This window comes from Lepidochelys kempii, chromosome 8 (genome assembly GCF_965140285.1).
Source record: "Lepidochelys kempii isolate rLepKem1 chromosome 8, rLepKem1.hap1, whole genome shotgun sequence".
NCBI classification, from domain to species: domain Eukaryota; kingdom Metazoa; phylum Chordata; order Testudines; family Cheloniidae; genus Lepidochelys; species Lepidochelys kempii.
The window spans coordinates 35,375,572-35,447,660 of record NC_136387.1 but is presented as its reverse complement, the minus strand read 5'-3'; the positions used below and the strand labels follow the sequence as shown (position 1 = coordinate 35,447,660).

At 47.9% G+C, this 72,089-nt stretch overlaps 1 pseudogene; it reads left to right on the top strand.

Annotated features, from left to right (window-relative positions):
- The first annotated feature begins 47,630 nt into the window (after positions 1-47,630).
- Positions 47,631-47,772, top strand: LOC144930829 (5.8S ribosomal RNA; annotated as a pseudogene).
- The last annotated feature ends 24,317 nt before the right edge of the window (positions 47,773-72,089 follow it).

Genomic DNA, 72,089 nt, shown 5'->3' with positions numbered 1-72,089 from the left:
ATTCTCTATGTTTTGAATCTAATTACCCTGTAAGATATTTACCATCCTGATTTTACAGAGGTGATTCTTTTTACTTCTATTAAAATTCTTCTTGTAAGAAACTGAATGCTTTTTTCATTGTTCTTAAGATCCAAGGGTTTGGGTCTGTGGTCACCTATGCAAATTGCTGAGGACTTTTAATCAAACCTTCCCCAGGAAGGGGGGTGCAAGGTTTTGGTGAGGATTTTGGGGGGGGGGGGGGGAAGACATTTCCAAACAACTCTTTCCCAGTAATAAACCCAGTTAGACGTTTGGTGGTGGCAGCGAAAGTCCAAGGGCAAAAGGTAAAATAGTTTGGGGAAATTTTAACCTAAGCTGGTAAAAGTAAGCTTAGGAGGTTTTCATGCAGGTCCCCACATCTGTACCCTAGAGTTCAGAGTGGGGAAGGAACCTTGACAGGGGCTTTGGCTTTCTGCCCTGGACCCCAGCAAGTCTAACACTGGCCCTACTTGGCGGACCCCCTGAAACCCGCTTGCGGCTCCCTAGGGGGCCCAGGACCCCTGTTTGAGACCCACTGATGGAGAGGATATTTACACATATGTAATACCCCTTTCGGCACTGGCTTAGTACCCGTATGATATGCGAGCAGGAGAGGGGTTCCTCCTAGTCTTTGGATTGTTCCAAAGTTTCCATCATTGAGGCACGTTTCATGGTGTTGCTCGTTGGTGCCAGCCTGGCTCCTCCTCCTAGTGTGCTTGGTAGTGCCTCCTAGGAGACAAGGGGCTAACCACACTAAGCCTGTGGCTACCACACTCACAAATAATTCCAAGTCACATAAGCAAACAGTAACTATATACTTTAGGTCAGGATTTGATGAAAGATAAATATACAAATCAGTAAAAATAGTAAATGAGTAAAATTATCTGAGATATTAATAATGCATTTTACTTACTAAAGGCTATGCCAGCAAGTATGCTAGGTCACATGACCGCACATGCCTAATGTTCCTATACAAAAATATCCCCTCCCCCCACCCCAGTTTCATCTGTCCCCATATCTAAGGTGGTGCGCACAGAGACCCACTGCAGGCCTGTAAGGAGATGCTGTGAGAAGCACTGTATTATGCTGGGAATTAGTAGTGCAGGTTGTGATGATCCAGGCAGATGAAAGTCCTTTTGCAGATCCAATGCGCTTTAATCGTGCAAGATTAAACCCTAACTATAATACAGGGTACTCACTCCAGTTCCTTTTCTGGCTGAGCAGTCAGAAGAGTGGTGCTGGCCAGCAGGTCCTCCCTGGAATGGTGGTGACACAGTTTTTAAAGCTTGGAAATCATGGGTTTAGTTGTAAATAGGTTGGTTCTCTGGATCCAAAATCCCAGATCTGGTGCGGGCTGCATGCAGGGCCAGCAGGCTGCAGGTAGTGGCAGGAGGAGCAGGTTATCCTGTCCTGAGGCTTTTCTGCAGGCTGAGATCACAGCCAGGGTAGCTGATGGGCCTAGATTTCAATAGGTGTTAGGCACCTAAACAGCTTTGAGGATCTGGGCCTAACTCCCTTGAGCTCCTTTAAAACTTCCAGCCATAGAGTTGTCCAATGCATAGGGGAAAATAGAATATTTTTCTTTAATGATAATTACCATAAGTGAGACTTGTAACAGTGGAGATAAAGCATTTCCAGGCAAATGTGTGATTTCTAAGTTGATGGTGCCCCAACTTCAATATGTACAACCCCCCAAAACTAAACATTGATCTCCTTCCCATTCCCTCGGGATATATGCCCACCCCAGGAATGCTGGCATTCCAGGGAAGCCGGGAGTAGCCTTAGCCCATTCAGTCCTGGGCCTGACTGCAATAGAATCATAGGACCGGAAAGGACCTCGAGGGGTCATCTAGTCCAATCCCCTGCACTCAAGGCAGGACTAAGTATTTCTAGACCATCCCTGACAGGGGTTTGTCGAACCTGCTCTTAAAGGTCTCCATTGATGGAGATTCCACAACCTCCCTAGACCCTAGGCAAATTTATTCCAGTGCTTAACCACCCTGACAGTTAGGAATTTTTTCCTAATGTCCAACCTAAACTGCCCTTGCTACACAGAATATCAGGGTTAGAAGGGACCTCAGGAGGTCATCTAGTCCGACCCCCTGCTCAAAGCAGGACCAATCCCCAACTAAACCATCCCAGCCAGGGCTTTCTCAAGCCTGACTTTAAAAACCTCAAAGGAAGGAGATTCCACCACCTCCCTAGGTAACGCATTCCAGTGCTTCACCACCCTCTTAGTGAAAAAGTTTTCCTAATATCCAACCCAAACCTCCCCCACTGCAACTTGAGACCATTACTCCTCGTTCTGTCATCTGCGACCACTGAGAACAGTCTAGATCCATCCTCTTTGGAACCCCCTTTCAGGTAGTTGAAAGCACCTATCAAATCCCCCCCTCACTCTTCTCGTCCGCAGACTAAACAATCCCAGTTCCCTCAGCCTCTCCTCATAAGTCATGTGTTCCAGTCCCCTAATCATTTTTGTTGCCCTCTGCTGGACATTTTCCAATTTTTCCACATCCTTCTTGTAGTGTGGGGCCCAAAACTGGACACAGTACTCCAGATGAGGTCTCACCAATGTTGAGTAGAGGACATGATCATTCCCCCTTGATCTGCTGGCAATGCCCCTACTTATACATCCCAAAATGCCATTGGCCTTCTTGGCAACAAGGGCACACTGTTGACTCATATCCAGCTTCTTGTCCACTGTAAGCCCTAGGTCCTTTTCTGCAGAACTGCTGCCTAGCCATTCGGTCTCTAGTGGTGTGTGGGATTCTTCCGCCCTAAGTGCGGGACTCTGCACTTGTCCTTGTTGAACCTCAGCTTTCTTTTAGCCCAATCCTCTAATTTCTCTAGGTCCCTCTGTATCCTATCCCTACCCTCCAACGTATCTACCTCTCCTCCCAGTTTAGTGTCATCTGCAAACTTGCTGAGGGTGCAATCCAGACCATAGTCAAGATCAATAAAGATATTGAACAAAAACGGCCCCAGGACCAACCTTGGGGGCACTCTGCTTGATACCAGCTGCCAACTAGACATGGAGCCATTGATCACTACCTGTTGAGCCCGACGATCTGGCCTGCTTTCTGTCCACCTTATAGTCCATTCATCCAGCCCATACTTCTTTAACTTGCTGGCAAGAATACTGTGGGAGACCGTGTCAAAAGCTTTGCTAAAGTCAAGGAATAACACATCCACTGCTTTCCCCTCATCTACAGATCCAGTTATCTCGTCATAGAAGGCAATTAGATTAGCCAGGCATGACTTGCCCTTGGTGAATCCATACTGACTGTTCCTGATCACTTTCCTCTCCTCTAAGTGCTTCAGAATTGATTCCTTGAGGACCTGCTCCATGATTTTTCCAGGGACTGAGGTGAGGCTGACTGGCCTGTAGTTCCCCGGATTCTCCTTCTTTCCTTTTTTAAAGATGGGCACTACATTAGCCTTTTTCCAGTTGTCCAGGACCTCCCTCGTTGGCCATTATCTTTGAAAACTCATGGCGAATGGTTCTGCAATCACATCCGCCAACTCCTTTAGCACTCTCGGATGCAGCGCATCCGGCCCCATGGACTTGTGCTCGTCCAGCTTTTCTAAATAGTCCCGAACCACTTCTTTCTCCACAGAGGCCTGGTCACCTCCTCCCCATGCTGTGCTGCCCAGTGTAGTAGTCTGGGAGCTGACCTTGTTCATGAAGACAGAGGCAAAAAAAGCATTGAGTACATTAGCTTTTTCCACATCCTCTGTCACTAGGTTGCTTCCCTCATTCAGTTAGGGGCCCACACTTTCCTTGACTTTCTTCTTGTTGCTAACATACCTAAAGAAATCCTTCTTGTTACTCTTAACATGTAGAGTAAGCCCATTGCTTCTTGTCCTATCCTCAGAGGTTAAGGACAAGAATTTATCAGCCTCCTCTTTATAAGAACCTTTTAATTACTTAAACTGTTTTCATGTCCCCTCTCAATCTTTGTCTCCAGAAGAAACAAACCCATTTTTTTTCCCAATCTCCTTTGAATCACAGGTCATTTTTGTAGACCTTTAATCATCTTTGTCACTCTTCTCTAGACTTTTTCCAATTTGTCCACATCTTTCCTGAAATGTGGCATCAAGAACTAGGCACAGTTCTCCAGTTGAGGGCTAATCAACACAGAAGAATTCTATCTCCTGTCTTGCTTATAACACTCCTGCTAATACATCCTAGAATGATGTTTCCTTTTTTTTTTTTTTGCAGCAGTGTTACACTGTTGACTCATATTTAGCTTGTGATCTACTGTGACCCCAGATCCCTTTCCACAGTACTCCTTTCTAGGCAGTTATTTCCTGTTTTGTATGTGTGCAACTGATTGTTCCTTCCTAAATGGAGTACTTTGCATTTGTCCTTATTGAATTTCATCCTATTTACTTCAGACTATTTCTCCAGTTTGTCCAGATCATTTTGAATGTGGGGACATTTTGAAAGCTAAAGGTTGAACACACAATCACAATATACCTGAGAAATGGAAAAGCAGCAACCTTCATTTTCCAGCCCCAGCACTCCAGCTCCATGCTTACTAACTCTGAATTCGAAGCAGAGGAATGTTTGGGGTGTATTCAGAATAGGTTGCATTTGATACACACAGTAGTGCAGAACTGGGATAGCTAGCATCAACTCTGTTTCTCCACATGAGTGTAACCAAACTTGGATGTTGCAATTTTTATAAGTAGCATTCTCCTTAATTTGAATAAGGACAGGGCTGTAGGAATGTTTGCTTTGGTTAGAGCTGAAGTGTGTTGGCACACTGTTACCATTGACTCAATCCTGCAAGGTACTGAGCATTCTGGCCCATCTTGCCAAGGTGCTGACCATTAAGTATGTGCTCTGCAGCCAATGGGCTTACACAGATGCTTTAAATTAAGCAGGACTGGGTCCAGAGTACTCAGCATCTTGCAGACCTTAATGTACAACTGCACATCTGTCCACCAAGGCTCAGTGATCCAGAAACACAGAGAATAGCTGAAAGTCAGCATTTTAACTTGCTGTTGCTGAGTGGGCCAAGAGCTATGTACAGTGTGACACAAAGGATCTGCTTGGCCAACAGCAGCCCCAGGGGAAGCGTCACTTTCCAAAGTGGGTTTCCCTAGCAGGGAATGAAAACCTGAAGCGCTGCCCATTTTGGGCTGGGGTGGATCCAAAAACCTGCAAGGTTTGCTTTATTTTCACTTTTGTCTCTTCTCCCTGTTGCTAAAGAGCTCCTGTGAATAAGAAGCGTGCAGCAGTGGGAATTTCTGCACAAAGCAGCCTGCAGGAAAGGCAAGGACTTTTACCCCCACCATGACCACAGTGGGGGTCACCACATCCATCTACCAGGATGTCCAGCAAATTTGGTTTGACGTGCATTGTTTGCTGAGCCCAGAAATGTATTTACTGCACAAGCTACATTTCTTTTGGCCTTCTCGTGTCTTCTGTAAGATTTTGTCTGGCCCAGGGACGCACCTGTGACATAGATTGGTGATTTGGCGAATTTGTTGTCAATGCCACATAATTACATTGCAACACCTCATTTTTGTTGTGTGCAGATTAGGTGAATCCTAAGAGTACACCTTCAGGAACCAGAAACTACTAGCAGAGTAATCATTTGCTTATCTACAGCACCTTCCAGCCAAGGGACTACACAAATATTCAGGAATGCAGCCTCACAACACCTCCTTGCTGACCTCTCTAGTGTACTGATTTTGAAGGACCTTCTGCATTTTGGCTGAATCAAGCTGCCCATTCTACTGCACTGCAAAGGCAGGTGATATGTCACAGACATGACAGAGAGAGCAGCTTTCACAGTTGAGACACTAGCTTAGGAAATCATGCACTGACGTGGCAACCAGGACTCTCAGTTCCAGTCATCCCTCTGTAGTTCACAGCCCTTGTTACTGAGCAATGCCTCATGCACCAAACTGTACCTCCAGTTGAGGAGGAATGGCTGCTGTAGTGCCTAGGAATTGGAATAACTATTTGAGGACAGCAGTAACTCAGCCAGGGGTTAGGGGTCTATCACAGGAGTGGGTGGGTGAGGTTCTGTGGCCGGCAATGTGCAGGAGGTCAGACTAGATGATCATGATGGTCCCTTAAAGTCTATGAGAGTACTAGTCCTTCGAGTAGTTCTTCTAGTGGTGCTTTGTGCCTTTTATGTTACAAGTCCGGAGGTGCCCGAGTAAGGATGCAGCATTTGGCCCTGTAATGGGGTGCACTCACCTCTCAAGAGCACCTCCTCGTGAAGTGCGTGCACACCTGCAGTTTTTCCTCATTTTCCTTCGCTCACGGTACCCCGGTGCTTGTCCGGTGGGTCTTCGGTGACTCAGCCCTCCAGTCAAGTCACACTCTGTCCATGTGCAAAACAAATACAACCCCTTTCAGGGTACACAATTCAAAATATCCTACAGCCCTTCCTGGGCTCTGTCTTCTAAAACAACCAGTTCAACAGGGCCAATTGTGGTACCCTCAGTTGGGCGTGTCCTTCTCTGTAGTCCCCCCCTTGGCTCAGTCTTTATCCAGTCCAACAGGGTACCCTCGCTTGGTTCAGTTAGGTTGGAAGGCTCCTACTCCGGAATTGAGTAGCGTCCCAAGGGCTTTTTCCCTGGGGACTGCTTGCCTCTACTTGACCCCAGCCTTTCTGCTGAGCCACCCCTCTTGAGCTCTGTTTGCTGTCTACAACTCCCTGCTTAGTCCCATGCAGCTCCTGCAGCCAGCCAGCCAGCCAGCCAGCCAGCCAGCCAGGAGCACCTCTTGCTCCCCTAGTCCCAGCAAGCAGACTGAATTCACACTGGCCCTGCAGCTCCTTTTATATGAGCCTGCTGGGCCCTGATTGGCTGCTCCCTGCAGCCCCTCTCATTGGCTGTGTCCCACACAGCCTCTCTAGGCAACTTGGAGGACCTCTCTATTGCTCTTTTCTGGGGCAGGGTGCAGCAGGGCCATGAGGCCTCCAGCAGGCAGCCTCCAAACCTAGTCCAACCCTTCACAGTCCCACAGGAAAAAAACATAAAATCCCATTTGTTGAGTTCTCCCCCTTTCCCCTGATTTTCTTGGGTAGTAAGGAAGCAGCCTTGATCACAAGGTTTCTCCAGTTGACAAGTTCCATGAGGGCCTGGCAAGGTGGAGTGATGGGTGCAGTGCTTCCAGGCTAGGAAGCCAATGGCATCAAGTCTGTGGCAATCCCATTTCAATCTGCAACCAGTGCCTGGAGCTAGGGTTGTCAGTTTTGGTTGGATGTATTCCTTGAGGTTTCATCACATGACATACTGTTTAATTAAAGGTTAATCTCTAATTCATGGAGACTCCAGAACAATCCTGAAGGTCTGACAACCCTACTTGGAGCCTGCCTTTCAATCAGAGGTTCAAGGTGTTCTGGTGGAGTAATAGGGTGATCTGAGCAAAGGGAAGTTGTGGATGAAAATCCAAAGGAAGTTTCTAATAGGGAGCTTTATTAGATTGCAAAGGAGTCTCCCAAAGGATCGGCCGAGGCATTTCGAACTAGACTGGCCAAGGCATTGGTCACTATGCTGAGGCCACCCTGCCCTCCACAGTGAGACCAGAAGTGACCTACAGGGCTTCTCAGCTCTAGTGTCTATGACTCTGTGATTTAATTTCACAGGACCTAGCAAGTACCAGCTGATTGTTCAACTCTGTGTAAGCTTGGCTACTGATTTGTTGCCATAGATACTTAACTAAATTTTTGAATTATTCATCAGCGATAAAGGAGACCTTTCCTTCATAGCATCTCTCACCCCACCCCATGGGCGGGTAGCAAGAGCATCACTCACACTCCTGGCTGACGTGGCGTCATGACGTGGTCTTACCACAATGCTCCAGGAACAAGAGGGAAGCCAGAACTTGATACGTCTAATGTGAATAATCAGGAGGGGAAAGACATTTGGTATTATACACTGGGACCGGTGGGTCAGCAGGCTGAGGCACTGCCTAGTGCCTAGTCAACAAGGGGTTAACTTAATCTCCTCCATCTCCTTGCGTGGGTGATTAGGGCAACCAGAGAGAGGGGAAGAGAATGGGCCTGGTGCTGTGCTGCACCTCTCAGGCCCTTTCAGCCACCTTTGTGCCTCACAGATTTACATGTGACCCCTGTGGCAAGTTTGCGCGGCCCCAGCATCTGTTCTAGCTTACAGGAGCTGTGTATGAGCGGTTCTGCAGACCAGAATAGCTAAAGCTCTGGCCACCCCCTCCTGGCCCTGGCATGCCCCTACACTGGAGGCTGTAAGGAAGGGGGTGATGTAGGGCTACGTATGCCATCCCTACACTGCTCCTGTGCTGGCCGAATCCCACAAGGGAGCTTTCTGCCCCCTTCACTTCATCTGGAGCAATGTTAAGGGGCCCCAGAATCTGGCCCCCAAACCCTTGGGAAGGGCAGGTTCTACAGCCAGGGGTCCTAGGTCTGAGGGCAGGGGAGTTCTTTTTATTTGTGTCTCTGCTAAGCTCTGTTATGTTCTTGTTCTACATCTGGCTCCCAAACGCTGAGGCTGGACAGTGGGGCAGAGACCTCCCTTGCTGAAGCTGGGTTTGCTTTGTCTCTGGCTCTGGGCCATTCCTCCAGCCATCTTTGTGAACCCTAAAGGAGCAGTGAAGGGTGTGGACAGGCATCAATTCGCTTTGTAGTTTCCCATCTGCCCACTGGATGTCACTGGTGCCAGCAAATAGCTACCCAGGACACACAGGGGCTGTCACTTTCTGCAGCGATGCTCCCATTGGGCTGAGTGGTGCTGAGTAGCCTCGCGTTGCCCTCTGCACTGATGGATGCTGCACTGTCGCTGGGGCCCATCTCCCCTTCACATCCAACAGCCTATTGCTTCCCCCTGTGTACTCCCTCCTCTTTACACAAAGCCTATAGATTTAGTAACGCAGGGTCTGACCCAAAGTCCATTGATCTCAGTGGGACTCTTTCCATTCACATCCATGGGCAGTGGATCAAGCCCCTTAAACTTTAAAGTAACTACCTTGAACAATACCTGCAGCTTCATCCCCTGTCCCAGTCTGCTCTGGGATCATGCCTGAATTCTGACTTACCATAGAGTGTAGGCTCCTGGGGCTGGGACCGTGTTGTGCTTCTCACCTGCAAAGCACCAAGCACAGTCATGGTGCTAAGGAAAATCAGCAGATTATATAAGCTCCTTAACTCAGGTGAAGTAGAGATGGGTGCACGGGCCCTTTCTCCCCAGCCCACACAAGCACACTCATGCAAGAAGCAATCAGAATTCAGCTCCCAGCAAGGGAGGTGGGGGAAGTTGTGCCCCTTTGGGCAAAACTGTAGGGGATGGTTGGAGCTGGGGTGCACTTCTAAATCGTCTGCTGAAATTCGAGGGGTACAGAAGTTCATCTGCGGACCAGGCTATAAGATGCAGAGCTCTGTATTTACAGGGCAGAGTGATGGAAGGATGCAGCAGCTACTTACACAATGAACAGAAATCAGTTCCTACATTTCACCTGTGGATGGGGTCTGTAATGTGTGATGTATGTTTAGCACAAAGAAACAGGCTGAGAGTGTGCTGGGGGAGGGCTGCCTAATTAAGCACAGAGACACCCTAGCAGACAGGAATACACATATGTGCAGGCAAACACACAGGGAATCCCACATACACAGGTGGTGTATGCAGGCTGCCATCCATATACGCTCATGTATGTGCTGGCAAATGTACACATGTGGATTTACCCATATCTTTGGGCACGTGTGTGCAGAGAGGTACACATATCACATGTCAGTGCCACGTGTCAATGCACACAAGTGCACCAGTCACTCATGGTACTGTGATAAACATGATTAATAATGATGGGCAGGTACCAACCTCAACCAATCACAGCCAGGCACACGCGAGCATTATGTACATGCACACCGGCTGGCGGATGACACTTCCACAAGCAAGCACACACCCACACGTGCACAATGCCTTCAGATGGCCTATCATGCAGTTTGTATACAGGATCCAGTTTTGTGTCAGACTCATAGACTTTAAGGCCAGAAGAGACCATCATGATCATCTAGTCTGACCTCCTGCACATTACAGACCACAGAACCTCACCCACCCACTCCTCTAATAGACCCATAACCTCTGGCTGAGTTACTGACGTTCTCAAATCATGATTTAAAGACTTCAAGTTACAGAGAATCCACCATTTATACTAGTTTAAACCTGCAAGTGACGTAGGCCCCAGGCTGCAGAGGAAGGCAAAAAGAAAAAGAAAAAAACGCAGGGTCTCTGCCAATCTGACACAGGGGAAAATTCCTTCCTGAACCCACACATGGTGATCAGTTAGACCCTGAACATATAGGAAAGACCCACCAGTTGAACACTTGGGAAAGAATTATCTGTAATAACTCAGAGCCCTCCTGGTCTATTGTCCTGTCCCTGGCTGTTAGAGATATTTGCTGCTAGCAGTAGCAGATTGGCTACATGCCATTGTAGGCAGTCTCAGGATATCATCCCCTCCATATACTTAGCAGGGTCTGTCTTGAAGCCAGTTAGGTTTTTTCCTCCCACTGTTCCCCTTTGAAGGCTGTTCCAGAACTTCACTCCTCTGATGGCTAGAAAACTTCATCTAATTTCAAGCCTAAACTTGTTGATGGCCAGTTTATATCCATTTGTTCTTGTGTCAGCACTGGAACTTAACTTAAATAACTCCTCTCTCTCCCTGTTGTTTATCCCTCTGATGTATTTATAGAGAGCAATCATATTTCCTCTCACCTTTAATTTGGTTAGGATAAACAAGCCAAGCTCTTTGAGTCTCCTCTTGGAAAGTAGGTTTTCCATTCCTCTCATCTTCCCAGTAGCCCTTCTCTGCACCTGCTCCAGTTTGAATTCATCTTTCTTAAACATGGGAGACCAGAATTGCACACAGTATTCCAGATGAGGTCTCACCAGAGCCTGGTATAATGGTACTAACACTTCCCTATCTCTACTGGAAATACCTCACCTGATGCATCCTAGGATTACATTTGCCTTTTTCATGGCTACATCACATTTGCACCATATAGTCCTCCTGTGATCAATCAATAAACCCAGAGATTTCTCCTCCTTTGTCACTTCCAAATGATATGCCCCCAATTTATAGCAAAAAATTCTTGTTGTTGGTGCCTAAGTGTACAGTTAATTTCATCCCATTTCTATTACTCCAGTTTTCAGTCATCCAGATCTTCTTGTATAATATTCTGGTCCTCCTCCATACTGGCAATATCTCCTAACTTGTGTCATCCACAAATTTTATTAACGCACTCCCACTTTTTGTGCCATTAATAAAGGTCATTAATAAAAATGTTAAATAAGATTGGTCCCAAGACCAAGCCCTGAGGAACTCCACTAGTAACCTCCCTCCAGCCTGACAGTTCACCTTTTAATATGACCCTTTGTAGCCTCCCCTTTAACCAGTTCCTTATCCACATTTCAATTCGCATATTAATCCCCATCTTCTCCAATTTAACTAATAATTTCCCATGTGAAACTATATTAAATGCTTTAATGAAATCCAGGTCGAGTAGATCAATTGATTTTTTTAGACAAAGGAAATGCAGTAATCTTCTCAAAGAAAGAGATCAGGTTGATCTGGCACGATCTACCTTTTGTAAAACCATGTTATATTTTATTCCAATTACCATTTACCTCTATGTCCTTAACTACTTTCTCTTTCAAAATTTGTCCCAAGACCTTGCATACAATTGAGGTCAAGCTAACAGGTAGTTTCCAAGATCTCTCCCCTGCCCCCGCCCCCCGCCCCGCTTCTTAAAAACATACACTATAGTAGCAATTCTTCAGTCATAAGGTACGACTCCCCAGTTTATAGATTCATTAAAAATCCTTGCTATTGGGCTTGTGATTCCATATGCCAGTTCCTTTAATATTCTTGGATGGAGATTATCCATCCCCCTCAATTTGGCCCCATTAAGCTGTTTGAGTTTGATTTACACCTCAGATGTGCAAAAAGAAAAGGAGGACTTGTGGCACCTTAGAGACTAACAAATTTATTTGAGCATAAGCTTTCGTGAGCTATAGCTCACTTCATCGGATAAATTCAGTGGAAAATACAGTGTGGAGATTTATATACATAGAGAACATGAAACAATGGGAGTTACCATACACACTGTATTCAGAGTGATCACTTAAGGTAAGCTATTACCAGCAGGAGAGCGGGGGAGGGGGGGTGGGGAATAAACAAGCGGAAATAGTTTACTTTGTGTAATGACCCATCCACTCCCAGTCTCTACTCAAGCCTAAGTTAATTGTATCCAGTTTGCAAATTAATTCCAATTCAGCAGTCTCTCGTTGGAGTCTGTTTTTGAAGTTTTTTTGTTGAAGTATTGCCACTTTTAGGTCTGTAATCGAGTGACCAGAGAGATTGAACTGTTCTCCAACTGGTTTTTGAATATTATAATTCTTGACGTCTGATTTGTATCCATTTATTCTTTTACGTAGAGACTGTCCAGTTTGACCAATGTACATGGCAGAGGGGCATTGCTGGCACATGATGGCATATTTCACATTGGTAGATGTGCAGGTGAACGAGCCTCTGATAGTGTGGCTGATGTGATTAGGCCCTATGATGGTGTCCCCTGAATAGATATGTGGACACAGTTGGCAACGGACTTTGTTGCAAGGACAGGTTCCTGGGTTAGTGTTTTTGTTGTGTGGTGTGTGGTTGCTGGTGAGTATTTGCTTCAGGTTGGGGGGCTGTCTGTAAGCAAGGACTGGCCTGTCTGCCAAGATGTGTGAGAGTGATGGGTCATCCTTCAGGATAGGTTGTAGATCCTTGATGTTGCGTTGGAGAGGTTTTAGTTGGGGGCTGAAGGTGACGGCTAGTGGCATTCTGTTATTTTCTTTGTTGGGCCTGTCCTGTAGTAGGTGACTTCTGTGTACTCTTCTGGCTCTGTCAATCTGTTTCTTCACTTCAGCAGGTGGATATTATAGTTGTAAGAATGCTTGATAGAGATCTTGTAGGTGTTTGTCTCTGTCTGAGGGGTTGGAGAAAATGCAGTTGTATCGTAGAGCTTGGCTGTAGACAATGGATCGTGTGGTGTGGTCTGGATGAAAGCTGGAGGCATGTAGGTAGGAATAGCAGTCAGTAGGTTTCTGGTATAGGGTGGTGTTTATGTGACCATCGCTTATTAGCACCATAGTGTCCAGGAAGTGGATCTCTTGTGTGGACTGGTCCAGGCTGAGGTTGATGGTGGAATGGAAATTGTTGAAATCATGGTGGCATTCCTCAAGGGCTTCTTTACCATGGGTCCAGATGATGAAGATGTCATCAATGTAGCGCAAGTAGAGTAGGGGCATTAGGGGACGAGAGCTGAGGAAGCATTGTTCTAAGTCAGCCATAAAAATGTTGGCATACTGTGGGGCCAAGCGGGTACCCATAACAGTGCTGCTGATTTGAAGGTATACATTGTCCCCAAATGAGAAATAGTTATGGGTGAGGACAAAGTCACAAAGTTCAGCCACCAGGTTTGCTGTGACATTATCGGGGATACTGTTCCTGACGGCTTGTAGTCCATCTTTGTGTTGAATGTTGGTACAGAGGGCTTCTACATCCATAGTGGCCAGGATGGTGTTTTCAGGAAGATCACAAAGATCAACAAAAAAACTTCAAAAACAGACTCCGACGAGAGACTGCTGAATTGGAATTAATTTGCAAACTGGATACAATTAACTTAGGCTTGAGTAGAGACTGGGAGTGGATGGGTCATTACACAAAGTAAAACTATTTCCCCATGTTTATTCCCACCCCCCCCCCCGCCTCCACTCTCCTGCTTGTAATAGCTTACCTTAAGTGATCACTCTGGTTACAGTGTGTATGGTAAAACCCATTGTTTCACGTTCTCTATGTATATAAATCTCCCCACTGTATTTTCCACTGAATGCATCCGATGAAGTGAGCTGTAGCTCACGAAAGCTTATGCTCAAATAAATTTGTTAGTCTCTAAAATGCCACAAGTACTCCTTTTCTTTTTGCAAATACAGACTAACATGGCTGTTACTCTGAAACCTCAGATGTGGTAATTTCTGCTTCCATATCCTCATTTCCATTAGCCACTCTGCCACTACCTCATAGCTCCTCATTATTCTTATTAAAAACGGAGGCAAAACATTTGTTGAGGTGTTGAGCTATGCTAGATTATTTTTAATCTCAAACAGTGGCATGGGTTTGTGAGATGTGTTCACCAGCAGAGGGAGCCAGAGAGTCATCTTCAGAGACACATCATTGTTGTCAGTACCATACTTACTGAAAGGGGAAGTCAGGGGATAGCTAGAACTTGCAGAGAACTGGGGGAATGTGCTTCTGTGCATATCCACAGGAGTGATGAAAGTCATCAGTGCCACTGGGACAAGTCACAATGACACCCAGATCCTGTTGGTTAAAGGTGTTTGCCTGTCACTTAGAGGCTGGGATCCTATCCCCATTCTTGTGATGGCTTGTGATCCATTTTCCATGTGTCATGAACACAAATTATACCAAGGACTACCCTGAAAGCTGAGTCAGGTCATTGCATGCCTGGGCATCTGATCTCTGCTGGAATGCAACCTTGCCAAGACTCACTCATTTGGAGAGATCATCTCCTTTGGGACTCATTGTAAGGCAGATTTTTAAGCATCTCTTTCTTGGCCTGTGTGTTTTAGGGAGACATTATCTTGGTCATTTAAAATGAAGACCTCCCTGGCGACAGGATCTCCACATCTTAAGCTTTGTTGGAGGCTCAGAGAGGCTTACACTGATCTTTTCTCTCATGAGTTTTTCACACCTGTGGGTCAGACTCCCACTAGTGGAAGCCAGTGCCACTTCACAAAGTCCATTTAGTTGTAGTTCATTCCTTTGCAATGTGTAGCAGACACCGCAGCTAGCTAGCTCCAGAGCAGCTGTAAATCACAAGGCAGCACCGGATTTTTCTTTACAGTCAGTGGCTGGCAGAGGTTAGTGTGTCTTCTTGCTCTCTCTTCCAGCTCAGGTAATTGACAAGTAAAGAGACACTGAGCGTTCCCATCCTAGTCTGCTAATTCCTTCTCCTCACCTCTTCTCACTAGAGATGGGCCTAAGCTAGAAAACTCAGATCTAGATCCAGATCCAAAGTTTCCCCAATTTTGTTGGTATTGAGATCCAGGGATTTGGGCTGGCCCATTATAGAGATTGGAGCCAACTGCAAAGTTCAGATCCCGATCCATTCTTTCCCCAAGTCCTGGGTGTCTGGATCCAGGCTTTTACTTCTGGATGATGTCTAGCTCTCAGCTGTCTGGTTTTGGTCCCAGATGGTTTGTAGGGATAGTTCAAAGCTGGAACCATTTCTCCACCACCTTCCCTAGGAGCTTTGGGACCACACCCAGCCCTGATTTTGTTGCTCTTTATTTGTGGCCGGTGCAGTTGCTAATTTATGGTGCAGTTGCTGGTATTTTTTCTCTGGAGCTGTTGGTCACGTCATTGCTCTAAAGCTCATTGCCATGGTCATGGTGATGCTAAAACCTGGTGTTTCCTGTTGCTGATTTTATGGTATATTTCTAGATAGCTGCTGCTGCATTGCTGACCCCAAATATTCAAAAATCATGAGTCAAACACTCCAAAAAAATCACAAGATTGGCTTAAAGATCATGAGTTTTTTTAAAAAAATAAAACATTTTGGGTTCTCTTTATTTGCCTTCTGGCTTTTAAGTCTTTAAGATGCACTGGGGTCATGTTTTCAACCATCTCTCCACAACAATGAAGACTAGAAACTTACGTGTTAAAAAAAATGAATGCTGAGATTCTCATGTCATCACAGGATTCCAGGAGCCTGGGACTTTAAGAAAAACACCACTTATCATGAGTTGGCAGTGCTGTTGCTGTGATATTGGTATCACTGATATGAGCCAGTGAGACAGAAGGGAAAAGGCAGCATTGTCTAGTGGCTAGAACAGGGCACTAGGAATCATGAGACTCGAGTCCTTTTTCTAGCTGTACCCCTCGTTCACTGCGGGGAAAGTCACGTCGCAGCTCTGTGCCTCAGTTTCCCCATCTGAGAGTAGGTGTAGGCTCCCGACATGGTAGTGCTGTGTGGAAATTTGCTGCAGGTGGGGAAATCACAAACATTTTCAAGACTTGTTATTTTTTCATCTACATTTTATTTTCATTCAAATTTTCTGGTGCTGTAGTGGGAGCCATGAGCTGGCCCAGAGAGCTCACTGAAGTCCCTTCTTATTTACACTTAAGACTCCACTTTCCAGGGCTCTCAGGCAATTGCCTTTTGCCAGCATGACACTCACCTTAAAGAGAAATTCAAATTCCTCCTACTGACCTATTGCCTTACTTTTAAGTCAGAAATTCTAATGACAAATAAAATATCAAGGCACAGACTGAAAGTGATACATACCATGATGGAAACAAACAGTACATACATTTGACTGGAAACCTATGGTACCCTGCAGCAATATGGACACAGCCTCATATGAAAACCTACTGCGGCTCTATGAGAATAAACTGTGTGCAGGAGTGAAATAGGCTACACAGCTGTGACCCTAACTGCATCCCACTGCTAGAGGGCAAGGGGCTCATTAGTACGTGGAAGTGAGTTTCAGATGGCCTGACCAGTTGAGCGTACCCCAAATAACTAATGTCAGCCGTGTATCTAAAAGGTTCCCTCTAAGATATCAATAGGCAGCTAATAACATACTGATTCTTAGTCTTATTGTGTGGTGAACATACAGAGGACATATTCAAAATGACAAGTGGGTCTGCCAGGCTGGACTAAAGTTACCCCATCCTAGACAAAGGACTGTGGTTCAGCCACCTGGAAGACCTCTCCATGATCCATTGAGAGACAATAGGAATGCAAATTAAACAGGGCCATCAAGACAGTAGGGGGAGGAGATTAAATGGACTTTACATTGGGGGGGGACCTTCTGAAGGATCCATTTCAGAGGTTCATTGCACTATAAAGAGAGGGGCAAAGAACCCCAAGACATCTCTCACCAAAGAAGACAAAGAAACCAATCTTGTTGGACTTTGTGGGCGATCCTGACAGAGAGGAGACCAATCACCTGGCTGGGAGGTAGAGTGGTAAGGAAACTACCTTGAACACAGGCTGTAGCTTGTTTTGTTAAGTCTTAGCCTCTAGGATATGCTTTCCACTTTTATTTGCTTGAAACCATTCCTAACTCTGTCTTTTGTACCTGAACTCACTTAGAATCCTACCTCCCTTTGTTAATAAACTGGTTTTACTTTGTAATCTAAACCAGCCCAGTGCTCGTTGGAGGTAAAGTGAATGTTAACTCCAGTTAATGAGGCAAGCTGCTGAGTACTGTGTCTTTAAAGGCACAAATGAACCTTAATATCTCTCTGAATGGTCCAGGAGAGGGATGGATATTGCAGAGCACACAGCTTTGAGAAAATTCAGGGCTGGGAGTGGTGGTGGGGATCACCCCTGCACAAGGTAACTGAATGAGAGAGACTAGAGCGGGGCTGCTGTGTTGTGGGCAGGCTGGTGGGGTCAGAGTGCTGAACTGGGGCTGCACAATACACAGTGACTCAGGAGATTGGAAGCGTCCAAATAAGAGAACCACAACAGCAGCAGAACATTTTGAGGAACCCAGGGTTACAGGACAGGCAGTGACACAACCTCTCAATTGTCTGGATTGCACCCCAGAACGTGACAACAGGTGATGAGAAATGTTTAGGCGCCAAGGAGCCATGGGGCATAGGGAAGATTATGGAATGCAGACAAGCCGTCTTTCAGGCACTGCCTTTTCCAGGAGAGACACTATGCAAGCTGAGGCTTGCAACTACTCCACTTCTGCAGACTACTCCGCTGACTCCCACAGAGATTTGCCTGCACAGAATAGTTTGTGGAACTGGAGCCTAAAGTTGCTTTTCCTAGCGTTTGTTAGTTGGATTGTAATCAACAAATGGAATTTCCTTCTGCATTACAAAGACAGCTGCTCTGGATCCTGTATTCCATCTCCATGTCTCTGCTGATGGCACTTTTCTTCTGCCATTTGCAGTAGTTAAAATGTTTCTTTTATGCAGATCATTAGTAATAATTATTGCACACTGAGCTGATGTTTGACTAGTGTTGTCTGAGGCTTTTGGGAGCCAGACCATCCAAAAACAGAAGTGAAGTAGATGTAAAAAGCTCATATATTATGCTGTGTTCTGACGATAGAACTGAACCAAATTATTGCAAGGAATCCAACTGCAAGAGGTCTGACTTTAGTGTAGCGACTCACAAACCATGTGAAAAGCTGGATAGGTGTTACAAATGGATCCATGGGATTCTTCTGAGCTGGAGGCTACTGCAAGCAATAGAAGGCACAAAATCCCATTTTCTGAGTAGGCTTATTTCTGCTCCATCCAATCATTTTGTAGCCAGTGGTAAATTAGTTCAGCGGGATATATTTAAAATGAGATTGTATCACAGTATAAGTGATACTCTCAGTTGAGAGAAAGGAGATCCTTCTATGGACACTCACTCCTGGAAAAGATGGATATGAAGGACGCTGCAGTATCAGAATGCATTGTGAAAAATAAAGGAGTGAGATTTCTCAACAAATAAATGACCAAGCTTATTAGTCGAAATCAGCTATGTATCTCACTTTTAATTATTATACGGACATTGAGCCTCTGTTGAACATGGGATTTTGCAGATGATCAAGGGCACCTGAAAACTTGATTCAGCAGCTTCCCAGGAGAGCAGTTTTGTTCTGTTCTAGAGGATTCTGTTTTGTGCACACTACCTGAAATATACAAGTCCTTGACTTCTCAACCAGGGAGGCTTATTCTTTTGGGCATTGGTAAAGTGACCCTATGTCCCCAGTTTCCCAGGACAGTCCTGGTTTTCCATTTGATGGCCCAGGCTTCCTGGAACTTCTTTGGATGACCTAGCCCTCATGGTCACAATGGGAAATGCTGGGTGCTGAACTCTTTTGAAAACTTGGCCCTTGGCCTTTTTCTTCTAAGTGATCAGTTCATTGGCCCCAGTTGCTGCTGCTGTTGACTATTGTTTGTCATTTGGGAACATTTGTTATTTGCTAGCCTTAGCTGCCCCAGCATTGCTATTGTATGAGAACCACTCCACAGATGTAAAACATCCCTTCCCCCATTCTTTCTGCCCTTACCCCTGGTGTTGGTCAGTTAACGCTCCCCTTGACAAGGACCATCAGACTAGTGTTTTCATGTAATCCAGCATTTCCTAGACTTTAGCAAGTTGAAACCCCTCCCCTCAACAAAATGAAAACAATTATGACCTCCCCTCCCCTGCAGCCCCACCATGTGTTGCTAAAGGCCTTTCTGAAATGAGCTGTCAATCAGAGTAGATAGTGTAGATCTTCATAATATACTACTTCTCTTTCCCTTCTGCTTCGATTGGCAGTGAAATAGTTAATGTTGGCACTTAAAATACTATCAATGGCATCTGAGCTAGCACCTATTGAAATGAATGGAGCAGTTCACACTATGAAGCTATTGTTTCAGATTCTCTGAAAACTCAGGCAGCTGGTACTGCATTCATTACACTCAGCTCATTAACTATTAGCAACTTCAAGCCCACATCTTCAACACTGTCAAGACCCCTAACTGCCATTGATTTCAATGGGAGTTAGGCACCTTTGAGGATCTGGGCCTTACTTTCTTTAAGTGAAAGTTTAGATTTAGAACTATTCAGAGGTCTGCGCAGGCTGCATCAGCCAGGCAGTTGTCCTCTCCCTCTCCTCCTGGGATGTGGGGATACCACACACTTTGGAATATGCTGATTTATTCTATTCAAAGATTGTGGTGCTATTTGAACTTTTAAAACCCCATGGCCTCTGTTGACTTCTTCTCTGGGACTTGCTTTAGTTCTAGCGATTGTTTGTCTGTGATATGTGATGTCAGTCGATACTCACGGGCATACAGTGCTTTATTTCCTGTTCACGACCTGGGGCTTTTGTATAAAGCAGGTTTTATAAAGCTCCTCAAGGTAATAGGAAGGCACTTCTCTATTGAAATATTAGTCAGAGCCAAGATTTTCTAAAATAGGAGCCTAACTCAGTGTTACCATCTCTTGTGATATTATCGCAAGTCTCAGGATACTTACTTGATAGTTGGCTTTCAAAGTCCTACCTCCTGGAGTCATGTGAATATGTGAGAATCTCACTTTCGTTAAAAACAGGACGTTTCTAGTCCTCCCGGTGTGGAGAAAACCTTCAAAACATGACCTGTATGTATTGCAAAGGCTCAAAACCCCGAGTAAAAAGAACCCAAGATGTATTGTTTTTAAAATCCTCCTGATGTTTAAGCCAATCTCCTGATCATAGGGGGCCTGACTCATGGTTTTTGAGTGCCTGGGGTTGGCAATACTGCTAATTTTAGGCATACAGGTCCATATTTTAGCCTTGATCCCACAAACACTTACTCACAGGCTTAGTTTAACCTGAGTGACCACTCCCACAGTCAAGCTAAGTAGGAATGAATCTGCAGGATCGGGGCTGCAGATTCAGGAGCCTCACATTTACCACCAGTTATTGAAAATCTTGGCCTCAATCTCAGTGGTTCTCAACCTTTCCAGATGACTGTACCCCTTTCAGGAGTCTGATTTGTCTTGCGTACCCAAAGTTTCACCTCACTTAAAAACTACTTGCTTACAAAATCAGACATAAAAATACAAAAGTGTGACAGCACACTATTACTGAAAAATTGCTGGCTTTCTCATTTTTACCATATAATTATAAAACAAATGAATTTAAATATAAATATTGTGCTTACATGTCAGTGTATAGCAGGGGTGGGCAAACTTTTTGGCCTGAGGGCCACATCGGGTTTCCAAAATTGTATGGAGGGCCAGTTAGGGGAGGCTGTGTTTCCCCAAACAGCCAGGCGTGGCCCGGCCCCCGCCTCCTATCCGACCTCCCACACACGCTTCTCGCCTCCTGATGGCTCCCCCGGGACTCCTACCCCATCCACCACCTCCTGCTCCCTGTCCCCTGACCACCCCCGGACCTCCCACCACTGACTTCCCCCGCCACCCCATCCAACCCCCCCTCATTCCTGACTTGCCCCCCGGGACCCCTGTCCCATCCAACCCCCAGAGCACCGGGTCAGGCTGCAGCTCTGCAACTGCGCTGCCCGGCCGCCCAGAGCGTTGCGCCGGCGGGGCAGAGCGCTGAGGCTGCGGGAGAGGGGGAATAGCAGGGGAGGGGCCAGGGGTGAGCCTTCTGGGCCAAGAGCTCAGGGGCTGGGGAGGAGGGTCCCGCAGGCCGGATGTGACCCACAGGCTGTAGTTTGCCCACCTCTGGTGTATAGTATATAAAGCAGTATAAACAAGTCATTGTCTGTACGAAATTTTAGTTTGTACTGACTTCGCTAGTGCTTTTTATGTAGCAAGCTGTAAAACTAGGCAAATATCTAGATGAGTTGATGTACCCTTGGAAGACCTCGGCATGCCCCCAGGGGTACGTGTACCCTTGATTGAGAACCACTGCCTATCTTTTATTTTTGAACTATGAATTCTATTTGCTGCCTGCGGGCCTGACCCAAGCCCAGTGAAGACACCCAGGGACTTCATTGGACTTTGACTTTTGATTATTTCCCTCGTATATGATGCATTAGTGACTTTAATGATTAACGTTGGGACTTTCAAAGCTGTATAAGGTAATTAAGCCGCACTGAAATATTCAAGTACTATTTATTCCAGTATGTTTGGGGAGGCTATTTTGTGTGCATTGGAATTCCCCAACCTTTACAGCTTCTAATTTGCTGAGCTGTAGCCACAGCAACATGTGGCTGGGGGGGGGGGGGGCGCGGGGGGGCGCCGGTGGCTGGGCACCTATACATGTGACACAATTTTCCTATAAATGCTCCTCATTGTCAGTGCATTATCTGCCAGATGTTAAACTCCTCCCAAGCAAACTGCTGACCTCCACAAGTTCCAGCCCTGTTTGACTTCCTTTTTTTTTTTTTTTTAAATCAGGGTACAGCCCCATGGCTGATGAAAGGGCTGAGATGCAGGCTCTTCTAGGAATGGCCAGTATCAGTTTATATCAGAGACACCTGCAGCTTCCCACTCAGCTTTGCAAAGAACCCAGTCCCTGTGCTGCAGATTGCCTGTGTGACCACAGAACACAAGAGCACTCAGCCTGGGCGGAGGATTGTAAGCAGGGCCGGGTCCAGGATTTTTGCTGCCGTAAGCAAAAAAATTTTGGGCCACCCCCGCTTTTTTTTCATGCCTCTGGCTCTGCCCCAACCCCGCCCCTTCCCAACCCCTTCCCGAAATCCCCAGCCCTGCCTCCCTCCCAGGGCGTGCCGCATTCGCCCCCCCCATTACTTCCTGTGGCTCCCCCCCTGCAACCCGCCACCCTAGCTCACCTCCCCTCCACCTGCTCCCCTGAACATGCTGGCCCTCGGCTTCTCCCCCTCCCTCTCAGGCAAGGGAGAGGCAGTGCGTTCAGGGGAGCAGGCGGAGCTGAGGTGAGCGAGGGTTGGGGGGGAGCGTAGGAAGTAACGGGGGCGGGTAGAGGAATTGCTCCCTGCTCCAGCTCACCACCGCCGCTCGGCTTCTCCTCCCTCCCTCCCTCCCAGGCTTGCCACGCCAATCAGCTGTTTCATGCGCGACAAGCCTGGGAGGAAGGTGGGAGAAGCGGAGCGGCGCGGCGGCAGTGCGCTCAGGGGAGCAGGCAGAGGCGAGCTGGGACGGCGGGGGCACATTTCTAGGGGCGGCATGGCCGGTGCCGGAATGCCACCCTAGAAATGTGCCGCCCAAAGCACCTGCTTGTTTTGCTGGTGCCTAGAGCCGGCCCTGCCTGTGTGACCACAGAACACGAGAGCTCTCAGCCTGGGCGGGAGGAATATAAGGAATTAATTGCATGCAGGCTGCTGGTTTCATTTTCATTCTCTGGGCTGCTCTTCTCAATGAATCTTCCGGCTCTGAATGAATTTCCACAAACCCCCACTCTGGGTATCTTCACGCAGAGATTTCAGTTGTCGTGTGGCAGAGCAACGGGTTCCAGTTTCTGCTCTTGACCTGCCTCGGAAAGCAAAGTGTGTTGGCCGGGGCGTGGAGCCAACCACCGGAGAAGGAGACATCACAGCAGCTTCAAGAATCACGGGCTGTTAATTGCACAGGTGAGCACAGCATTCCCCAGAAGGTGCAGAGCAGCTCCCGCCCTCCAGTGCCAGGGTAGCTGGTCCAGACCTAACGCCGACAGACAGCTTGAACCCTGCCTCTGCCTTGTTCTTATTCACTGGTGCTTTGGAGGCTGGAGGCAGCCAGGCCTTAGGAGGCCCATGGCTCTTTGATCCCACTGGCAGTGGTTCTCAGCCTATGGTCAGTCCATGCTGACCTGGGAAGAGGAGGAGACAGGGAATAGGGTTGGGAGGTGTCTGGTGGAGGGAGGATCTCTCTCTTAAACCGCTCCCCAGAATGTTGTCCTATGAGCCCATCGGAGCAGCAGTCGCCCTCCTGACAGAACTACATCCCACTCGGCCCACTTGGCACTGGGAGACCTGAGGAGTTTACAAAAACAACAGGATACAGATTAACACGGCTACCCCCTGATACTGAGGAGGTTAGACTCAACGGAATCTGACCATCTCCAACTAGCCCTGCAGGACCTTCTAGGTGACACAGCTTTCCTCCCACAGCCTGTTGGCCCATACTCCCCATCTCTTCCCCCCAAGCACAGCTCTCTATATGGCCACTAGGGCCCTGGCCGTTGTCAGGCTAACATGAGGGACAGTCTGATGCTACAGTGACAGGCACTAGTAGCAAACCCAGACAGACAGGACCCAGTTTGGGACATCAGGTCATGGCCAGTGCCGCAAGTACAGTTGCCACTCTCTGTAAGGGGGCAAGGATCAGCAGGTAGCTAGGAATTGAGATCTGCACTAGCCTAGCGCTTGGAAGACCTGGGTTTATGTCCTTGCTCCCCAATTTCCAATGTGATCCTGGGCCAGGGGTGCCAAAATGGGGGATCCTTGGGGGAAGGGGTGGCATGGGAGCGGGGCCTCGGGGGAAGGGGTAGTGCAAGGGCAGGGCCTCAGGGGGAAGGGGTGGCATGGGGGCAGGGCCATGGTTCGGGCGCCAGTGTCAGGGGTGCCAATTAAAGGGGGCAGGGCTTCTGCCCCCCTCTCCTCAGTTTAGGCATATCTCCTAGCCCCAGGCAGAGCTCTTAACTGAGGGCATGTCTACACTGGCAAAGTCTCAGCGCTGGCAGTTACAGTGCTGCTCAGAGAGCGCCGAAGGAAAACCGCTGTTGTGTGTTCACACTGACAGCTGCCTGCACAATAGCGCGTTCACACGTGCGGCATTTGCGGTGCTATTTGGAGCGGTGCACTCTGGTCAGCTATCCCAGAGAGCATCTCTGGCCTTGGCTACACGTGCACGTTATACCGCAATAAAGCCTCCCAGAGCGCTCTCACTCCCCGTCCACACTGGCAAGGCATGTAGAGCGCTCTGACTCCCTGGCTAGAGCGCTGCTGGTACTCCACCTCCCCCAGAGGGATAAGGTTTGCTGCGTATTGGGTGAGACGCTACAGCCTCAGTGTGAACGAGGAGTTACAGTTACAGCGCTCTGATTGCCCTCCGGAAACGTCCCATTAACTGAAGTGACCTCTCTTGTCTTTGTTGTGAACTCCGGCAGGAATGTGGAAGTGGCCCTTTCAAAGCTCCCTTATCAGCTCCGAGAAAAACCAGACAGACAGCTAATGTTTGCTTTGAGTGAATGAGAGAGAGGCGGGGGAGGGAGCGTGCAAGTGTAGCCGAGCCCTCTTTCTCTTTTGCCGCTAAGACTTGTGCATCCTGAGTTCTGCAGGGAGGTGCGGCTCCCAGGTTGTGCCCCTAGGGCAGGGAGTCAGTATTTCGTTTACAAACAGGCAGAGTGATTCAGATAAGAAAGGGCTGGTAATTAAATTAAGGATCTGGAAGTCCTCAGCTGAGCCTGTAAAACAGAAATGCCTCTGCCGGGGGTGAGGTTTAAGACAGAACACAGGGGATTCGGAAGAAGTACTGCCAAGATTACATTAAGAAAAGAGGGAAATGTGAGGGGGATAGGTGAAAAGAAGGGGCCAAAACCAAGGGACAAGGGCCGTCCTTACCCATACGCAAACTATGCAAATTTTCTGGTGCCCTGGGCAGCTGCTCCAGCTCCCCGCCCCACCTCTTCCCCAGGCCCCCCACCCCTCCCCTCCCCTGCCTCTTCCCACCGCTGTTCCCCCCAGCCTCACCCCCACTCTACCCCTTCTCCAAAGCCCCCGCCCTGCTCTGTCCCTGCCCCACTTCTTCCCACCCCAGCTCCAGCTCTTCCCGCCCCTGAAGACTGTAGCAGAGTCGGGCCTGCACTCACCTGCGGTGGGAAGTGCAGGGACCTGGCCCCAGCCGCGCCATAGCTGAGTGCTGGGGGGTGGTTCCCCCTACCCCCAAGCCAGCCCCACCCTTCCATGGAGACCTGGGGCCAGCCCCCACCACCCCCGCAGAGGTCTGCCCCCCCCCCCACACCCTGCAGGGGGGCTGCGTAGGGCCCCAGAATAGCTAGGGCCGGGCCTACCAAGGGAAGGGATAGCATGTGACACCATCACCATAGTATCTGAGCGCCTCACAATGTCTAAGGGCTTGGCTAGACTGGCACGTTATACTGCAATAAAGCCTCCTAGAGCGCTCTACCTTACTCCCCGTCCACACTGGCAAGGCACGTAGAGCGGTCTAACTCCCTGGCTGGAGCGCTCCTGGTGCTCCACCTCCCCAAGAGGATTACCGGCTGTTGTGTATTGGGTGAGAGCTGCAGCTCCAGTGTAAACGAGGAGTTACAGTTACAGCGCTCTGATTGCCCTCCGGAAACGTCCCATTAACTGAAGTGGCCTCTCTTGTCTTTGTTGTGAACTCGGGAGGAATGCGGAAGTGGCCCTTTCAAACTGCTTTTCTGGTCCAAGGGAAAAAACAAACAGCTAATGTTTGCTTTGAGTGAGTGAGTGAGAGGGAGGCTGGGAAGGAGCAGGGGTCTGAACTCACAAGACAGTGCTGACACACTCTCAGCACCCCAAAAGCCCACTCTCTCTCCTGCACATACACACAACACACTCCATCCCAGCCCCTCCCCATTTGAAAAGCACATTGCAGCCACTGGAACGCTGGGGTAGCTGCCCATAATGCACCGCTCCCAGGGCCACTGCAAGTGCTGCTAATGTGGCCACGCCAGTGCGCTTCCAGCTCTCAGTGTGGACAGACTGGAGCGCTTTCCCTAGTGCGCTCTCCGAAGGCTGGTTTAACCCAAAGCACTCTACAGCTGCAAGTGTAGACAAGCCCTAACCTGTTTCTCCTCACAGTCCCCCAGTGAGGTAGAGCAGTGCTGTTATCCCCATTGTACAGGTGGAGCACTGAGGCACAGAGAGACTAAGGGCCACATTTTCAAAGGTGTTTTGGAACCTAGCGGGATTTTCAAAGGCACCTGGAAGCTTAGATGCCTAGCTTCATCTTTGGGTGCCTAAAAACCTTTGAAACTCTGACCCTAAGGCACTGGCTTGAGGCCATACAGGAAGTCCATGGGTGAAGTAGAACCCAGGTCTCTCAGGACTAGCTCTCTATCCACTGGACCAGCCTCTCTCTCCGCTGCATGCTGCAAAAAAGCAGATTCTGATAGATGGGAGCAAAACCAAGAAGGATAGTTCTCTGAGACTTGAGCAAATGGTCCCAGGTGATTGTGAGAAAGAGATCATGTTTCAACTTGCAGATTGCACTAAGGGGCATATGAATGTTTAACACATCTGGCATGTAAATACCTTGCAACACCGGCTACAACAGTGCCATGCAAACACCTGTTCTCACTTTCAGGTGACATTGTAAATAAGTAGTGGGCAGCATTATCTCACGTAAATGTAAACAAACTTGTTTGTCTGAGCAATTCTCTGAACAAGAAGTAAGACTGAGTGGACATGTAGGCTCTAAAGTTTTACATTGTTTTGTTTTTGACTGCAGTTTTGTAAAAAAATAATAATTCTACATTTGTAAGTTGCACTTTCATGATAAAGAGATCGCACTATAGTACCTGAATGAGGTGAACTGAAAAATATTATTTCTTTTATTTTTTTTTACAATGCAAATATTTGTAATAAAAATAATATAAAGTGAGCACTATACACTGTATTCTGTGTTGTAACAGAAATCAATATATTTGAAAATGTAGAAAAAATCCAAAATATTTATAATAAATTTAAATTAGTATTCTATTATTGTTCAAAAGTGTGATTAAAACTGTGATTAATCATGATTAATTTTGTAATCAAGTTAATTTGTTTTGAGTTAATCGGTTGACTTAACTGTGATTAATTGACAGCCCTGCTTCAAATTTTGACTGCCTTTAGGTGTCACAAATACAAAAATAATGCCCAAAATCATCGTTTTGCTGCTGTCTTTTTAAAAGCAGCACACTTGGGTAAAAATACCATCAGCACTAATGGTTTTTCTCCAGATAAGCAAACCGAACCACTAGTGCATGAGGTTTTCACAATTTGTATAAATGTGTAGCTTTAAATGTATCAGCAGCAAAAAAGAGAAATGTTTTTCCATCTTTACACATTCTAAGTGCACAGACAAAAAAAAGTAACAAAAACTGGTTTGTTATTAAACATCTTACAAATATAACAGCAGCTAGCGCTTTGTTTTAGCAACAAATAAAATAAGCTGTAAGTGTAAGCAGGGTGTGAATGAGCTCTCCCTGACATCTAGTGATGAGCTGGGGGAAGACACTTCAGGAACAGACCTAGTTTGCATATTCATGCCTAATCTGCCTAGGCATGCGGCATGATGATGGAGCTGCTTTGCCAAAATGATCCCTTTTGGCTGGTGCTGGGTTACAGATCGCTTCAGTATTGAGAGCCGGGGAATGAAATGTTTTACTTATTGTATGAGTAAAGCAGTGGCAGCAGAGGCAACAGCAAACAGCCAGTTATAGAGGCGCAAAGTGACTGCACACATTGCTTGGTGCCCCTCCCCCATTTCTGGGGTGAGAGGTGAACCCTTGTGAACCCACCTCTGAACTCTGGGTCTTTGCTAACCAAGGACAGCCAACTGTGAGTAGGGTGCAGCGGAGGGAGATGGGGGGTGATGTGTTAAAGGGACATTTCTTTGTAGGACTTTCCCACCATAAGGTGGGAAACTGATGCGGAAGACACTGCCTCATCCACTGTGAGGGTGGGTTCGCTTAGGGTTGTGTGCTGATGAATGTGGCGGTTGTGTTTGCCCAAACTAATGCTTGGTTCCCTTTTCCTTTTAATGAAAGTTCTCTTTACACACTCAGTGCTTGTGAAAGGGGAAGTATTGGCTCTTAGAGGCACTCTGGGGTGGTGGTAAATTTTCCCAGATTACTAGGTGGGGGCTTGAGCCAGTTCTGTGTTGTGTTAAGAGGAGCCCCTAGATATTGAACCCAGCCCTCCTTAGTGCCAACTCCACCCAGCAGAGGGGTAAAATAAGATTTTAGCTTTATTAACAGCTAAAAAGTTTAACTGTATTTTTATAACATCTAATCAAATACAATTTGTAAATCCCAATTTTAAAATAAAAAATTTGCAAACCTTAAAATACAACCAAATAGTTCTTCTATGGGCTTAAACTAAAATAAGGTTTTTGTTTATAATTGTGGTTTTATGAACCAAAACAAAGGTCCGATCCTATGGGGAACTGATTAATTTAATAATTATATAATAATTTTATAATAATAAATATAATATAATAATATAATATAATTTTATAATAATTGGGCCTAGAAATTTAACTTAATTGTCAGCTCAACTGTAAAAACTATATGTAAATTCATAAAATGTCACAATACCCTGTAATGATAAGTGTAAATGGGAGAAGTTGCACAAGAAACACACAAAAACTAAATCAGTCCAAACGAAAAGGCTACTAATATAACTCAAGCACTAATATAATTTAAAATTGTGTTTGGTAAAGAAGAAAAGTATAAAACCAGGAAGCAGTGAACCAAAATCAGAAATTGGGGCTACTGTAATTGGTAGACAAAATAATGAGGGGAGGGCAAGGGTGCCAGAATGGGGGAGCCAGGAGGCCATGCCCTCCTATGTTTTACTAGCCATAAGGGCAAGCGATGGTGGCGAGGGGATGGAGAAGAGCAAGCGGGGGCAGGGTTTTGGGGGAATGGGCAGCATGGGGGCAGGGGCTTGGGTGGAAGGGATAGGGTGGGGGTGGCCCCCCCCCTACACTGTTAGGGACCTTCTGCCACTCCTGCGGGAGGGGCTATTCCACCCATCACTCGCATTTTGGGTTCTTAAAGAAAAAGACTTAAAGAAAAAGAAAAATTGACTGCTGGAGTGAGTGTAACCCACACACCTCCAGCATGTGGTGGTCTGTCCCATCTAGTGGCAGAGAGAGAGAGAGAGAGAGACAGTGTTTTCCCCAAAAAGAAAAGGAGTACTTGTGGCACCTTAGAGACTAACCAATTTATTTGAGCATAAGCTTTCGTGAGCTACAGCTCACTTCATCGGATGTATGCTGTGGAAAGTGTAGATCTTATTATATACACACAAAAAGCATGAAAAAATACCTCCTCCCACCCCACTCTCCTGCTGGTAATAGCTTATCTAAAGTGACCACTCTCCTTACAATGTGTATGATAATCAAGGTGGGCCATTTCCAGCACAAATCCAGGGTTTAACAAGAACGTGGGGGGGGGGGTAGGAAAAAACCAGGGGAAATAGGCTACCTTGCATAATGACTAAGCCACTCCCAGTCTCTATTCAAGCCTAAGTTAATTGTATCCAATTTGCAAATGAATTCCAATTCAGCAGTTTCTCGCTGGAGTCTGGATTTGAAGTTTTTTTGTTGTAAAATAGCGACTTTCATGTGTGTAATCGCGTGACCAGAGAGATTGAAGTGTTCTCCGATTGGTTTATGAATGTTATAATTCTTGACATCTGATTTGTGTCCATTTACTCTTTTATGTAGAGACTGTCCAGTTTGACCAATGTACATGGCCAGCAATGCCCCTCTGCCATGTACATTGGTCAAACTGGACAGTCTCTATGTAAACCTGTCAGTGTTTTCCCCAGGAATTGAAAGGGGGCGGGGGTGTTCAAATTTACAGGGGGGGGAAGAGGGGGTCAGGGCCGATGAAGGGTGAGACCGTGAGCATGAAGGTGTGCTGTACAGCACCATAGTAAAAACTGAAAAATGTTTCATGACCATTTTATTAGATTTAACTCATGTTCTAAAATCATCACACAAATTAAAGTTGGCTACTCAAGCCTTCTGTGAAGCACTACATCTACATCCTTCTTGGTTTCTTGTTATAATTTTGCACAACTCTGTTAATGAACTTCCTGAATGCAGTGCATTCATCTTTGGTGGCTTCTCATGTGTCTGGTACTTCCATTCCTTCAGCTGATATGCTCATTAGTTCATTCACATGCTCAGGCAGAAGGCAACTTCTTTCAGAACACAAAATTCTATTCAGTGATGAAAAAGAACGCTCAGCTGTAGCTGTTGTGACTGGGAGTAGCAAGAGATGAATTCCTACTTCTTTCATCCCAGGAAACAGAGCACAAAGATCGGGTCGAGCCACTTGTGATGATAAAAAAGAAGTTGAAGTCAAATCTTCATTCATTCATTGTATGATATTCTACTCTGTGTTCAAATTCTCTATTCTGTCCTGAGCACATGGCAGCCCCATTGCTGGTAGTGCCTCTCTCCACTCAACTTTTGGAGTTTTATAGGACAGGGATCCGTAAAAGCTACGTAGAGGTTGAGTAGAATCTGGAAGTCGCTGTTGTAGATTTTTAAGAATCAAGTCTATGTACTTTTTCAGTTGTCTTAACAAACACTTCTTGTCCTCTTCACTTAAGGATTCAATATAAATGCCTTCATTAGTCAACTTCTGGATTGAAGTCTTTGCTTCTTCCAGTACTTTTTCAATTGATAGCTCTCTGATTGATCCAAATATAGCGTCTATTGCTGGACAAAGATCTACTACTGTTGTAGTAGATGCCTGGATGGCATTGTTTAATGACCGAAGTGGTTTCAACAGTAGACTTACAAGAGAGAGAATGGCAATAGTCTTCTCTGAATGTAGTAGCAAAAGTAATCCACCAGCTTCACTACTTAGATCCATCCCATCTTGGTAGATACTTCCCAAAGCCAGTAATAACGGCTGGAGTAATTTTAAGACAACAGCCAAGGATCGCTCATGAGAAAGCCAGAGGGTTTTCCCAGGCTGGACTAATTTGAACTTCAGTCCCAGTGTGTCTTCTATATTTTCCAAGATATTCAGTCTTTTTGGACTCTTGCTGAAAAAAGAATATAATGAAGACATTAAATTTATAGCTTTTTTAATGTCTTTTGAAGAGTCTGCAGCTCATACTTAGCGCTAGTTGGAGTAGATGGCCTCTGCAGCGTGTATAGGAGAGATTAGGGTTACACTTTTCTCTGAGCAAAACTTGTACTCCACCTCGTCTTCCAGAGAAGTTTGCAACTACATCAAATGCCCAAGCAGCCATCTGTTTGGGGTCCAATTGACGAGCATTTAACTCTTCTAAGATGTGGGTTGTCACAGATGCAGCCGATGTGTCTTCAAGAACTTGAACATCTGGAAATGCATCTACTGGCCTACCATTGACATCAAGATAACTACACAATGACTTAATACTTGATGCCCATTTGCATTGGTGCGTTCTTCAGCCATGTATGCAAATTTTTTGAACGTGGTGAGAGAGTTCTTCACATTTTCAACTGTTGAGTCTTTCACTGTTGCACCGCATGCTTCTAGCCAGTCAGTTGAGTTTCTCGCAGAAGGATAGTGAGCATTTGCTGGTCTTGTTCAGAACCAGTGTTCAACTTCAGGATGAACAAGTGACAATGCACTTAACATTGGCCTCCAGTTTGTAGTGTGTGGTATCTCTTGCTTAAATAGAAAGTATGATGCCACAGCCATGTGTGTTCGCATGAACTGTGTTGTGTCTCTAGTATTCTTAACAGCCTCATTAGCACTCACCGGTGTTGTCCTTGGGCAGTGGAGACTCAGAGTTCAGAGGTGCTTTCACATGAGTTCACCTCCCAGGTAGGGGGCAAGAAGGTACCTTGTTCGTTCCTCCAACTGCTCACTGTTCACTCTGGCCACTGTTGTTCGCTGTGCCACCGTTCACTCCATCGCTCTGTTGCCAATGGCCCTGCGCCGTCACCTTCTGCTGCCACCTGCCACTGTGACCTCTGCGAGGTGGTCTCTTGTGATTCCACCCAGCTCTCAGTGATTTCAGCTGAGCTCTCAGTGGGGGAACCTCGCTGCTAGTGCAGACTGGGCCGTCTCTTCCACAGAAACACTGTCCCTCAGCAGGTCTAAGCACTTAGACCTGGTTATCAGTGATTTCAACTGTAGTGGTCACTTAACAAAACAAGACTATCTATGGAGCCTAATCAGCTCTGTTTTTAAATAGTGGAAAGGGGCAAGTCAAATAGTACTCGTGACTCAGGCAGACCATCAAGCAAAATACCTGTCCCCACCCTCTCTCTTGATAACCTCAATCAGCACAGGCTAAGTACAGTTCTACTGCCCTTTACTCATACAGTAAGAATAACAATATTTCATTTCACCACCACCACCACCACATTCAAGTGATTGGTAACCCAACCCCAGCCAAAATCTATCACTTGGACAACTCAGCTCTGTTTGCTGGACACCTAGGTAGATTAGGTGTGAATGTAAATACAATCCGGTTCTGAAGCCTTTCTCCCCAGCCCCCAGCTCATCACTAGCTGTCAGGGAGAGCTCATTTAGACTTTGCTTACAAATCATCATTTGAAATTATTAGGTTGGCCAACATCACCGAAATGAATGCACTGACATTGTCATAAAAAACCAACAGCTGTATAAGGAAGTTAGTCTATGTTCATATTTTTCAAATCTATTATACTTTTTCAGATACACGTATTTTATCATACACACTTTAAAACCATATAAAGTGTATTAATGTTTCAATTTCAATTCAGTTTTCCAAACAATCACTAAATTGGCAACACTGAATGTAACTAGTTCACAAAACTGAGGGGGATGTTGGGGAAATTCGGGGGGGGGGTGTACATCCTCCCCCCCCCCCCACCGGGGGGGTGTAGGGAAATCCCTGGAACTGCTGAAGACCGCGGTCTGTCGGTGTTACATGATCTTCACCTTCATGGCTGTCACCCCTGCCATGTCCTGAGAACCCGGGTCTTTGTCATCCTAAGTCTAAAAAATGTCCTGACCAGGCCGAAGAAACCAAGCCAAATGACACTGTGAGGCTTTTCTCCTGCTCCTCCCCTCCAGTGTGTCCTTTTCCTTCCCCACCTTTCCTCCTGTCTAGTGAGAGTCTGGCTTAGACAGCCAAAAGTGTACATTTTGCAACATGGCTGTACCCTGTGATCAAACCAAGGCAGCTAAATGCAATGCCCTAAATAGCCCAACACTGGTACAAGTTTGCTGAGTCCCAAAGTAGCTAATAAAACTGCCTGTGTTTCTCCAGCAGTAAAGTTGCAAGTAAAAATCAACCCCAGAGACAGAAGCGGCATTTTTGATCTTTGATGCACTGTTCTGTCCCCTTCATGTATCTTTGTCTTGTCTTCTAGGAAATGGGATTGGACTTTAACAGCTATTGCAATGACAGCTCCAGCCCATTTCAACTAACTTCTTTTCTCACTGCCCCACTCCCAAAAACCCAGTTATTATCATATTTAACACCACCTAAAAGACTGTCAAAAAAGGGTTTTTTTCATTCTAAAAACCTCTCTCCAGCTAAAATGCGCAAAAAAAAAAAAGTAGTTAAAATAAGGCTGTCTTAAACCATTTGAAATGTAAAGTGTTAACTGTTTTTCCTTCTTTTCTATATTTTTAATAGAAGGTTAAAATGATTTTTAATGGTCTGTTTGCCATGGCACTAAGCAAGCTAAAGTCTCTATAGACCCAACCCAAAACCTTGTTTAATGTTCAACAGTGACAGTGTTACATTCCTTTGGTCCATACAGTCTGTCTAAATTAATGCAACAGTTTTGGCACCCAAGATGGGGTCTAAAGGGTTAATATATACACACTAGTGACTAGCTAATATCTTCGCAAATAAGCAATTAGTTTTTAAAGCTGATTTAAAACAAAACAGTTTGTTTTAAAATTTTACATGTGTTATTCTGGTTTGCAAAGCAAACCATTAATGCTTTTGTTTTTAAAAAGGGGGTTGTTTTAAAGTCATACATTCTTTTAAAATTTTTTAATAAAGGCTTTGTTTTGTTTTCTCCCCCCCCCTTTATTTTAGGGTTTGTAGTTTTTATAAACAGTAAAAACTTTAAAGGTTTAATGTAAAAGTATTTTTTAAAAGGAAAAGCAGAAAGCATACAGGGAGTGGAAGAAGGGAGGGATCAGCAAGGAAGCTACCTTATTGAGGTCAGAACATGTAGGGTTAAAGTGAGACAGGCTAAAAGTCAAGTAGAGTTGGACCTTGCAAAGGGAATTAAAACCAATAGTAAAAGGTTCTATAGCCATATAAATAAGAAGAAAATAAAGAAAGAAGAAGTGGGACCGCTAAACACTGAGGATGGAGTGGAGGTCAAGGATAATTTAGGCATGGCCCAATATCTAAACAAATACTTTGCCTCAGTCTTTAATAAGACTAAGGAGGATCTGGATGACCTTGTAAACTCGAGTAATAGTAATAGGATGAAATTTAATAGTGAGAAGTGTAAGGTTATGCATTTAGGGATTAATAACAAGAATTTTAGTTATAAGCTGGGGACGCATCGATTAGAAGTAACGGAGGAGGAGAAGGACCTTGGAGTATTGGTTGATCATAGGATGACTATGAGCTGCCAATGTGATATGGCCGTGAAAAAAGCTAATGCGGTCTTGGGATGCATCAGGAGAGGTATTTCCAATAGGAATAAGGAGGTTTTAGTACCATTATACAGGGCACTGGTGAGACCTCACCTGGAATACTGTGTGCAGTTCTGGTCTCCCATGTTTAAGAAGGATGAATTCAAACTGGAACAGGTATAGAGAAGGGCTACTAGGATGATCCGAGGAATGGAAAACTTGTCTTATGAAAGGAGACTCAAGGAGCTTGGCTTGTTTAGCCTAACTAAAAGAAGGTTGAGGGGAGATATGATTGCTCTCTATAAATATATCAGAGGGAAAAATACCAGAGAGGGAGAGGAATCATTTAATCTCAGTACCAATGTGGACACAAGAACAAATGGTTATAAACTGGCCACCAGGAAATTTAGACTAGAAATTAGACGAAGGTTTCTAACCATCAGAGGAGTGAAGTTTTGGAACAGCCTTCCAAGGGAAGCAGTGGGGCAAAAGATCTATTTGGCTTTAAGATTAAACTCGATCAATTTATGGAGGAGATGGTATGATGGAATAACATGGTTTTGGTAATTAAATATTCATGGTAAATAGGCCCAATGGCCTGTGATGGGATATTATATGGGGTGGGATCTGAGTTACCCAGGAAAGAATTTTCTGTAGTATCTGGCTGGTGAATCTTGCCCATATGCTCAGGGTTTAGCTGATGGCCATATTTGGGGTCGGGAAGGAATTTTCCTCCAGGGCAGATTGGAAGAGGGCCTAGAGGTTTTTCGCCTTCCTCTGTAGCATGGGGCACAGGTCACCTGCTGGAGGATTCTCTGCTCCTTGAAGTCTTTAAACCACGATTTGAGGACTTCAATAGCTCAGACATAGGTGAGAGGTTTTTTGCAGGAGTGGTGGGTGAAATTCTGTGGCCTGCGTTGTGCAGGAGGTCAGACTGCATGATCATAATGGTCCCTTCTGACCTAGTTATCTATAAGTAGGAAAATAATGTTTTAAATTGTTGGATTGCTAAAGCAATCTTTTACTAAAATGACAACTTAAATGTCCACCCTCTTGTTAACAAAATGCCAACTCAATAAAAAGCTGCTACCCCATTAACTACACATTAAATCTCAAACCACCAAAAGCTATTGCAACAGCAAACTTTTTTTTGTAATTTTTATAAAAAATATCAACCCCAAAGAGCCAGAAGCTGCATTTTCGACCTTTGCTGTTCTTTTTTGTCCCCTTCATGTGTCTTTGTCATTTTTTGTCTTCTAGGAAACAGGACTCGACTTTAACAGGAAAAGCAACAATGACGGCTCCAACCGATCTCAAATAACGTTTTTTCTTCCTTCTAAAATCTCTCTCCAGATAAGAAAAAAAGAAACAGTTGCTGAAATAAGTTTTACTTACTATTCTATATTTAAAATGCTTTAACTGTTTTTCCTTCTTCTCTATATTTTTAATAAAAGATTAACAAGACCTTGAATGGTGTTTGCCATGATACTAAGCAAAGTAATGTTTCTGTATACCAAACCTTGCTTAACACTGTTTAAGGTTAAACAGTGACGGAGTGATATTAACACCTTTGACCCACATAGTCCATCTAAATGAATACAACAGACCTCACCAAGTCCTTTGGCATTTGGTCTTTTCAGATACCCCTAGCTCAGAGGGGATCAAACGAGGCTGCTACTTCCCCCATGGGATCCTGAGTGGGTTCATGCAGATCGGAAAGGAATCCAAGGTTCAAGATGCTGGTCTGGCCCCCTCAGTGCTGGGAATAGTGCTGAGTCGAATGCTGCAAAATTCTGTGGCAGCTGCTTGCTGTCTGCTGATGTTTGAGGCTGATGATGGAGGTTCTCATTAATTTGTTCCTCCGTAAATCTCTCCTTGGGCTGGCACAGAGCCAACTTAGCATCTTCAGTCCACCTCACCACCCAGCCTTGGGTGCACATCTGGGGCAATGGATGTCCTTCTGTCCTCGGTCTCCCCAGCTGCAAGAATGATCCCTTGGGGCCATTGGCAGCCAGTACAACTTAGAGAAGCCCTGAGGCTGCTCTAAGTTGTGCCTTGGGACTAGACCAGTCTCGGCAGCCGCAGGATCAAGGAGCTGCAAAGGTGGCTTAGAGGCATCTTTGTGCCACCTCCCCCCAAATGACCTCAAGCATCCAAAGGCTAGTCCTGAGGATCTGTCCCAGAGTCTCACGAAATGCCCAGCTGGTCATGAATTCTCTAAAGCCATAACAAGCTCCCTACAGTCTGATCCTCTCTCAACATGGTAACAGAGGGTCACTTGACCTTAAAGAGCTCCTGAAGCAGGAAAGAGAGGACCCTAAGAAAGCTTCGAGGTTAGATTTTCAAACATCGCTACTTGCATTTTAAGGGCCAATTTTGAGACCTTGTGAGGAAGATGACTGACTAACCACCCCACCAAATCAGTGCACGTAGGCCAAATTCCAGCCCTTTGTGGGAAGTCTGCATGAGATAGATTTGCAAAGAGGATCGACAAGTAGTCTGGGTAGGACACAGCTGGGATGAAGGGCACCTGCTCATCCAGGCTAGGCTGGGTTAGCAGTGACCTCTTGCTGCACCTTCTCCCCACCTCCCACACCACCAGGATTTGGGGCCATTGGATCTGCTCTGTGTTGAGCCTGATTGCCCATGCCCCTGTTGCTTCACCAGCCTGCTTACATACCCCCGTGCCACGGTCCCTTGGAAAGAGCCATTTTAGAGCAGTGCCCTGCAACATGCAGGGCTAAACCACCCCAGAGGTGGCTGCATGTCAGTGGTCAATGAATAAATTGTGTAGGTTTATGAAGTGCTTTGGGATTCTGCACGATGCTCTAGAAATCCAAGATCTTATTGTCTTATTTGCCTTATTCCTAGCTGCTTTTTAACAATGTCTGGGACTGTCCTCTGGGCTGTTGTTTTTATCAGTGTTTAAGATGTCTGGGTGTGTCTGTTTGCTGCAGATGTCTCATGAAATGGAAAGACCCAGCATCCAAACTCCCCTGATCATCCCCAAACCTCGGGGGGAACGGGCTCACTATGCAACCTGGGGCTTCATTGCTCTTTGCGTCTTTGCCCTGTATCACATGGAGCAGTCCTGGCACCATGTCGCAGAGAACTTCACCTTCTCCTTAATGACCCTGCAGATCGGAGTGCTGCTCAAAGGGGTTTGCAACTTCGTGGAAGAGATTTGGCATGTGCAATCCAGGTAACTGAGTTTACAGCCCTTTGCTCTTGAGAGGCACACTCAGGGTAGTACTTGTAAATGGTCCAGAAAAGAAAGTAAGAGAACTAATCCCTGTGAGGGAGGTGGGCGAACAAAGGTGCATGGTTCCTACTCGCTATACAGGAGCTGTAAAGGAATCCAAAGAGGCATAGGCTTTGCAATCTGGTCTCTGTGGTGGTTTCCCATCTGCCCCACTCTCCTGTCTGTTGATGTCCCTTGGGTTTTTCAATCCTTCCCTCTTCTCTCTCTCTCTAGTCTTTTGTGCCTTTACTATTGGGAACAACTCTGCAGATTGCCCATTACCCATAATGCCCAGGCAGGAAGATGCATGACTATTAAGTCACAACTTAGGGCTGTCTCATGCCCATGTCCCACACACCTATTAAAGCCCATGGGATCTATGTGGGAGGATGTTCTCTGAGGGGGTTCTCTCACGTTGTCCTGTGTGGGGTCAGGGTTTGCTTCGTCTCTGGCGCAGGTTCACATCCAAACCCACCAGATCTCTCTGGGTGCCATATCACCCCAGTGGAGCCAGGCTGCCTGGGCCTGCCTGGGCTGAGGTAAATCCCAGGGCCTCCAGTGCAGAAGGCTCCCCAACAACGGCACTCCACACTGGGGCTTGATTGCCTTCCCCAGTAAACTCTACAGTGCTGGTTGGGGAGGCGGCAGGCACTGCCGTAGCTGTTACTTCCCCAGCATGGGCCCACCTGCTCCCTGCTGGCTGAGTCCCCACCCATCTTTTATAGGGATCCCCTGGGCTGGGGAGGGAGAGAATGTAGAGAGGTAAATACTGGTGTCCTCCAGGGGTCTGTACTGGGCCCAGTCCTATTCAACATATTCATAAATGATCTGGAACAAGGGGTAAACCGTGAGGTGGCAAAATTTGCAGATGATACAAAACTACTCAAGATAGTTAAGTCCCAGGCAGACTGTGAAGAGCTACAAAAGGATCTCACAAAACTAGGTGACTGGACAACAAAATGGCAGATGAAATTCAATGTTGATAGACGCAGAGTCATGCACGTTAGAAAACATATTCCCAACTATACATACAATATGATGGAATCTAAATTAGCTGTTACCACTCAAGAAAGAGATCTTGGCGTCACTGTGGATTGTTCTCTGCAAACATCCACTCAATGTGCAGCGGCACTCAAAAAAGCGAACAGAATGATAGGAATCATTAAGAAAGAGATAGATAATATGACAGAAAATAACATATGGTCTCTATATAAATCCATAATATGCCCACATCTTGTATACTGCGTGCAGATTTGGTCGTCCTCCCTCAAAAAAGATATATTGGAATTGGAAAAGGTTCAGAAAAGGGCAACAAAAATGATTAGGACTATGGAACAGCTTCCGTATGAGGAGTGATTAATAAGATTGGGACTTTTCAGCTTGTAAAAGAGACGACTAAGGGGAATATTTTAGAGGTCTATAAAATCATGACTGATGTGGAGAAATTAAATAAGGAAGTGTTATTTACTCCTTCGCAGAACACGAGAACTAGGGGTCACCAAATAAAATTAATAGGCAGCAGATTTAAAACAAACAAAAGGAAGTATTTCTTCATACAATGCACAGTCAACTTGTGGAACTCCTTGCTGGAGGATGTTGTGAAGGCTAGGACTATAACAAGGTTCAAAAAAGAATAAGATAAATTCATGGAGGTTAGGTCCATCAATGGCTATTAGCCAGGATTGGCAGGGATGGTGTCCCTCGCCTCTGTTTGCCGGAAGCTGGGAATGGGCAACAGGGGATGGATCCCTTGATGGTTACCTGTTCTGTTCATTCCCTCTGTGGCACCTGGCATTGGCCGTTGTCAGAAGACAGGATACTGGGCTAGATGGACCTTTGGTCTGACCCAGTATGGCCATTCTTATGTTCTTATCAATACAGTGGGGGTCTCTCCTTCTCAGGGCCAGGGGTGTGCTGGGCCTGGAGGCTGCTCAGCATGCCGATCTGCAAGGTGCAGACTGATAACCCTGTCTCCTTGTCCCTCAGACACCACAGCAGCTGGTGGAGGGTGGTGAAGGCCTGCCTGAGCCCGAGTCTGCGCTGCTACATGCTCCTGCTGCTGGTCAACGTCTGCACCTACATGGCCCTACTCAGGGACACCGGGATGCAGCTCTTCCTCAACCTCAACCTCGGCTGCCTCTGCCAGCTCCTCAGCTTCGCCTTTGGGCTTCAGGTAAGGGCAGTGCAACCCTCTGCTCCCCAGAGAATCCCCAGAAATCCTGGCGGGCATAGGCCAGGCCTGCGTAACCCAGGCTATGTGGTGCTCTGCCCTCCACTAGTGGACAGGCCACGTATAACACTTTGAGTCTTCTAGCTACACCCTTTGGGCTAAGGAGCCTGGGTTCTCTAGTTCACATCATGGACTCATGCTTTAAGGTCCCAAATTCCCCACAAATGGTGACCCATCCCGAGGTGTCTCATTGCAGCTGCACATGGGAATTGCACCAACTGAACCCAATCAGTTTTTCAATCAATTCTGTGAACTCATTGGGACCTTTTGTGGTGGCTGCTCTGAAGTGGGTTGGAGCACCGTTCATCTCAGTCTAGTGTCATTTGTCGTCTTACAGGTAGAACAAGGAGCAGTGGGATGAAACTGAGCAAAGGAAAACTGAGAATGAAGATAGCTCACGTGGCAAGGGGCTCTGCACTGGTGCTACGTATCCTGTCCAGGCTATAAAAATCACCAGCGCTAGTAATCATTCCCACTAGTAATAGTTAATAACAGGAGATGCTTCTTCAGGATGAGATATCTGTGGAAGACATTCCTTGGTCCTTTACATCTGGACTGGGACAAGCACTGAGGATTACGCTGTAGGGCATGATCCTGCATCACAAAGAGGGTGGAGAGCTGAGCTGCTAGGTCAGGCCCATCTCTGATCCCTAGGGAGGTTTAATCTGTACCAAGGGAGATATAGGTTAGCTATTAGGAAAAGTTTTCTGACTCTAAGTGTAGTTAAATCCTAGAACAGGCTTCCAAGTGAGGTTGTGGAATGCCCATCACTGGAGGTTGTTGAGAAAAAGTTGGACAAACACCTGTCAGGGATGGTCTAGGTTTATTTGGTACTGCCTCAGCGCAGGGGGATGGACTTGATGCCCTCTCAAGGTCCCTTCCAGCCCTACATTTCCATGATTCTAAGATGGAACCTCACCATGTTTGCCCTGCCTTGTCTGCACATTCTGCTCTTCTTCCAACTGAACTGTTTTAGAAGCCACGATGCAGTAAACTTCCTTTCATTAGTGCAATCCCTTAATATTTGATATCATCGTCCTGATGCCGCCATCTGTCTCAGCAGGGAAGCTAGCGAACCACTCAATCCAACTAGCTTTTAATGAGCACTACCACCTCAGGGTTCCAGTACCATCCCCAGCACCCGCAGAACTCCCACTGGCATTAGAACGTTGGCATTTTTAAACCTGGCACTCAAGCAAATGCTTGGGAGGAGGGGTATATTTAGCTGCTGTCTCCAAAGGGTTAATTAATGGGAGTGCTGCAGGCTTACAAAGCTACCCTCTGCTCTCGATAATGCCAGTGTAAATCCAGGGTATTTCTAATGACTTCATTATTGACACTCCAGATTCAAGGATTAGAAAACATGCCTTACAGTGATAGACTTCAGAAAGCTCAATCTAGTTATTTTAGCAAAGAGAGGATTGAGTGGTGAGTTGTTTACATGGGGAACAAATATTTAATAATGGGTTCTTCTTATAGCTTTCTCTGCTAGATTGAAGATTAAAAAGCTGGAGGTTGAAGCTAAACAAATTCAGACTGGAAATAACGCGTACATTTATAACGGTGAGAGTAATTAACCACTGGAACAATTTACCAAAGGTCATGGTGGATTCTCCATCACTGGCAATTTGTAAACCAAGATTGGGTGTCTTTCTAAAAGATCTGCTCTAGGAATTATTTTGGGGAAGTTCTCTGGCCTGTGCGATACAGGACGTCAGATTAGTGATCACAATGGTCCCTTCTGGCCTTGGAATCTACGACACCACTAAAACTGAGAGCAAAGTTTGGCCTATGGTGAGAAATAGAGACCCTTACAGAAATTTTGAACTGAGAGGATTTTGGTGTAAAAGGAGGATCTAGGATGCTCAAGGGGTTTGAACACCTACTCTATATAATACTATTCTGGGATTATCACAGTCTGTGTGTTACGCTGAAGCTTGGACTCTCTGTTGAGTCAGGCTGAAGTGATGGACACAGCTACAAGCATGGCTGAGAGCTCTTTTGTTTGGAATGTCACCATGTTCAATTGCCACTAGGATTCACCGTCTGTTACCATCCAAGTTTTAAATTCTAGGCCATTTTGACTTCTCAGATTTCACCCCTGCAACAGCAAGGCATGTATCTATGCCATGCCAAGAGTCCTAGGCCATGATGATATCAGAAGTAACTCAGCCAATCACCACTCTTATTCTATAGCTAATTTGCATGCAGTAGTTTCATGGATTGTAGAGGCAAGCTATGCAGATGATAGATCATGTGTCTCAGCTCCCACACTTGTGTGACAGCATGGGCTTCCAGCCACTGGTCCACAATAAAATTTTTGGACCCTTAGATTCTTTGAGCATCTCAAGCAGGGCACTTGCAGGCTGGATTTCTGGGCCCAACTGTGCCACTGAAACCTTCGGCCTCATAGTGGTATATAGCAGACCTGGAAGTTATACATGTGTGTGTGATCAGAATTGGGCCTGCTCTTTGATCTGGGATAAGACACTTAACACTGGTGGGCCTGTTAAGGGAAGATGATGATTGACCAGCCTTGTAGGGCTGCTGCGGGAGTTGACTAGGGTTGAGTTTGTAAAGTTCTTTGAGGAACTCTAGACCTGCAGCGTACAGCTCATGCAGGGGAAAGCATGGCTGCTTGGCTTTCAGGTGTATTCAGAGAGACAGCGGGAGACACAGTCACCAGTGTGCATGGAAGGAAATCCCGCTTAGTTTATGGGATGGTTTATTTATGGCATTTCTTCCTTCAATCTGTAGAGTCCCTCCGCAGTGGAAATGTCTGAAATCTGTGAAAAGAACAACCGCAACGTAGCACATGGACTAGCCTGGTCTTACTATGTGGGGTATTTAAAGTTAGTTCTGCCACGTAAGTAGTTGTTTCCCTGTTTGTATAGGAATACAAAATCCTTTATAATAAAACTCCTCCTTTGCACACGTTAAGGGGGAGCCAAATAGCCAGGCAGAAAGCTGCTGCCCTGAATTCATTTGTCTCTGCTCCATGTTCTCTTCCTCTAAGGCCTTAAAGACTTGATCAGTGAGTTTAACAGAGCCAATAACAATTTGCTGAAGTGCAAGGAGACTTGGAAATTGCATATCCTTCTCCCAGTGAGCTGTGAGATATACGATGATCTGCAGAAGGCTGACAGCCACATCCAGTACTGGAAGGATCTCCCGGCGCTGCAGCTCGACCGGGCTGGCACTAAATGGAGAAGCTACAAACAAAGCATCTATAAAATTTTGGGTGAAGACAAAAAGGTACATTTAACATCACACTTCTCTAGCTGAAGGGCCACGGGAAAGACGGATGTGAGCAGAGACAGGCCTGGAACACAAAGTTTAGCTGTGGATACAAATGAGAAATTCAGGTGCAGGATTTTGGCTTGGGCCCATCTCTAGCCAGGAAACATGAGTAGTGTAAAGGTGGCCTCGCTCCAAGATAGGGCTGTAGAGCCTCCAAAGGGCCAGCTCAGAACAGCATCCAGCAGTTGGGATGAAGAGAAGCACATGCCTTTGCACAGTCCTGGGATTCACACAAGGCCTGTCCTTGCAGCCATAAACCTCTGCAGGAAAATCCCAGTTTACTTACCTCTACGCAGCAAAGCTCCGGTCTGCACTAAATCCAGCTACACCCAAGAGCAGCACTGACCCTGTTGTATTGGGAGCAACAACAGCCTTTGGCATATTACCCCATGCAGCAGGATAAGGCCTCCCTGTTCCAGCCTCCCTCCATCCCCTCATACACACACTGCCAGTTTGATCACCGTCCCTGATTGCTTCTCTCTGTTCCCATCTGTCACTGGCACTATCAGGCCGTGGCAGACACTAAAGTGCCTTGTCCCCCTGCCCGCTTGGACAGCAGAGTGCTGACTGCACCAGTCCGGCTACCCAGCATAGAGGCAGACTCACCCCCATGCTCATGAGCAGGCAGAGAAAGCAGCTGTGGGGAGTCTCTTGGTTGCCCAGAGGCAGCAGGGCCAGGGTTCAGTGGGGAGGGAGCTGTGGTGGTCCTTGCATGGATGAATTTGCACAAAGCCCCCGAAAGCCTAGGTCTGACCATGCTTGGCAGAGCTCTGGCAGCTGCTGTGTTGTGCATAAGAGGGAGCCCCAAAGGGTTCTGCCAGCAGCGCTGGGATTCTCTGGGGCCAGCTGCCTGGGGAGGGATGCCTTAGCCGTGGTCTCAGGACTGCTGGGGTAATGCCCACGTTTCTCCCTCTCCCATCCCTCTAGCTGAATTACTGCATTGTGGAGTACGCCCCCCCCCTGCAGGCCCTCTATGCTATGTCCCAGGATGAAAGCGCCACCTTCAGCCGGGAGGATCGCCTGGAGCAAGCCCAGCTCTTCTGCAGGACTTTGGGGGAGATCTTACAGCGCTCCAAGGAGTGCGCAGGCTGCTACCGGCTCATTGTATATGAGGGTGAGGAGTGGGGGACTGCAGAAGGGGAGGAGAAGTGCTGGGTTCCTCTCCACACCCTGATCCTCAGGCACAGGAGCTCACTGCGGTCTCTGGTGCACACTCAGCACTGCAGTTAGTATCAGGATTATACCATCGTCTCACGGGTGCTCTCTGGTATTCACTGTGCTGGATAAGAGGGGCTCAGGGTCCCCATTGTATGGTGCATGGGCCATTTAATGCACATGGGCTCCTGTGGCATGGGTGGCTGAGCCCTCTCACACCACAGCTCCTTGGGCCACAGGGAGGTTTCTGCAGTGCATTGGGGACCTTTTATGTGCAAGGCCTCCTGATTAATGGGGTCCCCAATGCCTCTCCTCAGGCTCTAAGACAGAGGGGATCCCAGAACACAGCCACTATCCCTCAGAAATGACTCTGATGTTGTGGGTAGGAAAGCCCTTACCATCTGCCTGTTTCTCCTGAGTTTGCTGGAGTTGGATGACAAAACCCCAGCAGGACTTCCTAAAAAAAAACACTGGGAGAGGAACATTTCTCATTTTGCTCAAATTCTGAGCGAAATTTTTCCGTTTTTTTAGTTTTCATTTGGTGGGGAAAAAACACACCCACTCACTCTCACTCTTTCACTTTTCTCCACTGGAGAAAGGGCGGAAAAAGTTTAAGAAGTGTGAGAGTGGGTTTTTCCCCCCTACATTCTCCTTCTTTTTTGTGTGTATTCCCCCGTTTTCCATTGGGGGAAAAATGTTAAACTTGGGGGGGGCTCAGGGTCGCTGATAAATTAAATGTTTCCAACTTTTGTGGGGGCGGGGGAAGAGAAAATTTTCATTTTGGTCAAAAGGCATTTTCTTTCCCCTCCCCCAAAAATGTTTGGATAGAAGAGCATACAGCAGCTTTACATTTCACCCCATCTTCCAACACTCAGCAAGTCCAATACCAGACACTGTGTTAGCAGCTGCAAGGCTTGAACCTCTGACCTTTAGGTCTGTACAAACCCACCTCTGTTAGCCCATAGTGTAAAAGTCTCCGCAATCTCTAGCTGTGGCCTGGTCACCACTAAAGGCACCAGAATGCCCCACCGTGTAGGTGTGAGATGCATGAGCAGCAATGGTGCCTTTTCTTGCTGAAGAATTTGGAGACTCTGCTTGCTGGAGACTCAGCTTGCCTTGGATTCCAGCCCACTGGAGCCAGCGGGGTTTGTTTTCTGTTTTATTTTCCAGAGTCAGGAGACAGCGACAGCCATTTCCTGTCAAAGGAGATCCTAAGGCACATCAGACAGCAGCACCTGGAGGAATACACCATGTGCGAGGGGAATCACGAGCCCACCACCTTCCTCTCAACAGAGCCCAGCATCCTGATCAGTGACTCGGAGCTACCTGGGCCTCTGCGGAGCGATGGCTTCTGAAACGTGTGGATAGGACTGTCAGGTTACTCCCTCTTCAAGCATACAAAGAGAGAGGACCAAGACAGTCAGGGCCCTCCTTAGGCATAGGCAGCAGCTGTGTAGGGCACCCAAAAATTTGGTGCACCCCTGGGTCTTAATGTCCACCCTCCCACAACTTCCTATCCCTGTTCTGACCCTTCCTGCAGGCTCCCACCACAGCTGGCTGCTGTAAGTCTTCCTTCTGAGGGAATCTAGTACCTAAACATGAAAAAAGAAAAGGAGTACTTGTGGCATCTTAGAGACTAACCAATTTATTTGAGCATAAGCTTTCGTGAGCTACAGCTCACTTCATCAGATGCATACTGTGGAAAATACAGAAGATGTTTTTATACACACAGATCATGAAAAAATGGGTGTTTATCACTACAAAAGGTTTTCTCTCCCCCCACACCCACTCTCCTGTTGGTAATAGCTTATCTAAAGTGATCACTCTCCTTACAATATGACAGGTTTCAGAGTAACAGCCGTGTTAGTCTGTATTCACAAAAAGAAAAGGAGTACTTATGGCACCTTAGAGACTAACCAATTTATTTGAGCATAAGCTTTCGTGAGGTACAGTTCACTTCATCGGATGCATACTGTGGAAAATGTAGAAGATCTTTTTATACACACAAAGCATGAAAAAATACCTCCCCCACCCCACTTTCCTGCTGGTAATAGCTTATCTAAAGTGATCACTCTCCTTACAATGTGTATGATAATCAAGTTGCGCCATTTCCAGCACAAATCCAGGTTTTCTCCCCCCACACACACACACAAACCCACTCTCCTCCTGCTTTTCATACACATTGTAAGGAGAGTGGTCACTTTGGATAAGCTATTACCAGCAGGAGAGTGAGTTTGTGTGTAGGGGGGGGTGAGAAAATCTGGATTTGTGCTGGAAATGGCCCACCTCTCCCCCTGCTGTCAGGCCATCCTGACAGAATGATGGATATGAGCACTTGAAAATTTTTGTCTTGTTTCATTCTCAGATTCTTTCTAGACCAGAGGTCCCCAATCTGTGGGGCAAGCCCCCTAGCGGGTCACCAAGGAATGTTTGGGGGGTGCAGCTGGGGCCAGGCCCAGCCCCGACAGGAGGGAGGGAGTGCCACCCAGCTCTGCCCCTGGCTCTGTCTGCCATCCCCGCGCCCAGGGCTCCACTCCTGGCCCCCCACGTGGGGTCCTGGCTCCTGGCCCCGCACCCAGAGCTTCACTCCCGGATCCGTGTCTGGGGCTCTTCTCCCAGCCCCGTGCTCAGGTTCTCGGCTGCCAGTCCCACGCCCAGGGCTCCGCTCCCGGCCCCATGCCCTGGGTCCTGGCTGCTGGCCCCGCGCCTGGGGCTCTGCGCCCACCCTCAGCTGTGGCCCCAGCCTTGGCCCCCTTTCCTCTGTCTGTGGCCTCCTCTCCAGGAGCTGTGGCCCCCCTCCCAGCCCCAGCTCCGGGAGGGGGTGGCACGAACAGAGGTAAGTGGGGGCACGAGGTAAAAAGTTTGGGGACCAATGTTCTAGACTCTGCCTTGAAACTGGCACTTAACTGGCTTGGTTGATCTTTTCTATCATGGTGAGAGTCTAGCTGCGAGAATTAATGTGAATTGCAGGACACATTGATCATCGACACTTCGAACGCACTTGCGGCCCCGGGTTCGTCCCGGGGCTACGCCTGTCTGAGCGTCGCTTGAAGGTCAATCGTCCCCGCGGATGCGGCGGTGGCGGCGGGACACGCGGGCCTCTCTCCTCCCCTGGCGGAGGAGGGGCCCGGTCGGTGAGCCCAGCGCCGCCGCCCGCCCCGCGGAGGGCGCGGCTGGGGTGTCGCAGGCAACCGGGGTCGGTCCGTCGCCCCCCTTCCCGTCCTCGGGAAGGGGAGCCCGTGGCTCTCCCCAACGCCTTCGTCCCCCTAAGTGCAGACCTGATGCCCCGGAGCGCCCGCTTCGGGGAGCTCGTCCTGTCGGCGGAGGAGCGGCCTCACGGCGGCCGGTCCTGTGAGCCCCGTCGCCCCCATCCACTCTCCCGTGGCCCCCCCGACCCGTATCGTGCCCCACGCTCGCGGGACGGGGTGGGGTGGAGTTTTCGGGGGACGTTGCGTTGGGGGTCGGTCGGGGAAGCGGGGCTCGGCCGTCGGGGGTGCCGGCTCCCGGGTCCCGAGGGGAGATGGGCCTGCCCCGCGTGGCTGTCTGTGAAAAAAATGGGGGAGGGATAGCTCAGTGGTTTGAGCATTGGCCTGCTAAACCCAGGGTTGTGAGTTCAATCCTTGAGGGGGCCATTTAGGGATCTGGGGCAAAAATTGGGGATTGGTCCTGCTTTGAGCAGGGGGTTGGACTAGATGACCTCCTGAAGTCCCTTCCAACTCTGTGATTCTGAGTCTCACATTCTTGTTCAGTTGCAATATTTTCCTTCGGCAAGGCTGCTGTGGGTAAGAAGTTAGCTGTGTTCATCCCAGTCCCTGTCTTGTATCGTACATCTAAGTTGTAACCTTGCCGTTTGAAAGCATGTGCTAGAGATGTTTGAGACCACTAGCAGTGGCTTTTTAAAAATGCTGTTAGACGGTTTATAGTCACTTTGTACGCAGATGGTTTCCCATCCTTGACCATAGTGGTTGAACTCTTCAAACACAAACTCTAGGGTAAGGCATTCCTTTTCTGTTTGGGTGTATCTTTGGTCCATTGGCGATAGTGACCTTGATGCAAATACTATTGGCTATTCCTGGCACAGGAGTGATACCCCAAGCCCATCTCACTGGCATCACATTGCCTCTTTGTTCACTTTATAGAATGTCAGGTTAGGATAGCTGGACACCAGCTGCTGGATCATGCATAACCATCTTCACACTGCAACTTTGTCCAGTAGTTGCCTCAGAAGGTTGCATACATCTGAGAGGCTTGGAAAAAAATTTGTTAGCCAGGTGAGAAATCCTAATAGTCTCTGGACTGATTTAATATCTTTAGGTGAGGGCATCTGCTGAATTGCTTTTACCTTTTCAGGGTCAGGTTGTAGCCCTGGCGAGATCAGCAAGTATCCCATGCATGGCACTGCAGTCACCTGTAGTCTCCTCTTGTTTTTATTGAATTTAAGATTTACTTCCCTGGCTCTTTCTTGCAGACAGATGAGGTGGTGGTCAGGATCTGCCACACTGAGGGCCAGATTTAGGGGCAGGTGACCTTGGGGTGCCGGGCTTGGTAGGTTCCAGACTTGGGGTGCTGTTTTTGTTGTTAGTGACAAAAGGGAAAATAGAATGTTTGAAGTAAAATGTTTCAGGTATTCCATAGGAGTTGAGCCTGTCTTCAAGGAAACTCATATTCATCAGAAGAAGAGACAGTTTGGTTACAAGGGCAGAGATGAGGTGATGGAAAGTTGGGAAGAAAAATTCAAGAGGGAGTTTTTTTGCTCACTCGTTGATACTGCTCGAAGAAAGATTTAGATAAATGAAGCATCATGAAAAGACCGGGGTGGGGGTGGGGCATTTCTATGACCTTAGTAAGCAGCCAGCAGACAGGAAAACACTCTTGAACAATTGTACGGACCTTCACTGGATGCTGACACATGGGGAATGTTCATACCTCAGTGACACAGACCTCTATGTCGAATTGGACAACATCCATCACATTTTGCCATACGAGAAGCACTCTCCACTCCAAGTTCTCCAATTCATTCATGATGCAGAGCTGAAGGACACTTTTCCTCATGCGTGGATAGCTTTGAGGATTCTGCTCAGACTGCCCGTCATAGTCATGACTCGTGAGCGCAGCTTTTCAAAGCTCAGGCTCGTTAAAACATACCTTGGATTGGTGATGGCCAATGAGAGACTGCCATTGCTTGCTATTTTATCCTTGAAAATGCCATTGGCCAGTCTCTGGATCTCTCTGATGCTGTGTTTCAATTCACCGGGACAAAGGCAAGAAAAGTGACCTTATGAACTAAAGGACTAAGGTTAACATTCTAAGGCTATCACCTGCTGTAACACTGTTTAATACTGGTCCACCCAATGGTGGTGCACAGTTCAATTTCTTGATGTTAGTACATTTCAGTTATTCTTAAAATTAAAAAGTTTCCTTAAGCATAGAGGAAACGAATTGTTTTTTATTTGCTTATATATGGCATGAATAAATACAGATTTGCAGATCCTAGTGTGCAAATTTATCGTCTTATATGACAGGGATAAATCATGCATGCAAATCGTGCATCAAAGTCGGGAATGGAAAAAAAAGGACAGGAAACAGGAAGGACGGGGGTGGGGGAAGTTGAGGAGGCGGAGTGAGAGCTACTGAGGGTGCAGCAGCTGCTTGCTAAAGATATTTCCACTCATGCATGGTGCATTTGAGGTCACACCAGCAGGGGCAGGGTGATGCACTCTTCAACATAGCATCCCCCATGCAGCATGACCTTGCACGCACCATGCGTGTAAGGTCACGCCAACCAAGGCAGGATCATGCCAGCAAGGGTAGGCCAATGCTGTTCCCAGAAGTACCAGAATATCCGGTATTCTAGGAATGCGTCAGTGGCCACAGAACTTCCCCAAAATAATTTCTGTTTAAATTAATGCTTGCTTGCAATTTTGCTTTCCTCTCATACACAATGCTGAGGAAGTCTTTGTAGCACATTCATTGATCCCCCACAGTCTATTTTGCATTTAATTTCCTGCTTGTTTGTGTGATGCTGCTGGTGTTAGTCTGAGCTTTATGAACGATTCAATGTTGTTGTTTTGTATTATATTAATGTCTCATATGGGCAAAATCTTGGTCATGTGAGGGCATAAACACAAGGAACCATGCTTTGAGCAGCTACAGAACTCCTTCTCCAGGAAGCTCCTATGTTTATTAAGCTCCCTGCTATAACACAACCTAGTCCAGTCTGGTGACTGTGGAGGACTAGGAACTCTATAATTTCCTCTCATTCTCTAGGTGAATTATTTGTGTCTGCTCCACTTATGTTTCGCATTTGGATGTGAGTTTGTTCACTAGCATTGCACATCTCTAGCTCACAATAGAGTTGGTGGGGCTCTGAGCCTTCTCATTCAAGGTGCTGCATCTTTCATCCCTATGTGACATTACCCAGGGCACAATCTCGACTGTTGAACAGCTGTGTCCCCTCAATTCTCCAGCCTGGGGTGCCTTTTACACTGCTTCACTGTGAGAGCAACCACTCCTGGTCTGCTCATACCCAGCCTCCAGTATGTAAATCACCCCCAGCTATACTGTACAAGTGCTATAGCTAGCCAGCCAGCCACCCATGAATTACATTACAGAGTAACACCAACCACTTCCCAGTCCCAGACTCATCCCCAGAAATGTGCCCAGCACCCTCCCAGGCAATACAAGCTCCTAGAAAGTCATTAATAGAAAATGATATGCACAAATCTTATTATTCCCAATGAAGCTCCCGAAAGCTTCAATCCAAACACATGGGTTTAGATAAAACAATGAAACAAGTTTATTAACCACAGAAAGATAGATGGTAAGTAATGACAAGTAATGAGGCATGAAAGTCAGAATTAGTTTGTGTTTTACCTTTTATTTCTTTGTAACCAATGCCTAGCTTAACAAGCTAAGTGAAGTCAAAGCAAAAGTCTCTCTCACCACGTGTTCTAACAGTCTTACTAGCTGAATCTTCCAGCCAGGATCTCCCCCAGTCCAAAGATGTTTTCTTTGTCTTTCAAGTGTTGTCAATGCCATGCATAGAGATGAAGGGAGAGATTATTTGTGTCCTCTGTTCTCACTTCTTAGAAAATCATCTCCAGCTGAGGTTCAGGAGGCAGAAAGTCTGGACGGGAACCTCTAGCTGTTCCACTGCTAAGATGTAAATTTCTCACTCACACCCTTCTTCCTGCCAAAGAATGATCACTTAACCAGGTGATAGACCAATTGATTATATTGACACCTTGCTGAGGTGTTGGCTAGCCTTTTGTCTCCAGCAGACTGGTTTGAAGCTGTTTCTCCAGACTTGGAACATGTCTTATACAGTAGAATTTAACAACTTTACTTACAATGTTGCCACACATATTTTACCAGGACAATCATGATCAGCAAATTATGGGTTTTCAAATGATGCCTCACAAGGCATGCTTTGTACAAAATGTATCATAGTCTTGTAAAAAGAGTGAATATAAGGGTATAGACTGTCACAATTTATTACTAATCTATCACAAATTAGTTACTCTCTTAAGATTTGACTCTCATGTGAGTCAGCTGTTTTGCACAGTTTGGCAATATACTGATCTATTGTTTTGACAGATTCTTGACAGCACTTTTAAACAAGATATAAAAGGTACCTGACACGTTTTGTGGGTTGAAAATGCTTTTGCAGCACTTATATCATCTTACTTGGGTCCTCCCATTCTGCTGCCAGAGCCTTTGCTGGAGTTAGGGGTGATCTCTGGTAAACTTATTAACATGCATGTACATTCTTATTGTTTTTAATAGGTTTTCTCTGTAATGCTTTTACCTTAAGAATAAATGTGCTTGCTTAGAAAGAGCTGAGTGGTACCTTAACTGGAGCAAATACACTGTTTCCAGTCTCTGATGAGAAGAAAAGCAGTCCTGCTGAGGCACCTGCCTCTTGGGGGATTCACAGTGTAGGCAGCAAAATGTGCAGCCCAGAAATACCCCAGTGAGGAGGGAAAGAGACGTGGGTCTCTGCCCAAGAGCGGTGACAGCTGGGAAACTGGAGAGCTAAGAGTGGTGCCCTTGCTGGAACATAGATGAGGAATATGTGTGCAGCTGACTTGAACTGTGACAGGTATCAACTGGAGAGTGAATCCAGCTAAGCTGCCACTCTTTCCTGTTCAGGGCTGAGCATGTGGCCTCCACAGAACCCTACACCCTGCAGGTTCAAGGAGCAGAGGTTGGACCCAGGGCACAGGCCTGGCACTATGGAGAGGCAGTAAGTGGCTCCATCTTCCTGCTCACATCTCTTGTCTCCCTGCTCCAAATTGGACACTGGCTATTCCAGAGCCTGTTGGGCTGATGAGTCCCCACATCTGTACCTGCCCCTGCTGGCTGCCTTTTCTCTCTGTTCTCAGGGCGCTCAGACATAGACGGCTCCCTCCAAGCTGCATGTAGGTCAGGAGGGCTCCTCCTGCAGGCATATGGGGGACTCAGCCACAGAGGCAGCAAGCTGGTTCTCCATGGTGTAGCAGTAAAAGAGAAGTGGCTAACCTAACCTAATGGGCCCCAATGGAGAAATGAGTGAAATCTGTTTACCCTTGACTGCACTCTGGCTCACACTTGGAAAGTTGATTAGAAATCGGCCTCTAGACCTTCAGGGGGAAAAGAAGAAAACCCCCAAAAGAGGACCCGAGTGGAACTGCTGCAGTGTGGGACTGCTGCAGTCTGCCTGACTTTGAAGGAAGCCTGGCAGGATGGCTCGGCGACAGGGAACAGCCCCACATTCATCTCAACTCTGTAGCCTAATGAGGCCGATGACCATGTCATCATTGTTAACCATTTCACTGCCGATCCCAATGTGTCAGAAAGGAGCGGGATGGGGCTGTACCAGAGATTGGCACCCTCTGCTGGGAGCAGCAGCTCGCTCTGGTGCTACAGCTGGACCGTGTGGGGGAGATGTCGCTGCTTAGTTCCTTTCCCCTTCAGACCCAGGGAGCCAGCCAGCCCGAAGGGAGCAGCCCACACCAGGGGGCACCTCAGACCCAAGAAGGGGCTGCCAGTCCTGCAACACCCAGCCATGCACTGAGGTCGAGCAGAACCCAGCAAGCATCAGAGCCCAGTGAAGGGGATCCAGCCAGCATGAAGCCTCCAGGCAGGAGGAGGGGCAGCAGCCAGCTGCCTCTGGGCAGCAGCCAGCAGTGAGGGGAGGAGAAGAGGCCAGGGAGGCCTGGAGCTCTCCCCTTAATGCCTTCCTCCCCATTCTCTTCCCCCCTTGAGCCCCAGTTCCCTGGGTTGATTTGCAGATCCCTTCTGGCTCCAGTTTGGGTTGATCTTTCCCCATCTGGGCAACTGCTGGGCCCTGAGATCAGTGCCTCCAGCTCACTGCCATGTGTCACAGCAAAGGCTGTTATCTCGGCATGTGCATCAGTAGCCTGGCATTTGGTTAGCAGTGCATCTCTGTGAATATCCTCTCCAGTGCAGGGAAGGGGAGGGCTGCGTTCATCTGCTTTGATGGAAGTGGGGCCTGATGGTAAAAGATTTGAGAAACGCTGGCTGATTGGATCCCGCAGCACTGAACTCAGACGTGTCAGACTACAATCAATGTCCAGCCCTAGCTGCTCTCAGGCATTATCTTTCAGGAGGAAAAGGGATTGCTTCTGGTTACTTCCTGAGCTCATTCTCCTGCTTGTTTATTGTGTTTGCTGGGTTACCTGCTGGCTCACCCCTTCCCTGCCCGGATGAGAAGTGTGACTGGCTGGTATCTGCACCGCCCAGGACTGTGAACGTCACAATGTCTCATCTTACAAACAGAGTTAATCAGACTTTGTCTGTTTCTCCTCTGCCTTTCACCCCCATTTCTTCTCCCTGTGTCTCCTTATGAGCTTTCCAGGGAGACTTGCACTTAAGAATAATGTACAGCGAAGGCCAATCACTTGGGTTGAGCAGAGCTGATGACTGTCAGAGAGCTGTCTGCAATGCTTCCTGTGCTATTCCCCTGGTGTTGGTTCCGGACGTCCTTACTCAGGTTTTACTCATTCCACACCCAGGCAAAGAGCCCCTCGAAATCAATGAGAAGGGCAGGTGATGAGCACTTCTTGGCTTCACCCAGTCACGTCAGCATCAGGGGGTTCTGTCTGAGTAAGGAAAGAGTAAAAGCTGAGTAAGATCCGCAGGACTTGGCAGATTGTACATTGGCCAGTATCACCTCTTTTGCTGTATTTATTTATAATAAAAGGAAAACTGAGGTAATGACAAGTTTCCATAGGGAATGGGGCAGCTCAGGGAAGTGTTGATAGCAGAGCTGGGCAGAAAAGTTCCCAAAAAACAGTTTTGCTTTGGAATTTGTTGATTGATGAAAATGGAAAATGTTTGTGGCAATGGTTGGATTTAGGACGGAACGCAGGCAGGTTTCCTGCCAACTGCCTGACTCCTCGGCACTCACCTGGTGTGTTGTTGGAGAGCCCCGGGCTTACCACGTCTGTGGTGCTGTGCAGATTCTTTCTGAGTTGGGGACCCCACAGCTTCCAGATGCCTGGGGCAGCTGGTTCCCTGGGCTGCTGACTGGGACTCAGCTGGCCTAGGAGCCATGGGAGTCCCGGTGCCTCAGCAGCCCCCCGCTGGGCTGAAGAGGAGGCAGGAGGCTGGAATTCCTGGTCTCAGAACCATGGCTGAGCCAGGACCCACGGAGCTTGGGAGCCAGCGCGTCCTGGCTCCTCTACAACCGTCCAGGCAAGCTACTGAAGACGCAGGGCTTCCCCGACAACCCCGTGAGGTGGCTGTGCAGCCAGTGACTCAGTTGCTCTCCTCATGTTTGTTCAGTGCCTGTTGTGAACTGACCTGGTGGTTCAATTTGGTTTCTAGCAGCCACATCTCAACAGAGTAACATCACCAGCCCTGGAGATCAGCCAAGGCCTAAACAGGCCCCGGAGCCTGCCCTCCATTACTGCTGGCCATGTTATGTAGGTGGATTGGCCTCTCCAGGATGTCAGTCCAGCCCCTTTCAGATGCTCTGGGTGTGGTGCACACCTCAGCGTGAGAGACTGACAGCAAAGGTACTTCTGTGTTTGCTGGGTTAGGAGCCCAGAGCCAGAGTGCTGAGGGGACGGTGGCAGGGTCATGGGTGCAGAGGAGGAAGCAGTTTGTGATCTGGGGCCTTTGACCTGGTGGTGGGTGAGTTCCCGCAGGAGTCCTGCACCTAGTGAGTGTAACCATGGCTGGGCTGGGGCCATCCAACCTCCCATGTATGAAATGGATGAGGACTGTGTCTCCTGGAGCAGCTTTTCCTGCTGTCTCCCCTGTGAGGAACCAACCTGCTACAGAAATCCAGCCTCAGCATCTGTGTCCCAGGCAGAGATGGAGAAGCCTGGTCATTGCGTTGTCGACCCCCACCCCCAGCTTTGCCTTCAGAAGGCTCCCAGAGAGGTCACCATGTTGTGCAACAGCGGCAAAGGAATACAGAGAGTCACCTTCTAACACTGACCAAGGAGCTTTATTGGGAAAAAGCCAACAGTGTTATGCATAGAGCTACCCTCTGTGCCTGCTTCACCACTGAGCTTCTGCCTCAAACCATTCCCAGTCAATGGTTTCCTGCTATACACATCTTTCCACCCACTTCTCCCTCATAACCCCCACTAAGAGGTACTTCCTGTCAAAATGCTCATGGTGAGCCAGGAGTGGCTAGGGGCTGCAGGAGGTCCGTGGGCTCTGGCAAGATGCAGCCCCCATGTGGCACCGTGAAGCCTGCCTTGAACCACTGCCGCAGCATCTGCGGCATACAAAGGTCGGTGTGTGTCAGCAATGGGGGACAGTTCTGTGGGGGGTCTGTGGCCGGGGGTGGTGGCTGTGCCCTCTCGACGCACTGGGGTCAGTGGCACTGGCTGGGACCGCCTTCAGTGAAGCAAAGGGGCACTAGTTTAACGATACTGCGAAGGGCCCCATAAATCCTCAGGACAGCCCTGGAGCTAGGCTAGGAGGAGCAGAGAGTCTTACACATGTTTTCTTGGAGCTCTCTTGGTGTTTCTGCTGAGTTTTGCCCTGACTATGTAGCAGATCCACCCGGGTTTTGCCCCCGTGGTGGCAGTTCCAAAGCAGTTCCCAGGCTTTCCGCTCAGACCCTTCCATTGGGCCCAGCTTCGGTCCCAGCTGGCTTCATTACAAATGGGTTGCTCAGCTGGGCTTAGTGCCATTGTGCCGGTCAGTTCTAGTTTGTTGCTGCCCACGTGAGTGCTGGCCAGGCAAAACAAGGCCTTACGCTCTACTTGCCGGCATTTCTCTGTTAGCCCATCTGTCATGTGGCAGTTTCTGAAAACCACAGCCGATCTGTTGCAGACTTTCAGAGGCCATTCTAGGCATCAGTGGGCAGAGCTCTATGGATTTGGGTGACAACTGGAAAACCAGAAAAGCCTGATTTCCACAAAAATCCCTGTTTGCTCACTCTGGATAGAGGGGTGAGGCAGTGAGCTCCCAGTGAGGGGTTAGAGTTGGAGCAGGGCTTTCTCTGCCTTCAGCACCAAAGGGCACTCTGTGTCATTAATTCCTGAGTTGTCCTAGTCCTCCCACTGCTGCTGATGGCCTAGGAAAGGGACAGCAGTTACCTATCCGACAGGGCTGCTGTAAAGTGCTTCATGAGCGCTGAGCATTGTTAAGGTGTATCATGCAGGCAGAAGCAGGGATCATCTACCTTCTTGTCTCTGCCCTTCTCAGGTCCCCATCAGCTCTTGGGAACAGGCACTGTCTGGTCCCTCCAGGGTGCACATCTGAAAGAACCGAAGTGTGTTTCAAACGCACATTGTGACAGCCACCCAAATCTATTTATTTGAAGCTGCTTTTCGCCCGGGACACACAACTGAGTATTGGGTGCGTCTGAGCCGCTGGGGATCATGAGGCAATAAAACCACAGTGTTGGAATACTGGTGAGTCTTTGGCAATCCTCAACTCCCAACATTGCTATTCTCCAACAGAGCCATTGTCCCCCTGGCGACTGTCTGACCAGAGCTGGCCTCCGGCCCCGCCACGAGACATTTCACAGGTAGGTGATCTCTATGACATTAGGCTCCGCGTTTAAGCAGGGCAGTTGGTGCTTACAGGAGCACTGGACACTCAGCGCAGCAGTGTCATTGCTGCCCGATTCTCCCTGGTAGTTCTGAGCAGGCTGCATCATGCTGCTTTTCCTTTTGGAGCCCAGTTTCTTCCAATCTGTTAGGTGCACCCCCTTCTCCAGATCCTGCGGCATGGGCTCATGGTACAGGGTGACCTGCAATGTGCACAGCTGCGGGCCGTAGCGCACCAGCACAATGATGACAACAGCCAAGAGGACAAACATGATCACAATGACCGTGATCATGGGAAGGGCATCAGCCTTCTTGGTCACACCCGGGACAACAGAGCCCGCAGTGAATCCAGCCAAGTCCGGAGGCTCGTGTTGCCTTGGCTGGCTGCTCAGGCTGGAGATATTCATTGCTGAAGGATGGACCCTCACCTGTGGAGAAGTAAAGCAGATTGGACATATGTAGCATGTCATTTGAACCATTCTAGTCTGTTACTGCCCAGATGTCACTTGGCTAAGTGAAGTGAGAACCCACCTGCAACTCAATGGCATTTCTCTGTTTGGAGGTAATCCGGTAACTTTTGAATGCTGCAGCTGATCAATTGCAAAATTCCCGGGGATGTTCTAGGCATCAGCAAGCAGAACCCTATTGGTTTGGGTGAACATTGGAAAAGTCTGAATTCCACTAAAATCACCATTTGATCACTCTGGATACAGGGAGAGGCAGGGGAGGGTCAGGGTTAGAGTTCACTTCACTTGACTGTGTCATTCAATACAATTTCAGTGCGATGGGTCCTCCGTTCCTGTCCTGAACTGTGGTGTGGAACCCAGCCCTTGCCCTCCTGTTCCCCTGGCACTTTTGGATCCCGGCCCCATAATGACCCTTCCATGGTATCCTCCAGAGCAGGGAGATCGTGCCGGAGGGCCCGCTATCTGCACTGTGAAGTACCTGGGCAACACCGAAATGCCGCTCTGAAATATGGTGCATTCTGGATCCTCTGTGATAGGGGTGGGATTCATCCTGGGTTATCAAGAAGGAAGAACCCTGTAGCCCTCACTGTGGGGGAAGGGCTAAGACCTGCGCAGTTTGCTTTCTCCGACCTTGCAGAAGCTATCTTGGATAAACAACATTGACAGTAAAACTAGAGCAGCACAGCAGATGTGCCATTATTATCCACGGGCAACTTGACACCAATTGCCAGCAGATTATCTGAAGAAAGGGATTATTTAAATGCCTGGTACAATGGCTGCCAGCTCACCATCCTGTGGGTGGGAGTGGCTGTTCGTTGAGTGAGGTGTTTAAACACACAAGGATGCTCAAGCTAGCAGATCATTTTTTCATTCCATTTGCCCAAATTCTGTTTGTGGGGTAGTGCTGGGTCACTGGTACCCTGCAGCGTTCTGTCTGCACAGGGCAGAGGCAGGTAGCTTCCCTCAGGGTCTACAAAGGCAGTATAGCCACACCTGTCCCTACCACTTCTTTATCAAGGATCTGCAGAGGCAGATTAAGGTTTCGTGGGGCTCTGGGCCAGAGCAAGTGGAGGGGGCCACTCCACCCCTTCTGCCTGTTGTCCCACCCCTGTTCTGCCCCTTCTGCCTGCAGCCCTGCCCACAGCCACACCCCATTTTGCCCCTTCCCCCCGCAGCCCAGCCCTTGTCCACCCACGGTCCCATCTCATTCTGCTCCCCACCCCCTGCTACCCGTTTACTCCTTTGCTCCCCCCCTCCGCCCCCGTTGGCCCAGTGGCTAATCCGCTAGTGGCAGCAAGCACTGCCCTCAGGGCCTGTTGCACAACTGGGACTGGAGCCATGGCCAGGTCCCAGCCCATCCAGTGTGCTGGCCAGCCCAAAGTCTAGCACTGCAGGCAGTGCTGGGTCTAGAGCCCAGGGGCAAGTGATTAGTGGCTCATCGAGGTAGGGTGACCATACATGCCATTTTGGCTGGGACAGTCCCTTTTTTGGCCCTCTCTTGACAGCCCCGACTTTTCTGACGAAACTGGGCATTTGTCCCATTTGCTCTTACCAACTGATCAGGGCAAGAGCAAACTGGACAAAGGCACAGTTTTGCCAAAAAAGTGGGGTGGAACCCCTAGCGCGGCGCAGAGGAATGTGGAGGGGGAGCAGCAATGCCAGCCCCGTGCCAGCGGGAGGCCTAGGGAGAGTGGCTCAGGCAGGTGGCAGGGGGCTGGCCCCATGTGCAGGGGGCTTCAGGTTGGGCTTAGGCCAGGGGAAGAGTGGGGCCTCAGGCAGCCCCCGTGCAAGGGTGGCGGGGGGCTCAGGCAGGCCCAGGGCGCTGAGGGGGAAGGAAGACCTCAGGCCAGCCCTGTGCAAGCAGGAGGCAGGGAGGGTTTGGGCTGGCCCTGCGGGAGAGGGAGACCTCAGGGTGCCCCACATGGGGGAGGGAGAGGGAAGTCTTGGGCTGGCCTGTTGGGTGTCCTGTTCTCCCTTTGGGAAAATATGGTCACCCTACTCAGGGGAAACCAGAAGCTAGCCCAGTATTGTGTCACTAATTTCATAGATTCCAAGAAAAGAAGGAACCCTGGGGGTCATCTGATCTGACCTCCTGTGTAACACAGGCCAGAGAAGTTTTGGAGTAGCAGCCGTGTTAGTCTGTATTCGCAAAAAGAAAAGGAGTACTAGTTTCCACGGTATGCATCCGATGAAGTGAGCTGTAGCTCACGAAAGCTCATGCTCAAATAAATTGGTTAGTCTCTAAGGTGCCACAAGTCCTCCTTTTCTTTTTGCGAATACAGACTAACACGGCTGTTACTCTGAAAAGTGGCACCTTAGAGACTAACCAATTTATTTGAGCATAAGCTTTCGTGAGCTACAGCTCACTTCATCGGATGCATTCATCCAATGATGAGCTGTAGCTCACGAAAGCTTATGCTCAAATAAATTGATTAGTCTGTAAGGTGCCACTAGTACTCCTTTTCTTTTTACAGGCCAGAGAACTTGTCCAAAATATTTCCTAGAGCAGATCAGTTAGAAAAACATCTTGATTTAAAACATTGTCAGCTTTAGAATCTACCACGACCCTTGCTAAGTTTTTCCAATGGCTAATTACCTCCCTGTTAACAATGTTTTCCTTCTATCCAGTCTGAATGTGTCTAGCTTCAACTCTCCATGTAAATCGAGTAAACACAACACCCAGCAGCCACCCCTAGAGGGAGTTTGGGGAAGGAGTCAGGAGGGGGAAAGGGAAACGGAAGGATGGGCTCTGACTCAGCAACGCACACGTTTAATGTCAAGCATGTGTAGTCCAGCTGAAGTTAGCGTGAAGTGAGTGGGGCTGCTCATGTGCTTAACGTTACGTGTGTGCTTACATGTGTTACTGAACCCAGACCGTGCAGAGCTTGTGTGAGTTGCTCTAAATAATCCACTGGAGGGCCCCTCCCCCCACGGTCCTCCAGCCACTTGTGTATCTCACTCAAAGTGCAAATTGCTGAAGCACTGTCAGGGAATCAACTGCTCCACAGCAAAGTCAGCCTGAACTGGGAGGCCTGCCTGTCTTTATCAAGCAGGGAATGAGGACTGTAGCTCTTCTGAGCTGCCTGGGTCAGTCTCCCAATGCTACCATATCCCATCTCCTGCCAGGGCACGCTGCGTTAATTTCAGGTGATGTAAATTACATTTGAGCAAAGAACTTATTCTGCAACCAGAGTAGAAACTGAAAAATTCTCAGCTCCCTTCCTCTCAACCTTTCCAGACTATTGTACCCCTGTCAGGAGTCTGATTTGTCTTGCGTACCCCAAGTTTCACCTTGCTTACAACTTGCTTACAAAACTACTTGCTTACAAAATCAGACATAAAAATACAAAAGTGTCACAGCTCACTACTACTGAAATGTTACTGACTTTCTCGTTTTTCCATATCATTGTAAAATAAACCAATTAGAATCTAAATATTGTGTTCATATTTCAATGTACGGTATATACAGCAGTATAAACAAATCATTGTATGAAATTTTAGTTTGTACTAACTTCACTCGTACTTTTTATGTAGCCTGTTGTAAAACTAGGCAAATATCTAGATGAGTTGATGTACCCCTGGAAGACCTCTGCATACCTCTAAGAGTGCACGTATCCCTGGTTGAGAACTACTGCTCTATACCCTGCCCCTGCTCTGTCAAATTCCCCAGTCAGGGCAGTCCAGTCTCTTCACAATGCACCAGGATTTGTGTGCAGCTTATTACCAGGACACAGAGTATCACTGAGAAAATGTGTCATAAATGAATGTGAGAAGGGAGGTTGTGAGCTGAGGGGGGAGGAAGTGACTCAGTGACAGGGAAGGGGAGGGGGGTTGAAGAGAAAAGGAAGCAAAGTGAAAGAGTACCCTGCAGCTTAGGTAATACCTTAGCTTTCCAGTCCCGGTGGGAGTCCAATTCATCTCTGGGGAGAAGCTCTGAGCCTCAGGGTAGAACTCCATAGAAATGGCTCCCGGCAGGTCAGATGGGGACTGAAAGTGCTTTACTGGAACCGGACTCACCCAAGAAACTGCCACATCATTACACACACACACACCTACTCATCCGGGAAAGAGGAAATGTCTTTTCACATGCGCTTATGCTGGACTTGTGCCATGCCACATCACACTTATGTACACACATGAGGTGGAGAGAGGCACTGCATCACACAGGGAAATGCCACATTATTACTCTTTTCAGAGTAGCAGCCGTGTTAGTCTGTATTCGCAAAAAGAAAAGGAGTACTTGTGGCACCTTAGAGACTAACCAATTTATTTGAGCATAAGTTTTCATGAGCTACAGCTCACTTCATCAGATGCACAAAGTGGAAAACATTGAGGATGTTTTTATACACACAGACCATGAAAAAATGGGTGTTTATCACACAAAGCATTCCTCTTCACTCACATGCCAGAGTTATATCCCTTTACCCAGGAAAATACCCCCTCACTGCAGCTACATGTGTGCATTCACAGCACATACACAGATCCAAAAGTTTGTCTCCTGCACCCAATCTTCCTTCATTTCCTGGGAAAAAAATCCTTCCCCCCTCCCCATTTTTATACTTTTCCTTAAACGTTATTGGGTTTTTAAATAAACAAAGTACAAAACTAGCCCAGTCTCTCTCTCTCTCTGTGCACCATGATCCTGGCCAGTTTGTCCAAGCAAACTCATCAGAGTCAGCTGAGACATTGCAAAAAGTGCCCCAGCAGGTGAGCTTTTGGTGAGCACAAGAGGTGCACTGCTGATCTCATGCCCTGGGTGGGTCCCTTTTCTTGGGTGAGTGTTCCCTCTGGTCAGTTTCCTTGTGTGTTCCCTCTGGTCAATTTCTCAGTACTTTGCTGTGGAAAGCCATTTAGGAGAGAGTGGAGTGTCACTGCCTGTTTCCAGGAGTGCCCACAAGGCGCCTGGCTCTGGACAAACACAAAAGGAGGCTCAATCCCTGCCATGCAGCATTTACGCTCCCGATACAGGCTATTCCCTTGCAGTTTTATCAATGAAAAACACCTGTCTGTATATAAAGAGATCAACAGTAGCCTTGATATTCTAGCAGGACTAGGTCCTGTTATAACACAATGGGGAAGTGGATTTAGTCCATTCAGGGCTTATTTTGAACTCACAGGTGATTTCTATAGGGGAGAAAGACTCAGTGCTGTGGAACTTCTGATATACCTCTGTCTGAAATGCCACCCTCTCGTACAAGAGCTCAGAATAGTTCTATGCTGGAGACAACTAGTCTCGCCGGGTGAAACCCACTAAGAATGCACATGATCAGCACTGCACAATCCACCCGCCCCTTTCTCTTAACATGCTTCTGCATGTGCTCATGGATCTAATCCCCACTCTCTGAATGGTCACTGGATCCAGTTTCACTCCCATTGAAACTGAGGAAAGGATGGCAGGACACAGCCAGCACGACGGCAGAAGTAACTACGGCAGGCATCGTGCCGTAAAGACTGAACAATTTATTAGCACACTGCAGGCCTCTAACTGGCTCTATAACACAGCCCTGTCCTGAACTGTTTGTACTAATATCTCACCTGTGTTATTCCACCCAGTATGATGGCTGCCCCTCTCTCAGGTACTTATCTGAGTGCCTCAACTCCTCTGTGGGGCAGGATAGGGCTGTTATACCCATCACTGTTGGGAAACTGAGGCACAGAGCAGCTACGCGACTGGCCCAGGGTCATATAGGAAGTCTGGCAGAGCAGGGACTTGAACCTAGGTCTTCCAAGTCCCATATTAGTACCCCAACCACTGGCCCCGTCTTCTCTTTTCACACCGACCAGCAACTGTGATTCCAATGACACCTGCCTTTTCCAGAGGGAGTCATAAGGGCCACACGACATACAACTGGTACGTAACAACCAGTCAATAACAGCCACTCCAGGGAACATGAGCCCTCTGACTCCAGTTCCACAGATCCGGATACACCTTCCACATCCTGACATCCCAACACAGAGTGATGGGAAAACTGGGGTTTCCCCTTCACTGGAAAGCAATCTGCTAACTAGTCCACAAATTGTCCACTCCCCCCTCTTACACAAATGATTAGAGTTCAACTGCTCTTACCTTGATGGTGGCTTTCAAAGGAGTGAGCTCAGGCAAACATCGACTCAGGACTTCATATTTATGGAGAGGAAGGGGCTGGATATGTCTCTGTCCCTTCCCAGCCCAAGAGGCTTAATGCAGAGATTTAGCTGGGTTGCGGGCTGCTGTGACCTGGAATTTGTACTCATTTCAGAATGAAGTAAAACCTTAATCTAGAGATTAATCTCTGAGTGCCACATCTGTGCAGAAAGGGCTGTAATGGATAATTTGTAAGGCTACGTTTTAGTCACATTTTTGTATTTTTAGTATCATTTTTGTATTTTAGTATCATTTTTGTATTTTTAGTGAAAGTCATGAACAGAGGATGGGCAATAAACAAAAAGTCACGGCCCCGTGATCTGTCCATGACTTTTATTAAAAATACCTGTGACTAAATCTTACCTGCTGGGATGAGGGCTCTCCTGAAGACTGTTGCTTGGGGGGGGCATCATGGGGCCCCTCTGCTGCAGGGGGCGGTCCAGGGCCCCGTGCCGCTGGGCGGGGGGGAACAGCCCAAGGCCCCCTGCCGCTGCTGGGGGGTATGGCCCGGGGCCCCGCTGCTTCTGGGTGGGAGGGGCGGCCCGAGGCCCCGCCGCCACTGCCACTGGTCCCAGACCACTGCTCTGGGGCAGCATTTGGGACCAGCTGCCTGGGGCTGCCAGAGCACCAGCCAGTGCAGCTGGCCCCAAGGCTTCCCCTGCTGCTGGGTGGTCTTGAGGTCAGCCGCACCAGCACTGCAAAATTCACAGAAGTCATGGTGTGACGTTATTGACGTGAACTGTGACTGTATAGATCATTGTTGCAACCAACGTCCTACAGTTTCACCAAATCTTGTACAAAGGAGGTCAAGTAAGGTGTCTATGGAAAGGTTGTAATTTGTTAGTTATAATTATGCTGTCTGTATGTGTGTATCATTTTTGTATTTGAAGTTATGAATATTGGCTATGTACTTGTATCTCAATGTGTTTGATTCTAAGTAGCCTGAGTGAAGCATTTGGTCAGCTTCTTGAGAAAGGACTATTCTGAGTAAGTGCCCAATCAAGAAACACTTACCTGACAATGGACTTTGGGAGATGCCAACCCACATCTGAGCTTTCCTGGGAACATTCGAACAAACATGTAAACAATGGCATAGGTCTGCAAAAAGCTGAATCATTCATGGACATGGGACTTGCCCAGGTGGCTACAAACTCCATCTTGTGATTTTGCACAAAAGAACAAAGGGGTTTCTGCCCAAATGAGAGAGAGAATATAAAAGGCCCTGGAAGCCTCTCCATTTTGTCTTCAGCTGGCTCAAGAGATGGCCTCTCCACCACAAAGAGCTGACTGAAAGAAACTGGAACAAAGGACTGTATCTATGGGGGTGTGAGTGATTTCTGGACCCAGGCTATAAATCACAACGCTGGTCTAAAAAGGATTGGCCCAGACCAGGAAAGAGTCTAGTCTGTGAAAGAAGCTTATTGGGACATCTCTGAAGGTGAGATTTGCCTGTATTCAGTTTCCTATTGTATTATGCTTAGACTTGCCTTGTTTGTTTTATTTTGTTTGGTAACTTACTTTGTTGTCTGTTCTTACTTGGAACCACTTAAATCCTACTTTTTGTACTTAATAAAATCACTTTTGCTTATTAATTAACCCTAAGTAAGTAATACCTGGAGGAGCAAACAGCTGGGCATATCTCTATCAGTGTTATAGAGGGTGGACAATTTATGAGTTTAACCTGTTTAAACTTTATACAGAGTAAAACAGATTCATTTGGGGTTTAGGCTCCCAGAAAGACTGAGTGCTGGGAAAGTCCCCATTAACTGAGAACCCCTGGGCTAAGTGAATCTTAGTTTCTGTGAACTGCAAGGGGGCATGGCCCAATCTCTTGGTCTGTGCTGTAGTTCACTGGTGTGTCTAGCTCAGCAAGACCGGAGTGAAGGGAAGCCTCCTCTGACAGGGGGGGTTTGTTCTCAGTGGTATCGCAGCAGATCTAGGGACACTCTAGAGGGATCAGAGTAGCAGCCGTGTTAGTCTGTATTCGCAAAAAGAAAAGGAGTACTTGTGGCACCTTAGAGACTAACAATTTATTTGAGCATAAGCTTTTGTGAGCTACAAGGAGTTTCTGTGGCCAAACCTGTCACACACGGAAAGTGTGACTTCCATGACCTCTGTGAATGATTTGCAGCCTTAATCATTTGCAAAGGCAGTTCTGGGGAACTAGCTAGCTCCTCTGTGTGTGTGTGTGTGTGCTTGTTTGTTTGTTTGTTTGGATAGCTTTAAAGTGGGCCATTGAAATGTAATGAACTGGAAAGCACATACCAGCCACGCCAAAAGCACCGTGCAGCCCCTGTGTGGCGTGCTCTTGCTGCAGCCTTGCCAATGGCACAGAGACCAGACGCCTTGCACGTGCCAACAGATGGGGCAGTTCTTAAAGTGATGGTGGAGAACAACACACTGGGACTTGGGGGTGCCCCAGGCATGGAGACTCCCAGGCACTTTAGCGAACTCAGCTGGAAACGAGGCAATGGGCCATACTGGACCGTGGAGTCAACAGGGGCAACGCCATTGACTTCACTCAGAGCTTCACCTGTTTTCACCAGGGTTCAGGTTGTCCCATCACACCTATAAACTTCAAGAAGGACCATTTGGATCCTGAGCCAGAAAGCAGAACCCTCAAAGTCTGGGGTGGTGGGATGCAGGGGTTTGGCACAGCTGTGGTCCAGGTGTGCACGGCAAATCTGGATTCGGATTCCAACCTCTGTCCCAACTCCACTGCAAGCCTTAGAGAGAGTTTGTAACCCATGGGTTGGTTTTAGCCCCTCCCTAATATGAAGCCCAGGGGCTGGTGGAGTGAACGAAACCCACCTCCCCAAAACAAGCCTCCTCCTAAGGGAACGACTGGCCTTTAGCCTTGTTCTGAAAGATGCCATGTTGTGTGTGGGGAAGACCCTGACTCCCATCTTCTATGTATAATTTTGGGAAGCCAGGCCCAGAGGTGGATTAAGGTTTTGTGGGGCCCTGGGCCAGAGCAAGTGGGGGCCTCCTTCCCAGCCCTTCCACCTGCGGACCTGCCCAAAGCCCCACACCATTCTGCCAATTCCCTGGCCCGCCCCTGTTCCACCCACAGTCCCGCCCCATTCTGCCCCCCCCACCCCTTCTTTGCTGCTTTCTGCCCCTCCCACACTGCGGCCCCAAGACCAGAGAAGCTCTGTCCCCCCGCCAAGGTCCCGGGGCTGCAGAGGGGTGTGAGAGCTCCCCAGCCCTGAGGCCGCGGCTTCCCCCACCACCCAGCTCTTCTCCCAGGGATGGAGTCAGGGCACTGGGGCTTCCCCCTGCCTTGCACTGCTGCCAGTGAGTGGGGTTGGGGCACAGAGATTTCCCCTGCCTCGGCACTTGTCTGCAGAGGGTGGGGCGCCCATTTTTCCGGGGTCCCCACAATTGGCCGGGGCCCCTGAGCACGGGCTCCATGGGCCTATTGGCTAATCCACCACTGCAGCCAGCCAGCCATGCCCATTTCATTCACTGTGACAGGGTAGAGGGCAGCAGAGCTGCCCGGCTAGCTGCTGCTGGAATGCTGCCAACCTCGATGGAAGCTTCTGGCTCCATCCCTACTCCCCAGCTGCTGCCACAAACAGCCTTGGGCTCTGTAATGCAGGGGCCTTGCCACCAGCCAGCCTAACTGTGGCAGAGACCCCAAGGGGCACAGGAGTGTTCCCCACCCCATGGCTGGGGAAGCACCCCTCTGCGCCAGTCCTGAGCTCTGTCAAAACACGGATGGTACCTCCGGGCAGGGAGGAGAGCCGGGGATGTCTCGGAGACTGGGATGCTGGTGGTAGGGGGCAGATAGTGCCAAAGGGACACCAGTGAGCAGAGCCCTGCAGGAGAAGGCACCTGCTTAGATGAGCCCTAAGCCATGCTGGGGCAAGCTTCTGGTCTGGCAGAGCACAGGGAGTCATCTCAGGTAACACCTTCCCTCGCAGCAGAACTACGGAGGGGTGCAGGAGCGGAGCTCGGCTGTCAGCCGGAGGGCAGCTGCGCCGCATGACCTGCAAAGCAGTGAGAGCTGCAGGGAGTAGCTCCCCTGCATGCTGCAGTCCTGGAGTCTGTGTGATCTCTGTGGCGAGCTCCTGCCCAGACCCTGAACTCCCAAGGTTCGCATGTGGGCATGCCTCAGTCCTGCAGAGATCCTCAGCCTAGGCTCTCAAATGAGATGTCTCAGGCCACAGCCGGGCTGGGAAATATGGTGAGTGAGAGCTGCATTTCCCAGGGTGTTTCGGTGGGAAGCGCAGGGATATGGGACCATTACAAACAAAAGGCCCCAGGCCTGCCATCACCTGACTGGGCCAAGGAACCATCCAACTAAACTAACCCCTTTTCCTCCATATGTTAGGGGGCTTATTCCTTCACCCACTTACTTCCCTGGTCCTTCTCGCATGAACAGAGAGCAACAATACCCGAAGTCCAAAGGTGCAAACAATTCGATGTTTATTGGGGTGAACTTCCAGCAAGCATGATTCCAGTTTCCTTCCTTAGTATCCTCCTTCCCAGCTCTGACACCACAGAGCCTTACACCTGTGTCCCTGTTCCCATTTCCCCCTTTAGCAAAACATGATTCCAATTTTCTTACCCCCATTCCCTGTTCCCATCTCCCCCTTTAGCAAAACATGATTCCAATTTTCTTACCCCCATTCCCTGCTCGCATTTCCCTCACCCACATGCCCATGCCCACCCCCACCCACACCCAGTCACTTCCTCATTGACTACAGATTATATAGTAAAACTTGAAAAGAAAAGGAGTACTTGTGGCACCTTAGAGACTAACCAATTTATTTGAGCATGAGCTTTCGTGAGCTACAGCTCACTTCATCGGATGCATACCGTGGAAACTGCAGCAGACTTTATATACATACAGAGAATATGAAACAATACCTCCTCCCACCCCACTGTCCTGCTGGTAATAGCTTATCTAAAGTGATCATCAGGTTGGGCCATTTCCAGCACAAATCCAGGTTTTCTCACCCTCCACCCCCCCACACAAATTCACTCTCCTGCTGGTGATAGCCCATCCAAAGTGACAACTCTTTACACTTGAGTTCTGCTTAGCTATACCTTAACCAATCATTTTCCTGAAATTTAACTAACCAATCCTAACATATTGTAACATGATTATGTAACCAATTATATCCCACCACCTTAATTAGTTTACACCCAGCAAAATTAATTATACAGCAGACAGGAACAATCACAGAACCAGACAGATTATACAGACAAACAATAGCAAAGTGGGAACTACAATGACAAGACAACACAGAAATGAGGATTTCACATCCCAGCTATTGATAAGTGAGTTCTTGCCAGACAGGATGCTATCAAACTAAGTTTCCTTTTACATTTTCTAGGCACTTCCCTTTCTCTGGAGGTGAAAGGAACTATCAGGACAGGATTGTATTCCTAACAGCCCGATAGCACCTTATTTCAGTGTGACTAGTTTGGAATGTGAGGATGTGACCGTTCGCTTCCCAGCTTATGGCTGCCTCTGCTGCTTAGCCAAAGGCCTTAGCCTAAGAACAGGGCCTCAGACTGTCACACTAAGAGAAGGCCCTTACACCGGCAGACAGTGATTTTGATTCTTTCTTTTATACCTCTAGAACTAGCCAAGCAATAAGAATACACCTAAATTCTTAAAGTACAGGCCTTTGCAGACAGGCCTGAATATCTATATCCTAACACCATACCTGAGAAATGTCCAGTCTGGGCTGGTTCTTCCTGAATCCAAACCTGTTCAGCCACCTGTAAGTTCCATGGGGGCTTCCTGACGGTCTGGGTAGAATTCAGAGCACAGAGTCCAGTGTTCCCCAGTCCTGCAGCTGGACAGGACACTCCTTGTCACAGAACTCAGCTCCAGAATTTATTTCATTTTTTAAAAATTATGTTTCTACCTCTTCCGGGTATGGAGTAACCCTTCCAAATGTGACCTATGCATCAAGCACTGCAGCATGAGCTGCCTGAGCATGCAGACAGCCTGCAACAATAGCTCTGTGAGGCACAAACTCCTCCCATTTGTCTCAGGATATTAACTCTGGTACATAATGATGATACTACAATGTCAACATTGTTAACGATTTCACCGTTCATTATGACAGCAGGAAATTCCAGCTGATGTTCTTAGCCAGGAAACAGTCTCCAGAATCTCCAGCTGCTTCTTACCCAGATGCTAAAACCTTCTGCTTCCCCATTGACAACTTCTAGCATGTGGTTGGCTGTTATCAATACAAAAATCTATGGCACGTTGAAAATGTTGGGGCACAGTGAAATAAACACAGCAACACTGGACTGGATCGGAGTCCTCGTCCATCTAGCCCAGAGTCCTGTCTCTGACAATGGCCAGTATCAACTGTTTCAGAGGAAGGTGTAAACCCCCCCACAAACAGCAGACAGGAAAATCTGCCCTCCAGGAAGGCCTCAGCTTAATCCCTAGGGGCTAGAGATTGAATGTAATACCCAAACGACACCAGTGTCTCCACTGAGTGCAGTGCTCCATTCACATTTAACTCTGCCCCAACCCTCTAGTTTGGTGCTTGCCTGAAGCTGCCCTAGCTGTGCACAGCTGGTGACCTTGCTGCAGAGTTTAGGCTCAGCAGGCCGCAGGGCTCACGCTGGCCTTGCCGAGCACTAAATCGCTGCTAATATTCATGCTGTAGCTCATAGGTGCTGACTCCGTGGGTGCTCCAGGGCTGGATCACCCATGGGGGAAAAATGGTGGGTGCGGAGCACCCACTGGCAACCCCCCCACCAGAACCTCCCCTTCACCCCCAGCGCCTCTTGCTCGCCGGCGGGCCCCGCAGATCAGCACCTCCCCCTCCTTCCCAGCACCTACCGCCTGCTGCGGATCAGCTGTTTTGCAGCGACAGGAGACACTGGAGGGCGGGGGGGGGGGGAGGAGTGAGGGTGCAGTGTGCTAGGGGGCAGAACAGGAAGAGGTGGGCCACAGTGGGGGTGGGAATAAGCAGGGTGGGGCTTTGGGGGGGAAGATGTGGAGTGGGCAGGGGCAGGGCCTGGGCAGAGCTGTGGGGAGCACCCCCCAGTAGATTAGAAACTTGGCGCCTATGCTGTAGCTTCCAGATGCTTCCCAGATATGAACCAGCTGGATCCCCATAGCACCCATGAGCTAGTGCAGAACTGAGCCAGATCAGCCTCTGCCAAGGCCCTGAGTCAGCAAAGCACTTCCCTTGAAAAGCGGGTGCTCAAGTGCCACTGAAGTTAAAGAGGCTTAAGCCCATGCATAAGTGCTTTGCCGAACAGGGACCTAGATCTGTGCATGCTGGAGTTGTCCCTTCCATGCAGAAGGGGTGCTCAGCCCCACCCTCCCAAGGAGCCTGCTCCATGCAGCATGGGGACAGGGGTGGCTAGACTGGGGTAAGGAGAATGCAAACCATCCCCCCCATCTTATCCAACCTTAGGATGTTCATTGTGTAGCTCTTCCCTCCCCCTGGCTCTGCTCCATTCAGAGGGACTCCATCCCAGTTCGCACACTCCACTGGGCCCACCCTGACAAGGGATGGGAGTAGGGGGACAGGCTGCCAGGGCGTTGTAGAGGCACAGGCCCTCTGCAGGGATATAGAGCTTGGTAAACTGGGCATAAGCAAACAATGTGTGTTTTAATATGGCTAAATGTCAATGTATACATCTAGGACCAAAGAATGCAGGCCACGTTTACAAGCCGGGGGACTCTATCCTGGGAAGCAGGTGTTAGGTGAGAAAAATTAAATATGAAGCAGTTATGCCAACCGAACCAAAGTCAGGCCAA